General features: G+C 31.5%; 2 protein-coding genes across 9 annotated transcripts; both read right to left on the bottom strand.

The window, feature by feature from the left end:
* Positions 1-16,274: 16,274 nt before the first annotated feature.
* Positions 16,275-44,920, bottom strand: LOC114336871 (mediator of RNA polymerase II transcription subunit 20). Its single transcript, XM_028287262.2, has 2 exons — positions 44,429-44,920; positions 16,275-16,886 (listed from the first exon to the last, which is right to left on the bottom strand). Exons 1-2 carry the CDS (start codon positions 44,764-44,766, stop codon positions 16,598-16,600), a joined length of 627 nt encoding a protein of 208 aa, XP_028143063.1. The 5' UTR covers positions 44,767-44,920; the 3' UTR covers positions 16,275-16,597.
* Positions 44,921-52,914: 7,994 nt separating this feature from the next.
* LOC126878986 (uncharacterized) lies at positions 52,915-60,820 on the bottom strand. Of its 8 annotated transcripts, none has more exons than XR_007695925.1 (4): positions 60,253-60,568; positions 59,860-60,209; positions 58,067-58,117; positions 52,915-53,125 (listed from the first exon to the last, which is right to left on the bottom strand). XR_007695925.1 is itself a non-coding variant. In XM_050641862.1 (4 exons), the coding sequence occupies exons 1-4, from the start codon at positions 60,371-60,373 to the stop codon at positions 53,112-53,114; spliced, it is 294 nt and encodes a 97-aa protein (XP_050497819.1). In that variant the 5' UTR covers positions 60,374-60,820; the 3' UTR covers positions 52,915-53,111. The 8 variants fall into 8 exon arrangements, 6 of the variants coding, with proteins under 6 accessions (XP_050497819.1, XP_050497818.1, XP_050497816.1 ...); XR_007695924.1 differs by having other exon boundaries at positions 52,915-53,128; positions 60,253-60,563; XM_050641862.1 differs by having other exon boundaries at positions 60,102-60,209; positions 60,253-60,820.
* Between the last annotated feature and the right edge of the window lie 2,451 nt (positions 60,821-63,271).

The raw sequence follows: 63,271 nt of genomic DNA, 5'->3' as shown, positions 1-63,271 counted from the left end.
AAAAAATATATTTTTCTTTATAAACAATACTTTTTCTCGTGTAAAAAATCACATTTAAAAAATTTTTTATTAGTAATTTTATTTATCATGGAATCCAGTTATTCCATGATTCCAGTTATAAATCTCAATTGGCTTACTGAAAAGGAACTCCAAGTATTCACTGATGCCGAATAAGGTTTATAACAAACAACTAAGTGTATTTTTTCAAAAAAAATTAAACAAATCCGCTGTTTTTAAGTGTATTTTCTTGTGGCGTACAAAGTACGCCACGCGTGTAGTTATGTTATCACTTAATGCGCGGGTAGTTAAAGGTTAACCAGGCCCAGAACACAGAATATAATATTTTTTAATTAATTTCGCTTTAATTAATGATTAGCGCGCTCATCATTGTATACTTATACATATCATTAAGTAGGTACGACAGTAAATGAAAGACCTCACTTCAAAATTTTAAGAAGCATATTTGAAGAGTACAGGGAAAAACAAGGAATGTCACATTTTATACATATTGAGATAAATACCGATAAAGGTTTAATTATTGTGATGTCTAAAAACTACTTAGGAGATTCATAGCAGAATTATAGAAATTCTTATACTCCTAATATAATATTAATCTATATTATTAATCGAAAAATGCACCAAAAAACTGCTGACAATCCTCGTTCTTCTCCTGGATACAAATTCTTGGAAAATTTATATAGACTGACCTTTATTTAAATACGTGTAGACATCTTAATAAATAGGCCAGTATCTACTGGCCCCAATTAATTTCTACATCATGGTATCTTCATCTACGTCAAGTCAACCTAGTTCTGCACAAGAGCAATAATCTGTATAACCTAAAAGTTACTCTTCCGTAACCACGCAACCAACCGCTAATGTTTTTTCATCAAGAATTCAACGCAGTTGTGTTCGACGCAATTGACAACACCAAAATTGAAGATTACCTTTAAAGTTTAAGCCGAATTATTCGACCAATAAATATTATTTTCTGTTCAAAGCTTTCCAACAACAGAATGTGCATTTACTTAGCACTCAATCTTAGAATCCGAACTGCAAGCACTTGGTGTCGACCTTTTGTCTCCCTTATTATTTCTACGTATAGGGCTTAGTCGCTATCCAGGACAAGTCCTGAATTCCAGCATATATTAAGCTTTAGGCAACAAACCTACTTGTCCCGTTTAACCAATTATACACCCGCTTCCCATATAGCACACAACGTCCGATATACGTCCATATAACGTACACTTAAAGTCCAAACGTCCATGGACCAAAACTGGACGTACTATGTACGTACATTACGGGACGTCCATTGGACGTTTGATTTCAACGTACATTGGACATCCATTTGTGGTCCATGGATATTTTACACAAAACGCGACTATTATATTAAGTCCCAATACAAACTAAATGAGAATTTTCTTGACAACGTTGTCGCTCTTCGCGCTATCGGTCGTGAAAGGTAGTATTAGGCAGGTACTTTTAGGGGATTATCGCTGTTAATTGTTGTGGAATACTGAAGGATGGTTTATTTATGATAATTCACAGAATGGCAAACGCGCTTGTAATATACAACAACGGTACTGACTCTAAAAATAGTTTGGAACAGAAACAGAACAGAGATTAAACCTCTTTTAATGTGCATGCTTCCTAGGGCGTCATTATCTGAATCTCGTCTTTATGAAAATACATCCTGTGATATATTTGTGTTTTCTGTTTATCGTGCAAGTGCAGTCGTGCATTAAGAGGAAACAGTAGCGATCAACAGGTAGCGAAAACGCGTTCCAAGATTGCGGCTGTAATTTTGAATATTTTTTCGAAATATTTGGCACACGTATTCGTAATATAATAAAGAATGGCGGTACAGAGCCCAATTTGAAAAATATATTAATATGTGGAAATTACTCTGTAATTAAATACAATATTAAAAAAACGAGCCTGTACCGCCATTAAGAAGAACAAAATAATACACTTTCTTCAAATAAACTTTTTTATCCGATGCCTAGATTTTGTGTCATTTTGGAACTACTAAATTTTTTTATTTCATTAGTAGTTCCAAAATGACACAAAATCTAGGCATCGGATAAAAAAGTTTATTTGAAGAAAGTATATTTTTTTGTTCTTCTTAATGGCGGTACAGGCTCGTTTTTTTAATATTGTATTTAATTACAGAGTAATTTCCACATATTAATATATTTTTCAAATTGGGCTCTGTACCGCCATTCTTTATTATATTACGAATACGTGTGCCAAATATCTCGAAAAAATATTCAAAATTATAGCTGCAATCTTGGAACGCGTTTTGGCTACCTGTTGATCGCTACTGTATCACCTTAATGAAGTTCCTAGTTCCTATAATAAAGTATATATTATAATGAAGTTATAGTAAAGAGAAATAAAAAAGGTCTTTTGTGTAATATTTTTAAGTATAAGTTTAGTATTATAAGGAACTATTTCCTATAAAGGCTTTTTGCTATGTATTCACAAAATTATGGATACTAGATTGCTTTCTGAAAAGTGCCCTACAAATGTCCATAAGACGTACATTGAATGTACATAAGGTGTACACTGAAAGCTCCAATACAACGTACAATGTACGTTTGTAGCGGACGTTCTATGGACGTCCAATTTTGTGAACTCTGGACATTCGTTGGACGTCCATCGGATGTCCATTGTACCTTAGCGGGACGTCCATTGGACGTTCCAATGTACACAGATGTACGTCCATTGGATGTCCATAAAACGTACTTGTGCTATCTGGGTTCTTTCATTATCACTCATGAGGAGACATGATAATATTATAGAATATGGTTATCTTTATACAACCAGACTTGCCAAATACGCAAAAATATCAAGCATTCAGCAAAAGACTGTCCAGCAAAGGCATCTATCAGGCGACACCACTTCAATTCCTCACAATGCAGAAGCAGGTGAGAACTCTATAGAAAATAGTAACAATCAGATGACTGAAGAAATAACTAGTGACATCCCACGAAATCAAACCGAATTGAACGATCAAGTTGTGCAAAATAAAACAATAAGCACAAAACTACAAACTAACCAAATAGAAACAGATCCAATAAAACAAAAACGCACAGTTTCTGAGCGTTCCCCAACTCTTTCATCAGAACATGTTTTTGAAGTACCAAAAAAACAAAGAGAAAAAGATTAAATTAAACCAAGACAGTATACCAAACAAGTCGTTAGAGGAAATGCTGAAACCTACAAAATTTTTTTAGAGACCAAAATTCCAGTTATCCCTTAAACAATGATCAACTAATAGATTTCTTCAAAAATTGTACAAGCTATTTAGACCCACTAAGCATTGCAAAAATGTATACCAATGAAATTTCTGAAGTCACAGATCTACTGACAAAAATATACCCTAAACTAATTGACCGAAAAATTAAAAGTAGATGCACCCGAATAAGAAATAAAATTATCTGACAAATTGATCCAGACTTCCATACTGAAGCAGAAAGCGACACCTCTTCTTCTTCTTCTTCATGTGCCATCTCCTCTAAGAAGGTTGGCAACCATCACGGCAATTCGCACTTTCGATACCGCTGCTCTAAAGAGATCAGCAGAAGTGCAATTAAACCAAGCTCTCAAATTGTTTAACCAGGAGATGCGTCTTCTTCCGCGACTCCTTCTACCCTGTATTCTTCCTTGCATTATCAATTGTAACAAGTTATAACGCTCGCCCCTCATAACATGTCCCAGATATTGCAGTTTTCTGACTTTAATTGTATTTAAAACCTCTTTATCTTTTCCCATTCTTCTCAACACCTCGATATTCGTGACTCTATCCACCCAACTTATTCTTAATATTCTTCTGTAGGCCCATAACTCGAAGGCTTCTAATCTGTCCGAAACATCCTTCTTTAATGTCCAAGCCTCCAACCCATAGAATAATACGGAGAACACGTAGCATCTCAGAAGTCTTATCTTTAAAGAAATTGTAATGTCCCTGCTACAGAGTACTTTTTTTAGTTTGTTGAAAGCATTTCTTGCCTGTCCTATTCTTGCTTTAATCTCTTCTGTGTACTCATTAGTTTCATTAATTATTGTACCCAAATATTTATATTTTTCAACCTTTTTAATTTGTTCTCCATGTATTGTTATGCTTTCTTGGCGCTGTTGAACTTTTGTGATTACCATAAATTGTGTCGTTTTTGTGTTTAGGGACAGTCCGTTTTCTTGGCTGACTTCTACCACTCTGTCAACCATTTGTTGTAAATCCTCAAGACATTCGGCTAATAAAATAGTGTCGTCGGCAAACCGTATATTATTGATTGGTCGACCATTTACTTTTATTCCCGTGGTTAGGTCTTCTAGTGCTTCCTGGATTATTTCCTCTGAATACAAATTGAACAAAGTAGGAGACAGGACACAGCCCTGTCTGACGCCCCTCTCAATACGTATTTCATTTGAAAAGGCGTTGTTCTCTTTTACCACAGCGATCTGATTATAATAGATAGCACTAATGATCCTGATGTCCCTCATATCTAAGTTTTTCTTTTCAAGTAATTCGATAAGGCGGTTATGTCTGACCTTATCGAAGGCTTTGTTGTAATCCAAGAAACACATATATACTGGCTGATTAACATCCATGCACCTTTGCACAAGTACATTTACAGCGAACAGGGCTTCCCTCGTTCCCATTGCATTTCTAAATCCAAATTGCGTGTCGCTTATGTCCTGCTCAAGTTTGTTATGTATTCTCCGGTGTATAATTTTTAAAAATATTTTGAGTGTATGACTCATTAAACTTATTATCCGGTGGTCTTGGCATTCTTTTGCATTTGGTTTTTTTGGCAGTGTTATGAACGTTGACAGCAGCCAATCTCTGGGAATGATTCCTGTACTGTATATTGTATTAAATAAGTCGACCAATATTCCAATTTGCTGGTCCTCTATTAACCGTATTATGTCTACAGGTATTTGGTCAGGACCTGTTGCCTTGTTGTTCTTTGTTCGCTTTATCGCCTCTAGTACCTCATCTTCTGTTATGTCTGGGCCGTTGTCGAACTTTTCCTGCTCTAGTACTATTTCAGTCCGTTCGTCTTTAAATAGCTCTTGAATATATTCCTGCCATCTTTTAAGCCTTTCACCGACGTCTATAATTATTTTTCCGTTTTTATCCAGCAGTATGTTTGATTTTTTCTTAATATTAGTGCCTGTTATTTCACTAATTTTCTTATGAAGGTTTAAGTTATCATGTTTCTCTACCAACTGTTCAATCTCTGCGCATCTGTCACTATACCATCTTTCCTTTGCCTCTCTGATCTTTCTCCTTATTTCTGTGTGTATAATATTATACATGTTTTTGTCTTTGGTTTTATAAGATCGCCTTGCTTCCATGAGATCTAGAATCTCCTCGGTCATCCATTCATTTTTATTCTTAATTAGTTTAGGTGTAAGTGTTGTCTCACATGTGCGGATAAGAGCATCTTTTAACATGTGCCATTTCCTGTTCGCATCTTCAGTAGGAATAATTTCTATTTTGGTGAGCTCTTCTTTAATTTTTAGTGTGACTTGCTCTTTTGTTGATGGATCTCTCAAACGAGATACTTGTATCGTCTCTACTTTAGTTTTAACCACAGGCTTCTTTAGATTAATTCTAAACCTTCCTACAACTGGGTTGTGATCTGATCTCACATCAGCTCCAGGGTATGATTTTACTGATTTTATGGAATTTCGGTATCGTTTGCAGATGAGAAGGTAGTCAATTTGGTTTCTGATGACGTTATGTTGGTTGTCTGCTGGTGATTTCCATGTATAGAGTCTCCTGGTCGGCAGATCATAATAAGTATTCGTGACAATAAAATCGGTCTCTTGGCAGAATTGAGCCAATCTTTCTCCTCTCTCGTTACGAGTGCCCAGTCCAAAGTTTCCAATAAAATCACCTTGACTTCCTCTACCGATTTTTGCATTTAGATCTCCCATTACTATTGTAACGTCTCTAGACTTGGTTACTTCTAAAGCTTGTTGTAATTCGTTATAAAACTGTTCGAGCTCTTCATCCGATTTATCTGCTGTGGGAGCATATACTTGAATTATATTGACTCTAGACTGGGCTGTTTTGAGTGTTACCATCATAACTCTATCCGAGATGGGTAAGAAGCCAGTTACAAATTTCTGGGTGGTTTTATCAACTAATATCGTTACCCCGTTCCAGTGATTTGGGTCATTGTCATTACCAGAGTAGTATATCTTTGTTTGGCCTACTAATATGTCACCTGAATTGGGCCATCTGGTCTCACTTAATCCTAATATTTTTATGTTAAGTCTTTCCATTTCCTGAATGACATTATGGACTTTACCTGCTTGGTATATTGACTTAACATTCCACGTGCCTACCTTCATGCACTTTTTGTCGATTTTAGTCTTCTTTTTGGACGATGTGTTACTGATGGGTATTTCACAGGGATTTCGTTTGATATCGACCTGAGAGGCCCTGTGGTCTATCTGTGATTTGCCTCCCCTGCCGGATCTTGGTCTCCGATATCCATGACGACACCTCTACGGACAGATTATTCCTGGGTGTGACATGTGTAGAAGTGTCTTTACCGTAAAACATTGTTTATTGCAGTGTCCGAATTATAAAGTGCAGCGGAAAAAAGTACAACCTACCACCAACATTAAATAGTGCACTCGGAAAAGACAGTGATACAAAAAACATTTTCACATTCCTCAAAGATTGCAACCTCTTACCAACGATATAGTATTTTACTTTACTTTTTATAGATTTAGGACTTTTTATAATTTCCTACTGTTATGTTTAATCTATTTATAATTTTGTAACACAATCCATACACGCTAATAACTCTGCGTGGTTGACGCGTAATGTAAGGGAAAAAAGAAGCATATTTAATATAATTTTACAACTTATTTGTAACATTTTATATTAACGAAATAAATACTTGTCATAACTATCCTTTATAGGCACATCTATATTTTCAATACTAATGATAGATAAATCTGAGAGTCTTTTTTGCCTCATTGTGGATAGTAGATAATTTTTTATTATTAAAATTAAACAACATAGACTTGGATCCCGCGTACCCAAAAAAAGTTGATTAATAGCAAGCTGACAATTTGTTAATAGCTTAACGGTGTCTAGTTGGACAAACTTTGATGTATGGGGACACTGGAACAGGGAAAGCTTTAATTGTGGAACGTGTCATGCTGACAAGTTTATGATTATGAAAACTAGAAGGTTTTTTTTTTAAGTTTATTCAATAGCAAACTTTATATAATATATGAAAAAATGTTTGTCCGACAAATATGTTGGGTCCTAAGGGGTAATAAGTCAGCAGTCTGATTTTTGCATGAGAGTTAAATGAAAGGGTAACAAATCAATTGGAAGTTCTGTCCGACAAAATACATGGGACGCTTTCGTAGTCTGATGTTCGAAACCTGTTTCACAATTAAAACTTCCCCTGTTCCAGTGGTCCCGTACATCAAAATTTGCCCTACTAGACACCGTTAAGCTAGGTCTAAACCGGTCAAAATTGTTAAAATCAATACTTATGCTAATATAAAGAAATTATTGTAAGGATTACTATCAGTTCTAATTTTTGTGGACATAGCGTATGTTTTAGTTTTCAATTTTTCCTAAAAAATTCGAAAGGGTTTTCTTATTTTCATCATAACTTGCTTAATGTTAATGCTATTAACTTTTTCTGGAGCTCATTTGATAGGCATTCCGAAGTGCTTTGAAAGTGCTCATAGCACGTCGTATATGTTACAAAATGCATCGTTTTCCCGTTATTTAAACTTGACTACTTAGATTTGAGTACTCGTCGAAAAAAATATACATTCAATTATCCATAACTCACTTTGAATTAACATTAGTTTAGTTCCTTAAGTGCGAAGTGTATTCAGTTTTTTTAACCCGCGAGTAGTCGCGCTCACTTCTGTAACGTGAACAGTCGCGTGTTAGATTTCATCTCACAATACGAATTTAAATACATACGAATTTACAACAAATTTTTATTTTATAGTATTTTTATTTACTTGCTATGTTAGAAATATTTCTAACAATTATTAAAGCTAATTGACTCTCCCCAAACCCATAAATTCCACAAAAAGAAGAAGAAAAAAACCTACGCATTACCACACCCTTCCTCGAGACACTTACGAAATTTTTTCAAAATAATTGCAAAATTTTTCATCAAGTTATCGCGAAAAAGGATCAAATGTTATAGACCGGGCAGTATATATCGTCGCCCCCGCTAGCGAAATGATTCCGATTCGACTTTTTTGCACAAACTTACTCAAAAAAGGTTCTTATAACATATCCACAGGGTGCCGGGCGGTGCCGTGGTCGAACAATTGTTTAAACAATTTTTTTTAAAACAAATTTACAAAAATAATTTTTTCATTTCGAATAATCTTTATTTAGATAATTTGGGTCATTCAGAGCAATAAAGGTCCATTGTCATTTTTCTCTAAAATTGATTGTTGTCAAGTTTATGTGATTAAAATTTTGAAAAATGCGAAAATGACCATTTTCAACGCTTAATAACTCGATTAAAAATTGGGCGGCTGAAAGGCAAAGTGGTCTAAGTCACTTTTTTTGTCATTTTGAGTTATGGTCATATTTGGATTGCCAGCAGCTGATTTCATTTTATGGCAAAGAGACCCAAGTCGTAGTTCGCCTAAAAATCCGCTAGAGCGCAGAAGCTTACTGTGCCTGACTGATGTCAGCTGTATATTCGGCCGGCAGAGTGGTCCAAGTCAGACTTAGACCAGTTTGCCTGAAATCGATTTGTTCATTCACTTGTCATACCAGCTGAGGCTTGAAACAGTTGCTTTCTTTTGCCAATTATTGTTGTGTTTATAAAGTTCACGGTGATGGAAGACGATGATACACCTAGTGAGCCTAGCGTTCTTCAGTACTCAGGATCAGATGACTTCCAACCTTCTGATGAATTTAGTTCAGGTAAGAAAATAAATAATTATGAACCTAACCTCAAAACTTGTACCGGGCTGGGCCTAGATCTACACATTACTATTAGGTACTTTTTTTAGAGCGTACAGCTATAGTTCAATCTGTATAAACGAATATGTGTTTTTTGTTACAGATGACTCTCGGCACTCTGGAAACCCTGAAAATTTCGCTGGTGATGGTGATGGCGAAGGACATGATGAAATGATTCCAGTTGCTGTTCAAGAAGAGCCACCCAAAAGGACACGAAAACGTCAAAGAAGAGAAAGCAAGCGACAAATTAGAAAGAAGCAAAGGAATTCTGGTTCGTCCTATAAAACAGAGAAAGGTAAAACAGTTCTAGCAAAATTATTTAGAAATACTCCGTGCTTGTGCAAAAAGAAATGTGACAATAACATTGATGAAGAAGCAAGGAAACATGCTTTTTCAGTTTTTTGGAAGTTGGGATCTTTCAAATTGCAAAATGCCTATTTGTGTGGCTTGGTTAAGCAAGAAATCCCAAAATGTCGTCGGCCAAGGGATGGTTCCCGCCCAAACAAGAGCTCGTCCAACCATTTTTACATTCATAATGTGGATGGCAACAACATCAATGTTTGTAGACAGTATTTAGTTGACACCTTTCAGATCAGCCACGGTCGATTGACGCGATCCTTGAAGAAGCTAAAAGATGGAAAAGCACCTGGATTGGACGAACGTGGCTGTCATGTTCCAGCCAACAAAATTGCTGTTGATCGTATGAATGTTGTTAGGGAACATATATTCTCTTTTCCTGCGTACCAATCGCATTACACTAGGACTCAAAACCCTAACAGAAAGTATTTACCATCACACTTGACCATCACTGCTATGTACAAGTCGTATTTAGAATACTGTAATGGGAAAGGCGATCCTGTCAGTGAGGCGGTGTATCGTCGCACATTTAACTCTGAGTTCAACTTACATTTTCATTCCCCTCTAAAAGATACTTGCGGAAAATGCGATGTGTTTAAAACTAAATTGAACGTATTACAAAATGAGCAGGAAAAACAACATTTGAAAGCAATGCATGAACTGCATTTAAGAAAAGCAGAAGCTGCTAGGTCAGCAAAGGACGAAGACGCAAAGCAATCAAAAGATGATCCAAACTATTATGCGTTCACATTTGACCTGGAAAAGGCTTTACCATTTCCTAGACTTACTACTGGTATAGCTTATAATAAGCGAAACATGTATTTGTACAATTTAGGGTGTCACGAACTCAAAAATGGGTTAGGGTTTATGTACACATGGGACGAAACCCAAGCTTCCCGTGGTTCCCAAGAGATTAGTTCCTGCGTAACCAAGCACTTGCTATCAAGGGCTAAAGATTGCAAACATATTGTTATGTACAGCGATACATGTACTGGACAAAACAGAAATTGGAACTTTGCTCTTGCTATGCAAAAGTTGACACAGATGGAAACGTCTATCGATGTAATTGATTTGAAATACATGGTAAGTGGCCATTCATTTTTACCAAATGACACGGACTTTGCTTCAATCGAGTCCTATGCGCAGAAAAAGCTACAGGTAATTTATTCCCCAAATGAGTGGAATGAGGCCATCCTGAAATGCCGAAGTAAGAATCCGTTTCACTTAACAAAAATGGACAGAGAGGACTTCTATTCCACCACGGAGTTAGTTGATGCTGTAACTAAACGGTCAGTGAACGTTGATAAAGGAAACTTCAACTGGCTGAAAACCCAGTGGATCAGATTTATCAGAGAAGATCCTTTTGTCCTTTTCTACAAGGAAACTCTACAGAAAGATGTACAGTTTGAATCAGTGTCTCTCGCTTGGTCGAAACAAAAGACAAAGAAAAATCGAAACAATGACCAAATACCTGTTGGGTTGATTGAACAAAGTCACTTGTACAATGCTCCCCGTCCTGTGACTAAAGAGAAGAAAACGGATATGTTAGACCTTTTGGACTATATTCCACCCGTTCATCATGAGTTCTACCGTAACTTGATCACAGGTGATGATGTTGAGGACATTGGACTTCTGGAAGAGGTGGCTGAACCAGAGCAAGACGAAAACATTGATTAAAAAAAAACATTTATCTTATGTAGGCCTATCATGTCTTTTTATACAAGTTGAACTGTAATAAAGTAAGCTACTTTTTATTATTACCAGTTTTTTTATTTTTCATTTTCCCAGATAGCTAAAAGTATCAACTAATGTAAGCCAAAGTGATCTAAGTCACGTTTTACGGTAAAGTGGTCTAAGTCCTGACTTAGACCACTTTTACCCATCTAATTAATTAAAATTGGTATTAAAACTTACTTAAGGTAAAGTGGTCTAAGTCAGTTTTTTGGCTATAGCGTTAAGGAAAAACACGCTAAAAAAACGTTATATGCTTTAAAAAATAAAAGATTATTGTACAAAAGTAACTAAAAAATAATTGTTTAACTAAAGTCAGTCATTACAAAATTATTGCAAAAAATCAAAAACATCAATTATCTCAGAAACAGGTTTGTATGACTTAGACCACTTTGCATTTCAGCCGCCCAATTATTACTATGAAATTCAAAAAATGTCCAAATCAAGTTTCAAACCCCTTCTTCAAGGTAAGAGATTTTTGGCATTATTTTATTACAAAGCTGCTATTTTTAATTATTAACAATTAGGAGCTATAGTCCAGGATGTACCGTCACCCCCCGTTAGTGAAATTATTCCGATTCGATTTTTTTGCACAAACTTACTCAAAAAGAGGTTCTTATAACATATATAGCGCTAATTGTTAATAATCAAAAATAACAAAAACTCATTTTTAGAAGAAATGCATTTGTTAACATCTGTTTTATTAAAAAATAATTATCCTTTATCGTTTATAAATAAGGAATTGTCAAGATTGGATCGAATGGAACACAACAACGTAGAACAGGATCCTATAACATCCACAAGAAATAATATGAGGAAAATATCAATACCATATATTATAAAAGAACTATCAGAGAAACTTAAAACAATAGGAAATAAATTCAACATTTCAACAACATTCAAAACAACAAACACATTGAGATCTATTCTATCTAAAACTAAACCCAACAATGAACAAGAAAGAACAAAGAATTGTATTTATAAAATACCTTGTAAATGCGAACAATTTTATTTAGGTGAAACGTCAAGACCATTAGACGTTAGAATAAGTGAACATCAGTCTTATATTAAAAATAGAGAATTTGATAGATCTCAAATATGTCAACACGCATGGGATAATGAACATAGAGTTCAGTGGAGAGATTCAAGTATAGTCCTGAAAGAAACAGATAGTAAAAAGAGACAAATCAAAGAAGCGGCTCTAATTATGCTAAATGAAAACAATTGTGTCGCAAATTCCTCGGTAGAATGCAGTAGGATGTGGTTACCCATACTAAAAGCGTAAGTCAATAGAAAGAAAATACCACGATTAGTAAGTCATTAACATATCGAGTTAGTACATATTTTATATTTTAGTATTATTTATATAATATCTATGTATTATTAATATTATTTATAATTTAAAATAGCATATATACATTAAAGCCAGAATTTGGTATTAGTTTTGAGAGTAAACTAAATGTAAGCCCAAATACTTACGATGTCGGGATAGTATCACGAGGTTTTTTCCTGGTTTTCCCTCGTGATTTACTATGAAATCTCTAGCGCGAGAATTTTACTGCCATCGTTGCATTTGGTTGTCTTTTTAAAGACAGATCACATGCTATGATTTTTTGTGGCGGATATTCTTGAGTTGGGGTTGATTTCATGTAATCGAATGAACTATCTTTTAGTAAAGTCGTCCCAGGAACGCAACTCATCAATATTGGCAATATCATTTTAAAGCCTTCTACTTTAAAATGTATAATACATGCCTAAATTGCCGATATAAATGAGTCAGACTGAATAAATTATTAGAAGAATTTTTTACTAAGCAACAACATTTTTGTTTATTTAGTATTATTTTGTATTTTGACAACGACATCCGACTTGGGCGTCGAAACGTTAATAAATTCATTTTTTGGTAAAATTGTGGCCTATTTCCCATTTAAAATAGTTCATTATAAAAATAGCAGCTTTGAAATAAAATAATGCCAAACATCTCTTCAGGACCTTGAGGAAGGGGTTTGAAACTTGATTTGGACATTTTTTGAATTTCATAATAATAATTTTTAATCGAGTTATTAAGTCTTGACAATGGCCATTTTCGCATTTTTCAAATTTTTAATCGCATATAACTCGACAACAATCAATTTTAGAGAAAAATGACAAATCTTTTTTGCTCAGAAAAAAATTATCTAAAAAAATTGTTCGAAATGAAAACATTATTTTTGTGAATTTGTTTAAAAAAAATCGTACCCTGTAGACCACGGCACCCTGTAGATATGTTATAAGAACCTCTTTTTGAGTAAGTTTGTGCAAAAGATCGAATCGGACTAATTTCGCTAGCGGGGGCGACGATACTGCCCGGTCTATTAGATTCTATCTAACGACGCGACTACTCGCGGGTTAAAATAACTTTTATCTACTCTATGTCATATTATGTATAAGTTTTTAGTTTGTGAAAACTGTCATTATAGACAGCAGTGCGTGAAGGATTTAAAGTGTGCGTGAAGTAACAATGTATTTTAAATAGGATTTACTTTTTGGCACTGTTTTTAACTTTTGAGTTGTCATGGTGACAATCCTTAACTTTCGCGTGGTCATGGTGATGACAATATGAGCAATGAATTTTACAACAAAAGTTTTGACAGTTTTGTGGTTTGAAAGTAGTTACAATTTTTAAATGTCAAAGTTCTAAAAATTGTAGAATAGAAATGAATTCCAGTGACGAAGACTTACAGCTTTTTTATTTGTTTATTGTAGATAAAATATTGTATGAAATTGCGCGTGAAGTACTTTTTGCGAACTTACGTGATTTATAGCACTAGCACTCGCTCCGTTGTCGCTCGTGCTCTAAAAATCGCGTGTGTTCGCAAAAAGCATACTTCACGAACTGTTTCATAAATAACTATTTTGTGAATGATTATAGTTTTGAGTTATACGTGAAAAACAGCCTTAAAACACGCATTTTAAAAAAAAAGGCAATCTTTGATCTTTAATAACTCAAAAAGTATTGATTTATGGTAATAACTTTATCTAACGAATTTTACTTAGAATTTGTCCCCCTATCGATTTATGGTATTATTTTGAATAAAATAATTTTCACCCTCGAGAAGGAGTGGCATCCACCCCTAGGGTAAAAGCGCAAGTTGGCATCATGTCACCTTTGTTCCTTGAAGTATTCTCTAACTACTCACCAATTTTCATGAAAATCGATGAAGATTCAACGAAATCGGAGGTGAAAACTTTCAGTGACTGCACTACATTGGTTATGTGGTTAAGTGGATAAAATGATTTTGTTATTTACTGGTAACGCTAAGCCAATTCCTCAAACAGCTTGACGATTACCACAGGCGAAGTGAGAGGAAGTTGAAAGGATTGTTCAGGAAATGAAGAAATACGGGGTAATACAACCTTATACAGCCCATGGGTCTCTCCGATGTCCTGGTCAAGACCAAAGACGGAACTACGAGGTTTTGTGTGGATTACCGTTGGCTGAATAATGTTACCACATACTTTCCTTTCCACATACTAACATGTTTCTCAAATTGGGCTCTGTACCGCCATTCTTTACTATTTTACGAATATGTGTGCCAAATATCTCGACAACATATTCAAAATTAAAGCTGCAATCTTGGAACGCATTTTCCACGCGCTAATGTTGACAAAGTAAAATTGAAATAACATTCTTCCCTCCATGAAAATGCAAAAATGATTACAGCAGCTGAACTAATGATATACAAGCGACGGTCTCGAAATTTGTACACCAAGTTAAAATAAGTGACTGATTTCTGTGGCTACACGTTTTAGGGTTAACCTTCGACTTCATGCAAAATCTACCTCTACCTCACATGCCAATGCAAGATATATTTTGCCTTCGCCAGTTATGGGTGCATTGCTTTGAAGTACATGACATGAAGTTTTACATGACTGGGCTTTCAACGTTATGTTCTTGTACCATGAAGGTGTTGCTAATAAAATAGCAAACTCAATGTTACTAAAATATATTTACAAGTACTTACGTACCTAACACAGTCAAAGAGTTATACCTGTTCTCAGATGGATGTCTGGGCCAAAATAAAAACCACACTACAATCCATTCCTCACTACCTTGGCTAATACTAACCGTTTTACTGCCATTTATCAGTATTTTCCACTATTTTCTACCTAATGATCGTGACTTTGGTACAGTAAAAAGTTGTCCCAGGAACGCAACTCATAAATATTAGCAATATCATCTTAAAGTCTTCTCCTTTTAAAATGTATAATATATGTCTGAATTGCCGATATAAATGACTCACGATTAAATAAATTATTAGAAGAATTTTTTACTAAGCAACAACATTTTTGTTTAATTCATTAATATTTTTTGTATTTTGACAACGGCATCCCATTTGGATGTCGAAACGTTAATAAAATCATTTTTTTAGTAAAATTGTGGCTTATTTCCCATTAAAAATAGTTAATTATTAGTAAAAAGGAAAATCAAAAAGCATGATCTAAATACGCATGTGAATTCCCTCGCGAGTAATCTATTTAAAAATATAGGTGAAGTGCGCCTCTTAAAAAAATTTAAACCAACGGACCTGATAATCAGGTTTAACTAAGTATACTCGGAATAACAAACAAACAACGGTTTGAAATAAATAGGTTAATTAAAGGAAATAATTCACTGGAAATATTTCTCACATGTCCAATGTACATATCCGATCATTTACTTCATCATCATCATTCTCCAACCAATTTACGACCACTGCCGGACATAGGTCTCCCCCAATTGTTTCCACACTTCACGGTTTTGTGCTGATTGTTGCCAGTCTTTACTAATTCGCCTGATATCATCTGTTGCCATATCAGGCGATCATTTACTTATTGTCCTTTAATGTTATATGATGTGACAGATTGTAAATATACTGGGAGTTAATAAAAAAAGCATGATCGTATCTATGAGCCTACCGATTACAAGTTAATCTTCGTGAGTTTAGCTACTTCGTGAGCTAATATAATCGGTAGGACATGTCGGTAAAGAGAATTGATATTGATATGACTTAAGGCAGAAACTTATGGAGAAATCCAATTAGGGAAGCCGACCCCGCATAGGGATTAAGAGAATTGATATTGATATGACTTAAGGCAGAAACTTATGGAGAAATCCAATTAGGGAAGCCGACCCCGCATAGGGATTAAGGCAAAGAGAATGATAATAATGCCAGGCTTCCCTAAAAAATGTTTTATTAAAATACAAAATATAAATATTTGCAACAGTTGTTGAAATTAATTTGACAAGAACAATATTAAATATTCTAGTATGTGTTAGCACATTTAGGTATTTACTATTTGTTAATAAACCAATAAATTAACGTCATTATCTTTATATCAATAGGTAGTTATTTTGAAGTCAATGCTTTTGTTTTATAATTTTCTATAACTATGTCATACTTCATATTATATTCAAAAAATAGATCATAAATTATAATATAAAATATTGTTCATATGTATAGGCTTAAATATAAGAACTATAAACTAGGATAACAGATTTTAAGGTCTCAGGCCTACTCCAGGAGACTTCCTAAATATTGTAAAATGATCTAAATATTGATGTATGGTATCTATTGGTGAATAAACTTCTTGCATTCTATTTTGTAAATAGTTTGGGGGATTGGCAGGTGCTGATAAACCCAAAAATCCTTGTAAAAATTCTTTGATCAAATCCCAACATAAAGCAGGTACTACACAAGGTCTGTATTCTACTTCCACTAAAATTCCTTTGAAATTACTGCTTACTGTTACACTTCCCAATTTGACACAAAAATCTCCTATTTCATACCTAAAACAAACTTAGATAAGTAGTCGCTCATTATTAAGTAACTGGTATCAACAACAATGCAGGCGAATAAAGACACATGAAAAATGGAAAACTGTACTGTAACAGACCATTAAAAATAAAAAATCCTCATTATTAAGAAACTGGTAACAAAAATACAAAAGTACAGAAACAAATGCAAAATCGAACAGCTGTACAAGCTATCAAGAAATGAAAAATTCTCTACCTAAATATATCTCATCAAAAGAATTCATTGGTGAATTGTTTATTGCAACTTTTACGATAAAGGAATATCACCAATATAAATTCAAATAAAAAACATGTCTTTTTAAAAACTCTACAGGAATGGGGGTACTTTTAATAAGATCAACAGTAAGCTTTTATACATTTGTTGTTCCGAACTGCCTTTCCAAAGATTAATTACAAAAAATTCGGGCAAAAATGATTCAAATTAAGTAAATGATAATCTAAATTAAAGACATCCAATATTATATAATTAAGTTATTTTCCAAAACTAATAATATCAAATACAAAAAAAAAACAACATTGTTTTAATGATTAATAAAAGCAAAATACTGAGTAAGTAGTATGTTTTAAAATTTTAATTGTTTTTTAAAGTTTAAAAGTGGACTTTTAAGTTTTTAATTGGACTTAAAGTTTTGTAATGGTTGTTTATAGTATCATAATATTATGTGTCTTTATTTTAATCTGTTATAGTGCAGTCACTGAAGGTTTTCATGTCCGATTTCGTTGAACCTTCATCGATTTTCATGAAAACTGGTAAGTAGTTAGAGGATACCTCAAGGAACGAAGGTGACATGATAGACCAGGGCGCATCTGTAAAAATATTAGTACATTTGGACGTTGAGAGGTGACTCAAATTTTTTTGCAGAAATTGCTTGAAAATAAATGAAATAATATTATTTGAGTTATCCTCCCTCTCAAAAAGGTCCGGAACATTGTTTAAATAATCAAAATGTCAAAAAATTAAGGAAAAATTCGATTTTTTTCTTGGTTTTTTGATTATAACTTTAAAAGTATTCATTTACGAGAAAAGTTGTACTGACATAAAAGTTGCGTAATTAAATTTCCTACAATATAAAATTGGTTAAAAATTTAAAAAATAGTCACCCCTGTTGCAAAATAGCAATAATTGTGAAAAAAACATACAAAAACAAGTATTCGCATTTTACGTTTTTCAACCATTTATTCTGCACTTAGGACCTTCATGTTTCACCTTGAAAAACTCTATGATACAGTAAAACAATACTGTAAATTTCATTAAGATCGGTTTAATAGATTTTGCAAAATATATTTTGCAATCCAGCTTTCGTAAAAAAAATTCATTTTTTCAAAATGTTACAGGACTGAAAATAAAGCAGATAGCAAGTTGAAAATTTTTTGGCATATAGAAGTGTACTGTACCTTTCATTTGCAATTTTGCAAAATTAAAATCGATTAACTACCACGGTGTCAGGAATTTTTTTAAATAAACATTAATTATTGGTGCTACGCGCAGGACAGCGGATAGTTTGCTCTGATTGGGCATTCCAATGACCTTTGATAATGATTGATACATTTTAATTTTTATTACATTTCGATATAAATAAATAAATTTGTTTATTGCAAAATTAAAAACACATACTCTATCCTTTGAAATAACACTTTTATTAGCAAAAACTTTCTTTGTTCATATATTTTAACTTAAATAATAAAAGTTTATTATTTTTAAACATATGCAATTGTTTAAACAATATTTCATAAACAATAATAAAATTAGTTTGATTTTTGTGGAATTAAAATATTAAAATACAACAAAATATAGAGTAAGAAAATGATATATTAGATAAAGATTGGAAGAAATTTTGGTGGAAATTAACTTGTGTGAATCGAACACCGCTGTCCTGCGCGTAGCACCAAAAATTATTGTTTATTTCAAAAATTTTCTGACGCCGTGGTAATTAATCGATTTTAATTTTGAAAATTGCAAATGAAAGGTACAGTACACCTCTATAAGCAAAAAAATTTTCAACTTGCTATCTGCTTTATTTTCAGTCCTGTAACATTTTGAAAAAATGAATTTTTTTTGCGAAAGCTGAATTGCAAAATTTATTTTGCAAAATCTGTAGAACCGATCTTAATGAAATTTACAGTATTGTTTTACTGTATCATAAGGTTTTTCTGGGTGAAATATAAAGGCCCTAAGTGTAGCATTAATGGTTGAAAAACGTAAAATGCGAATACTTGATTTTGTATGTTTTTTTCGCAATTATTGCTATTTTGCAACTAGGGTGACTATTTTTGAAATTTTTAACCAATTCTATATTGTAGGAAATTTAATTACGCAACCTTTATGCCAGTACAACTTTTCTCGGAAATGAATATTTTTAAAGTTATAATCAAAAAACCAAGAAAAAAATCGAATTTTTCCTTCAATTTTTGACATTTTGATTATTTAAACAATGTTCCGGACCTTTTTGAGAGGGAGGATAACTCAAATATTATTATTTGATTTATTTTCAAGTAACTTCTGCAAAAAAATTTGAGTCACCTCTCAACGTCCATCTCAAAACAGATGCGCCCTGGACTATGATGCCAACTTGCGCTATTACCCTGGGGGTGGATGCCACCCCTTCTCGGGGGTGAAAATTATTTTATTAAAATTAATACTATAAATCGATAGAGAGACAAATTCTAAGCAACATTTTACGCCAGGGCAGATAAATAAAAATGAGCGATTTCAGGGTAAAAATCAATACAGGTATTTGAAGGTGCTAAATCGTAGGGGGGACATAGTTAATTAAAAATACATACAGAGGTACTCGCAAATCAACCTCAGTTTTTTATAAACAAAGGCTAAAATCAGAAAATATGGTTTTTTGCCTGTAGCATTTTTTGTATCATGTTTACAGCAAAAGTTGTATTATGAAAGTTGTGTATCATAAAAAAACAATTAATTTTAATTTTGATTAGTTAAAATCGATAAATAATTAACCGAGATAATTGCAAAAAACCACATTTTTTGCACTATTTTGTAAATGTTAATAACTTTTACTAAATATGACCTAAGGAACATATTGTACCTTAATTATGAGGATATTATGTGCCCTTACTAGAGTGCAAAGTATCAAGAAGATCGTTTTGTTAGTTTACGAGTTACGTTAATTGTTTATCCAAAACATTGAATGTTTAAACATCTATTGTTGCCCAAGGGGTATTTTTAGAGCTTTTTAGCCAAGTGGAATGAGTTTTTAAAGACTCAAACTACTAATAAATTAAAAAAAAATGATACATTTATTATTTAAATGCTCTTAAACAAGTCGTTTAATAAATAGCGAGTTTTTTCCTTATAAACATTTAGAATAACTTTGTTATTTTTCACGACAAATAATTATAATTAGTTATATCAGAAAAGTGGTAAAAAAACACACATTAAAAACAAAAAATAAACTTTCTATGACCAATAATACCCAACTTATACTTTTTTTTTTTTGAAAAATCATATCAGTATTGTTTATAAATATTAAGAGTCGAAATTTGCAAAAAATCATAATAGACATCTATATATTACATTGCAATTAATAACTACAGTATATCTTGTATTTAAAATGAGTAATAACCCTTTAAAATGAAGGTACTCGAGCTGACTTAACTGGGACCGTGTGATGGGGGAAGGATCTCTGAGTCCGCTTTCGCGCTTCGAGATTTTGGTATTGAAAGTTCAAATTGGAGCACTTGAAAATTTTTACAATAACTCCGCTTCCAGAGAACGTAGAGCTTTCATTTTTTTTTTAAATTGGGGTAACTGGACGAAATAATAACGACTAGCTAATTTCCATTCACCGGAAAAATCGGGAAATTCTGGAAAATGGACTTTTTTATTCAACATTCATTTACAACGTTAACACTAATATATTTCAATAAATATTTTCATAACATATAAATTTGTAAATAAATAATAAATGTACAGTATATATATCTTTATATATATATACAGGGTGGTTCATCGTATTTGCCTCGGTCTCTGTACGGAAAACGACTTGATATTTAAAAAAATATTCTTGACAGCAATTTACAGGGCAATTAACACTACAATCTAAAACTAATGAAAATTATACAGGGTGCTTCAAAAAAGAGGGGTATATTAAAGTTATATTTTCTCTTATGGAACACCCTACTCGTGAGCCATTTTTGAATTTTCCTTAAAAAATAAGCTATATTTTTATAAGGGTTTCCTACACGTAAATACATGGTGTTTTGATTTATTTCAATTTTTATAAGAATGTAAGGTTTAAGAAAAAAAAATTAATATCTACGAATCTAAGAATCCGTGACAAATTTTTTCTTGGATCTTTATAATAGACTATTCAGCATATTGGAACAGATATTTATTGTAATAATATTTATAATTATTTAATCGTACATTTTTAGATTTAAAAATTAATTAAAAACAAAAACATTCAACAAAACTGAAAACATAAACAAAAACATACCTCATTATAGGGCCAAAACTAGTTTTAATGTGTATCTACAAAAACACATATTAAGTATGTGTTTTTGTGTTTTGAGTTTCTCCACAATACACCAGGGTAGAAAAATAAATATGAGCGATTTCAGGGTAAAAATCAATACAGATATTTGAAGGTGCTAAATCGTAGGGGGATATAGTTTATTAATAATACATACAGAGGTACTCGTAAATCGACCTCATTTTTTTATAAACAAAGACCAAAGTCAGAAAATATTAGTTTAGCATAGTTTACAAAATCTCAAGAAGATCTGTTTGTTAGTTTACAAGTTATATTAAATGTTTATCCCAGACATCGAATATTTAAACAATCATTGCTGCCCAAGGAGTGTTTTCAGAGCTTTTTGGCAAACTGCAATGACTACTTAAAAACTCAAAGTACTAAGTAAGTTAAAAAAAATAATATATTTATTTTTTAAATGTTGTTAAACAAGTCGATAAAAAAATGGTAAGTTTTTTCCTTATAAACAATTAGAATATCTTTGTCATTTTTTCTGATAAATAATTATAATTGGATGTGTCAAAAAGCTGGTAAAAAAATGTACATTAAAATGAAAAAAAAACTTTCTAGGACCTATAATAGCCAAGTTATACTTTTTTTTTTGAAAAATCACATCTCTATTGTTTATAAATATTAAGAGTTGAAATTTTTAGAGCATGGTAATAAATATCTATATTTTATGACAATTGATAAGTACGAACTATCTTCTATATAAAACGAGTAATAACCCTTTAAAGTCAAGTTACTCACGCTGACTGAGCTGGGACCGTGTGATATGGAAGAATGTCGGAGTCCAGTTTCTCGCGTTGAGATTTTGCTATAAAAAGTTCAATTTGGAGCGCTTGAAAATTTTTACAATATTTCACCTTCCAGACAACGTAGAGCCTTTAATTTTTTTTGGGGTAACTCGACGAAAGTATACCAACTAGCTAATTTTCATTGGCCGAAAAAATCGGAAAATTCTGGAAAATGTATTTTTTATTCAACATTCATTTACAACGTTAACACTAATACATTTTGATAAATATTTTCATAAAAAATTATAAATTTGTGAATAAATATTAAAATATAATTATAGTATGTATACAGGGTTGTTCATTTTATTCGCCTCGGTGTCTGTACGGAAAATGAATTGATTTAAAAAAAATTCTTCATAGAAATATACAGGGCCATTAACACTACAATTTAAAAATAATATGAATTATACAGGGTGCTTTAAAAAAGAGTGGTATATCAAAGACATATTTTCTATGGAACACCCTACACCTGATGAAATTTTTGAATTTGCCCTTAAACAATAAGCTAGACTATACCTAAGTGCAGGGTGTTTTGATTTATTTCAATTTAAAAAAAATGTAATGTTTTAGAAAAAAAAATAAACAGGTATTTACGAATCTAAGAATCGGTGACAAATTTTTTTTGGATCTTCATAATAGACTATTTAGCATATTTAAGCAGATTTTTATTGTAACAAAATTTATAATTACATGATCGTACAATTTCAGGTTTAAAAATTAATTGAAAACAAAAACGTTCTCAAATTGAAAAAAAAAATGTATAGATTATAATTATTGATCTTCGTTAATTCTACACAGTTTTTGTACAGGTTCATCAATTTCTTCCACATTATCCATAATTTCTTAAAATAAATCAATTGTACCGAGCTTTGCATAAATTGCAAATATGATACTGATGAAAAAAGATGCTACAACCTTTTGACAGTTATTATAGATGACAAAAGTGAAGTTGAAGAAGATTTGTTTAAAAAAATTAGGGATAATGTTTAAGAAATTAATAAATCTGTACATAAACTGTGTATAATTAACGAAGATCAATAATTATAATCTATACATATACATTTTTTCTTAATTTGAGAATGTTTTTGTTTCCAATTAGTTTTTAAATCTTAAAATGTACGATCAATGGCCGGTTTCACCAACGACGAATAGTAGTTTATTCTATGATTAAAGTTATTCGACCAATAAACTGACATATCTCCATTTTACTAACGTCAAATAAGACTTATTTTATTTATTTATCAAAAAAATACTTACTCTTTGACTAAATTGGCAAGTTAATCTGACTGTAAATATTTAGAAGAAAGTAAATTCGCCAGTTTCACTTTAAATTATTAAAATTATATTTAGTCCTGTCGCCAGGGGGGGTACAACGGCCTCTTTAATTCAGATGGACTTACCCAAGTTTTTTTTATATACAGTCGAACCCGCTTATTAGAATACCGGTTTTATACCAGAACGATTTTACTATGCACATATGATCGGTTATTAGAATATCCCTGTTATAGGAATACTTTTGCTTGGCACGAAGGCTATTCCAATAAGCGGGTTCGACTGTATTTTGACCCGTAGAATACGAATTTTTTGGGTAACAGTTGATCCGGATGTCGATAAGATTGTTATAGACAAAGAACTTGAGGAATTACATAACAGCGATTTCTCGCAAAACAAAACATCTTTTTGTATTTTTTGGGTCATTTTAAGCAAAAAATATTCCTACAAGTTTTTTCGTAGAATGCATAGTTTTCGAGATAACCGCGGTTGAACTTAAAAAAAAATCGAAAAATTGCAATTTTTGAACCCGAATAACTTTTGATTAAAAAATAAAGTAGCAATTCTGCTTACCGCATTTGAAAGTTTAAGTCAACTTATATCGGTTTTGATTATTTGAATTGCTAAAAATTAATTTTTTTATTGTTAAACAAATCTATAAATACATAGTGTTTCCCGTACCTAATACATGCGTTTTAACGCATGCTACGTAGAATTTGCCTCGCTTGCACTTATAGCTACTCTACCTACTCGTTCGATTTTAAATGAGAAATCATTGAAAACATCACTCACATACTAGGTGTTTATAACTTTGTTTAACAATAAAATAATAAATTTGTAGCAATGCAAATAATCAAAACCGATATAATTTGACTTAAACTTTCAAATGCGGTAAGCAGAATTGCTACTTTATTTTTTAATCAAAAGTTATTCGGGTTCAAAAATTACAATTTTTCGATTTTTTGAAAGTTCAACCGCGGTTATCTCGAAAACTATGCATTCTACGAAAAAACTTGTAGGAATATTTTTTGCTTAAAATGACCCAAAAAATACAAAAAGATATTTCGTTTTGCGAGAAATCGCTATTATGTAATTCCTCAAGTTCTTTGTCTATAACAATCTTATCGACATCCGGATCAACTGTTACCCAAAAAATTCGTATTCTGCGGGTCAAAATATATAAAAAAAACTTGGGTAAGTCCATCTGAATTAAGGAGGCCGTTGTACCCCCCCTGGCGACAGGACTAATTGAAACAAAATATAAACTTAAACATCTAATACATTTTATTGGACGAATAGCATTCATTGATTTATTTGTTGTTGGTGAAATTGGACCTAAGTAATTATAAATTTTGTTACAATAAACATCTGTTTAAATATGCGAAATAGTCTATTATGAAGATCCAAGAAAAAATTGTCAACGATTCTTAGATTCGTAAATATTTATTTTTTTCTAAAATTTTACATTTTTCTAAAAATTTAAATGAATTAAAACACCCTGTACTTAGGTATAGTCTAGCTAGCAGCTAGCATATTGTTTCAATTTGAGCAATTCAAAAATTTCATCAGGTGTAGGGTGTTACATAAAAAATATATCTTTGACATACCACTCTTTTTTGAAGCACCCTGTATAATTCATATTATTTTTATATTGTAGTGTTAATGGCTTTGTATATTTCTATGAAGAATTTTTTTTAAATCAAGTCGTTTTCCGTACAAACACTGAGGCGAATAAAATGAACAACCCTGTATATAAATAAATATATAGGTACATACCATAATTATATTTTAATATTTATTCACAAATTTATAATATTTTATGAAAATGTTTATCAAAATATATTACTGTTAACGTTGTAAATAGAATGTTGAATAAAAAAATCCATTTTCCAGAATTTTCCGATTTTTCCGGTCAATGAAAATTAGCTAGTTGTTATTCTTTCGTCGAGTTACCCCAATTTAAAAAAAAATTGAAGGCTCTACGTTCTCTGGAAGCTGAGATATTATAAAATTTTTCAAGCGCTCCAAATTGAACTTTCTATAGCAAAATCTCGACTAGAGAAACTGAACTCCGACATTCTTCCATATCACACGGTTCCAGCTCAGTCAGCGTGAGTAACTTGATTTTACAGGGTTATTACTCGTTTTAAATAGAAGATATTTGGTACTTATTAATTGTCATATAAAATATAGATATTTATTACCATACTGTAAAAATTTCAACTCTTAATATTTATAAACAATAGAGATGTGATTTTTCAAAAAAAAAAGTATAACTTGGCTATTATTGGTCCTAGAAAGTTATTTTTTTCATTTTAATGTGCATTTTTTTACCAGATTTTTGACACAACCAATTATAATTATTTATCAGAAAAAATGGCAAAGATATTCTAATTGTTTATTAAGAAAAAACTTACCATTCTTTTATCGACTTGTTTAACAACATTTAAAAAACAAATACATTATTTTTTTAATTTTCTTATTACTTTGAGTCTTTAACTAGTCATTGCACTTTGCCAAAAAGCTCTGAAAACACTCCTTGGGCAACAATGATTGTTTAAACATTCGATGTCTGGGATAAACATTTAACATAACTTGTAAACTAACAAACAGATCTTCTTGAGATTTTGTAAACTAATAAAGGCACTTAATTACCTTATGATCAAGGTACAATAAGGTCCTTACAACCTATTTAGTAAAAGTTATTAACATTTCCAAAATAGTGCAAAAAACGTGTTTTTTTGCAATTATCTCGGTTAATTCTTGATGGATTTTAACTTGTAAAAATTTAAATTAATCGTTTTTTTGTGATACACAACTTTCATAATACAACTTTTGCTGTAAATATGATACTAAAAATGCTATAGGCAAAAAACAATATTTTCTGACTTTGGCATTTTTTTATAAAAAAATGAGGTCGATTTACGAGTACCTCTGTATGTATTTTTAATTAACTATATACTCCCTACGATTTAGCACCTTCAAATACCTGTATTGATTTTTTTCCCGTTTTTATTTTTCTACCCTGGTCTATTTGTTATATAAAGTTATTAATATAAATCAATACTTTTTGAGTTATTAAAGATCAAACATTTTATTTCTTCGTAAAAATGCACGTTTTAAAGCTGTTTTTCACGTATAATTCAAAAACTACAAAAAAGTACAAAACAGTTATTATTATCAAAATTTAAGATAATAAAAAAGTGAATACACTCCTCACTTAAAGAACTAAACTACTGTTAGTTCAAAGTGAGTTATGCGTAATTGAATGTATATTTTTTTGACGAGTACTCAAATCTAAGAATTTAATCTTAAATAAATAGAAAACTATGCATTTTATAAAATATACCTACAAAACACTTGTCAAAGTACTTCGGAATGCCTATCAAAACGAGCTTCAGAAGTTAATAGCATCAAAATTAAGCAAGTTATGATGAAAATAAGAGAACCCTTTCGAATTTTTTAGGAAAAGGTGAAAATAAAACATACGTCATTTCCACAAAAATTAAAATGTATAGTAATCTTTACAAAAATTTCTTTATATAAGCATAAGTAATGATTTCAACAATTTTCACCGGTTTAGAATGCATATTTTTGAAAAAAAGATATAATTTAATCCATTCAGTGCCAATGACGTTAATTAACGTCATACTTTGCCATTGTCTAGCGCCGGTGACGTTTTTGGACGTCATAAGTAAACTTACGCTCTGCACCTCCGTAAGCGATTGGCGCAGTGAAAAACCCCAGGTTAGGGCGCAGCATTTAATGTGTTAAAAAATCAGAATTTTTAAAACTATCGTAATTTTCATTTTCTTTTGATAATAACTCGAAAAATACTTAATATAGGTAAAAAATTATATATAACTAAATTTTAGTTTTTTCTGTATCAAATATTTTAACATTTCTTACTATTTCTGTAGGGTAAAAAACAACCGAGATAGAAACGTTTAAAGCTTAAATTTTGCTGCGAGAACCATGTAACTGGGGCCATTTAACATTTTATTTTTAAAAAAGTAAGGGGTTAAAAGATTAAATTCAACGTGTTTTTTTAATAGCCCTTGGAATTAACTTTCAAATGGTTTTTAGGTGAACCTGATATCGTAAAAATTAATGCAGTTATTAAAAAAAAACAATAACATTTTTTGGAAAAAATTTTAAAAGATAGATTTTAAAAAATTTTTGGGGCATACATTTTAATGCTACCAACTTGTTCGGGGGCTCATTTGATATATATTTCCAAGTACTTTGACAAATGTTTAATAAGTTTATGTTATAAAATGCATCATTTTCCCGTTATTTAGCTTGAATACTTAGACTTGGGTACTTGCCGAAAAAAATATACATTCAATACGGAACTTACACATTTCTTTAATACATAATAATATGTTCAGTTTTGTTTAACAATGAGATTTCCAAAATACAAATTTAAAATCTTCTGCGATATTGAAATAGTTGAGAAACAGTAGAGATCTGTGACGTCACCTAGTTTAACTATATGGTTATATTTAGGTATATTTCTCGTCTCCTTCTTTACTTTATTGGCCTCCACCTACTTGGGTATTTGGCCAGCTCATCATCGCGGAATAAAGGAAAAATATTTATATTCTAACGACATTTATCGTATGTCATTGTAATAATATATACCAGTTTGTTGAGATTGGAGTTTGATACGGGTTTTGAAGGAAAGGAAAGAAGGTTTACTATGGAAAATAAAACCATTTTGTAAAAGTGCAAGTTTTCTATGAATAGTTCAAACGGCCCAAAAACTAGTGACATCACATAACTGTATTTTCTACTGACGTTTACAATGTCTAATTTAAAATTATATACAATTTTGTTTACTTTGTTGGTGCAGAATGTAAACATATAATTATATGACGTCACGACGCGTTTTGGGATAGCTGCTTTAATTTGAATTTATAATCGTCTTTAGGGGCCAAATGGAACACAAAAACAACTTTTTTATCTTTGATACATGTTTTAAATTATGTTCTGTTGTGATTTATAACATTTTTTTTCGAATTTAAAATTTTATGCGGAAAGAGACAGTGAGGTCGATTTAAATCCGCTCCGCAAAAAAACTTCAAATACGGAAGCTTTGCGAGCAGAAAAATCACCAAATTATTTGCAAAGTGTAAATAAGTGAGTTAAGAAATTTACAGTGTAAATTTAAAAAGAATATTGAAAGTAAGATCCATACATTATTAATCTAGCCTAGTTTTAATAAAATTATATTTTAACTACTAACAGTAAAATAATTACAGTCATAGTCAAGTTTTTTGGCACTGATAAGAAGTCAAGGTCCTATGGGTGGACTAGCCGAAGCTGCTTTCAGCAGTGGTAATTACTAATAAATTGATTTAATTATAATTAAGGTACTTCGGTATCTATCTATCGAAAAATACAGAGTCGGCTTTCTGAACGAAAACAAGAAGATATTGAAGAATAAGAAGATATTGAAGAATAAGAAGATATCGAAGAATAAGAAGATATTGAAGATAAGAAGAAGACATTGTTGATAAATCTAATTTATTCAAGTGAACATTAATTGTTGATATAAATAAATAAATAAGATATTAAATGGTATTTAAATAGTTTTATAATTAAAGTAAAAAATTGAATAATATATAAATATTTTGTAATTAAAGTAAAAAATTTAATTAATTTGATTTAATCAAGTAGGTTTTAATTTGATTTAATATTTGTATTTATAAATACATACCTACTTTAATAATTTGAATAGGAAGAAAGATGGCGGATGGTAATGATAGCATTAATGAGGACGGTAAAAGAAAAAGCAAAGAGGAGCCAGATATATTTAGCAGGAGTAGAAAAGTGAACCGAACACCAGACAGGTCGAAACCATCAACGAATGAAACCAGCAGCCAGAACGAAATGATGGAACTAATGAGACAATTAGCAAGCGATAACAAAAAGAAAAACAAGGACCTGGAAGATATAAAAAATACAATGGGTAATATGATTGAGGAACTAAAAGAAATTAGGAAGGAAAATAATGAATACAAATTGCAAATGAAAGAAATAATAAGAGAAAATGAAAATCTAAAGAAAGAAATGGCTACGATGAAACAAAAAATAGATAAAATAGAAATAACCTTGGAAGCATGTCAGAAAGAAAAGAAGAAAAATAACCTAATAATGAGAGGCTTACCACTAGACACAATAGGAACAGAGCAAATAGAGAACTTCATAGAAGCAAAAATGGGAGTAAAATCAGAAATAAATAGGGTACAAAAGATAAATGAAACAATGTGTGTTATAGAATGTAAAAAATTCGAAGATAAAATGAAAATACTGAAAGCCAAGGGTAAACTAATGAGCTATAAACAACATAGAGTATATATAGAATGTGACCTAACATTAAAAGAGATAGAAATACAAAGAAACCTTAGGAAGATAGCAGCAGAGGAAAAGACTAATGGGAAAAGGACAAAAATTGGATATGGATTCATAATTATTGAAGGCATTAAGTGGAAATGGAACCAAAAAACAAGCCGGATAGAAAAAGTAACATACAATACAGAACCAACTTGTTCAAAAAACTAGCTGTAGAAAACACAATGATGGACCGAGAAACAAAACAGGCAAAGAACAGGGACATGACCAGATTTAAAGATAATAACACAAACGTAAGGAAAAACAAATTGAAGTACAACTTAAACATAGAAAAGAACAGAACAATTTTGAAAATGGCATCATGGAATGTAAGAGGTATAAATGGGAAAGAAATAGAACTGGGGGAAGAAATTAGAGATAAGAACATTGAAATAGTAGCTATAACAGAGACAAAGAAAAAAGGAAGAGGATCAATAATATTAGAAAACGGAATGTTACTAATATACAGTGGAGTGGAAGAAACGAAGAGAGCTCAGGCAGGAGTAGCGTGCCTGATTAAGAAGGATAGTATCAACAAAGTAAAAAATTGGATATATTACAACGAACGTATACTAAGAGTAGACATATACAGGGTGATTGATTAGTGCGAGGAAGCTCAGTAGATCTGTTATAGTAAAAATTACAAAAAAAAGTTATTGGCAAAAATTGTAGGCAGCTTAAAACTCCACATTTTAAAATTAGTTACAATCTTACAGGGTGTTCCATGAGATGGTGGCAGACCAAACTTATGTTTTTTTTAATGGAGCACCCTGTATTTTATTTTAAATTTGAAATCTGCTTCACTTCCACATCTCAACAGTGTAAAGTTTTATTATGTTATACCGGGTATTTAAAAAGTTATAACCAATATTACCTGAAAATCGTATCAAGTTTAACTCCCTGTTTAATTAAAAAGGAGTATAGGAACATTGATCTATTACAACCATAGTTTTATAATAATTTTTAAAAATTATAAAACATATTCGTTTTCATAATATTCGTTAAATCAAATACAGGGTAAGTCAAAATGCAAGTACATTATTTTCTTGGTAATTTTAAATAGAACACCCTGTATTTTATATCACTATTAAAAAGTACTAATATCGTACTTCAAATTTTATGAAGTACTCCCTATACCTAAAGTTATCAGTTTTCTAGATATTTTTATTTTTCCATCAAAGTATTAATTTGGTAGATATTTTAACGTTTACCAATAATTATTGTGAGTTGGCCATGATTGATTTGTCAGAAACTGACAGCTTGACATTATTGTTTATTAATTCAGTAACGAAATAACGACACAGAAAAGAAAACAATTTATTTCAAATAAAATAAAAAATAACCGACGGAAAATTTAAAAAAAAATAACAACACATAAAAAAATAAAAAACAACAGTAATTTTAACTTATCTTACTTAAGTAAGGTGTTAAAAATGACCTCCCAAAACATCTATGCATACTTGAAAGTGGTCATTGAAAGAGGTGCTTACATTACTAAGCATTTGTAAAGAAATATTTTGAAATGCAATTCGGACTCTATTTTTCATATCATCCCTTGTTGTTGGAGGTATTTTATATACTTCGTTCTTAACGTAACCCCAAAAAAATGAGTCCATGTTATTGAAATCTGGTGACCTTGGGGCCACCTTACCGGTCCATCCCTTCCTATCCATCCCTTCCGATCCATATTTCACCAAACTGATCATTAAGTTCACCACGTACTAATTCGTTGTGGTGAGCAGGAGCACCGTCATGTAGAAACCACATTTGTTCAAGTATATTAAGTGAAACCTCTTCTAATAATATCACTAACTGATTTACGATAAAATCTAAATAAATCTCATTATTTAAGTTATCTTCAAAAAAATATGGTCCTACTACATGGTTACCGACGATACCTCCCCACACATTTAGAGACCATCTTGTTTGACTATGTGTTACTATGTGGTATGGATTACTTGTTGAATAGTAGTGAAAGTTATGCCTATTAACAGAACCGTTTCGATGGAATGTAGCTTCATCACCAAATATAACATAATCAAAAAAATCTCTCTGCTCACTAATTTTTTCCAAGGCCCATTCACACAATACTATGCGTTTCTGAAAATCATCATTATTTAATTCTTGGTGCTTTTGAATATGATAAGGGTGCATCTTGTTTTTAGATAGAATGTTTTGAACAGAGTAGTAACTAAGTTTTTGTTCATTGGAAATACTCCTTATACTTGTGTGTGGGTTTTCTGTAACTGCCATCAACACACTCATTTCGTTTTCCTCTGTCACACTAGTTTTTGTTCGTTCATGTTCTTCATAATTCACTGAACCAGTGCGGTTAAATCGATCTTTAAAATTTTCAAATGTATCTTGTCTAGGTTGCCACCTATCTGGAAACCGTTCTTGATAAATTCTAGCTGATATAGTAATGAATTTTTATTGCATTCCCCCAAAATCCAGATCATATCTACCATTTCATCAGGAGTAAAATTCATTATTGCTAATTCAAATTGAATTAATGACTGAATTACTAAATAATAATTGTTGCTAATTTACCATGTACCCCAATATTGAATTAATAAACAATGTCAAACTGTCAGTTTCTGACAAATCAATCATGGCCAACTCACAATAATTATTGGTAAACGTTAAAATATCTACCAAATTAATACTTTGATGGAAAAATAAAAATATCTAGAAAACTGATAACTTTAGGTATAGGGAGTACTTCATAAAATTTGAAGTACGATAGTAGTACTTTTCGATAGAGATATAAAATACAGGGTGTTCTATTTAAAATTACCAAGAAAATAATGTACTTGCATTTTGACTTACCCTGTATTTGATTTAACGAATAATATGAAAACGAATATTTTTTATAATTTTTAACAATTATCAAAAAACTATGGTAGCAATAGATCAATGTTCCTATACTCCTTTTTAATTATACAGGGAGTTAAACTTGATACGATTTTCAGGTAATATTGGTTATAACTTTTTAAATACCCGGTATAACATAATAAAACTTTACACTGTTGAGATGTGGAAGTGAAGCAGATTTCAAATTTAAAATAAAATACAGGGTGTTCCATTAAAAAAAACATAAGTTTGGTCTGCCACCATCTTACGGAACACCCTGTAAGATTGTAGCTAATTTGAAAATGTGGAGTTTTAAGCTGCCTACAATTTTTGCCAATAACTTTTTTTTTGTAATTTTTACTATAACAGATCTACTGAGCTTCCTCACACTAATCAATCACCCTGTATATGGATACAGAGGAAACCAATACAAACCTAATCATATGCTATGGACCAGATGAAGACGCAACAAAAAACGAAAAGAATGAGTTCTGGGACAAATTACAAGAAGTGATAAATGATTGTACAGAGAAAATGGTGATCACAGGAGACATGAACAGTAGAGTGGGGAAAGAAGCAGAAAAATGGAACAATGTCATCGGACCGTATGGGGAGGAAAAAATAAACAAAAATGGAAAATTACTACTTGAATTCTGTCTAGACAATAACCTGGTGATTATGAACACACACTTCCAACATAAAAGGATACACAAGATCACAAGAGAAGTCAAATCAAGAGACGAACAATCAATTATAGACTATACTATAGTGCAAAAAACAGAGAAGAACTGGATAAGAGACGTAAGGGTGAAAAGGAGTTATGAAATTGGTAGTGACCACTATCTACTAGAAACCACATTCAAAAGCAAAAGAAAAGAAATAAAAAGAAATGAGAACATAAACAGAGAACACAAAGAAATAATAAAAATTTATAAACTAAGGGAAGAAACAACGAAAATAAGATACACAGAAGGGCTAGAGAAAGAAATAGACAATGAACATATAATAACAGAAACAATAGAAGAAGAATGGGGAAAATTTAAAAATGCGATGATAAAAACAGCTAAATCAATATGTGGAACCACAAGAAATAACAACAGAGGGAAACGAACGTCTTGGTGGAACGATGAAGTGAAAAGAGAAATAAAAGAAAAGAAGAAATTATGGAAAGAATACATACAAGACAAAACACAACAAAAATATGAAAATTATAAGAGAAAAAGAACAAAAGTTAAAGAGATAGTTAGGAAAGAGAAAAAGAAAAGTTGGGAAAAATTCGGAGAAAAAATGGAAGAAAACAGCACAGAAAACGTAAAATTATTTTATAGAACACTGAAAAACCTAAGAAGCAACAAAGAAACGAAACTGAAACAAATAATGAACAAGGAAGGAATAATAATAAATGACGATAAAACAATAATGGAAAGATGGAGGGAACATTTCCAGCTGTTACTGAATGGAAATCAAATGAACACAATGGAGAAGGAAAGCCACATAAAGAGAGTATCCATAAGAAACACGGAAAATCCAGAAACTATAGAAAAAGAAGAACTAGAAGAAGCAATAAGAAAGATAAAGATTGGAAAAGCACCAGGAAGCGATGAAGTAGCACCAGAAATGATGAAATATATAGGAATAAAAGCAAAAGAAAAATTGTTATACATATATAACCTAATATGGAAGAGAAAAGTAATACCCAGAGAATGGACAAATGCAGTAATTATACCTATATACAAAAAAGGAAACACAAGAGACTGTAAGAACTATAGAGGTATATCACTACTATGTGTAGCAGCAAAAGTATACGAAACCATAATAGAAAGGAAAATCAGAAAAGAAATAGAACATAAATTAGAGGACGTACAAAGTGGATTCAGGAAAGGACACAACACACAAGACCATATATTTACCATGCAACAAGTAGTAGAAAAAGCATTAAAGAAAAATAGAGAAATATACCTGAGCTTTATAGACATGGAAAAAGCCTTCGACTCAGTCAAAAGAAAAGATATATGGGAAAGCCTAAAGAAGAAGGAAGTAAGCGAAGAACTGATAGAAGCAACAAAGAGTATATACATGAAAACAACAAATACAGTAAGAATGTTAAATATACAGTCAGAACCATTTGAAACAACTCAAGGAGTTAGACAAGGGGGAAGTCTCAGCCCAGTGCTATTCATAAATGTAATAGATGAGATAGTGAAAGAATGTAAGAAAACTTTCAAGAAATACTGCATCGGTTGGAACAGAATGCAAATGATAAACGCTGAGATGTGTATATTTGCAGACGACATAGTATTAATTGCGGAAACAGCAGAAAAACTGAAATACAACTTAGAGAAATGGAACCTAGAAGCAAGCAAATACAACTTAAACGTAAACAAAGAGAAGACTCAGATAATGAAAATATCAAGGAAACAAGGGACGGAAGATCAAATAGAAATAATGATAGACCAACATCAATTAATACAGACAAATTCATACAAATACTTAGGAACAGTAATCAACAACAAAGGAGACATAGAGGACGATCTTAACAACAGAATGGAAAACACAGGAAAACTATTCCAAGCACTAAATAGAGGATTCCTTAATAACAAAGAAATATCAACAAAGACCAAGATGACAATATACAAAACAATATATAGACCTACGGTGACATATGGAGCAGAAAATTGGATATTAAACAAAAGACACCAGAGCAGAATACAGGCAGCAGAGATGAAATACCTCAGAAGAACGATAGGAGTAAAAAGAACAGATAGAATCAGAAATGAAGAAATAAGAGAAAGACTCAAAATCAAGCCGATACTCGACTCAATCAAGAAGAAAAAATTGGCATGGTTCGGACATCTAACCCGGATGGACAATGATAGACAAGTGAAAAGAGTGTGGGAAGCCAAACCAATAGGTAAGAATAGAAGAGGAAGGCCCATCAAAGAATGGAACAGTGACATTTCGCAGATACTGCAGAGTAAGGGTAAGACTTGGCAGGAAGCAACACAGATGGCATCCAATAGGAAGGAATGGAGAAAGTTCGTTAAGAGCTAGGACAATCCAGAAGATTGTAAAATATTGTAATTTATTGAATTGTAATTTAATGAATTGTATTATAAATGGCCCTACACCGAAAGGTACTAATGGGTCTACTGATTAAGTAAGTAAGTAAGTAAAATTTTATGCAAGTTCCCTATTACCTATAACTCACTGTTAGTTAACATTAAAAGGTTTTTTCATTTTTTATTAGCTTCAATTGTAGTACAGTGGAACCCCGATAACCCGGAAGTCCGGCTTACCCGGACCGATTTTTATCAGACAAACATTTCAACAATAAAAATGTTAAAACATTTTCTCTGTAGCCGCTTCTGGAATGTCTTAAAAATATCGAATTTCATTGATAAAATGCGCATATCCCACCGATCTTCGCTTCGACCATAATATAATATTTGAGAGATGATGGGTATTTGTGTAATTTGAACTATACGATAGTAAAAATGACTCATGGCACACGGCGGCGGCGGCAGAGCAACGTTTATCTCGGGCTATCGGAAACAATAGGCACCTGTTATTGCTTTATTTCCAACTCTCTTAGCATTGTTTAAAAAAGGCTAAAAGACTATTTACAAAATTCTTTTTTAACAATGGTATTTTAAACAATGAAAGAGCCACTGTTTAAATAACATAACATCGTTCCGATGGCAGACGTAATTGACAAAACCGAAACTGACTGAGTTTTTTTACCTAGAAATGAACAATACTCTATACTGTCTATACTATACTCTATACAGTTATAGGTAAGCTAGATGTGTACTGTACATATATATTTCATGTTATTTCAATTATAACGGACTTTATCTATAAGTATACCGTATTTTATTAATTTTTACCATACTCTCCGGCTAACCCGGATGGGCCGCGGTCTCGATTAATCCGAGTTATCGAGGTTCCACTGTGTTAATAATTTTTTTGTAAAAACTCATAGTTTTTGAGTTATTTATGAAAAATCGGTTAAAAACTTGCATTTTTCTCACGAAAAATTAAAATCTTTGATCTTTAATAACTCAGAAAGTTTTGATTTATGTTAATAACTTTATATAACAAATTTTGCTTAGAATGTTTGTTAAGTTTCATCTGTCTACTCGTCTCCTTTCCCATTATAACCTGGAAGGCTCTGTTGGTCAGCATGTTGTCAATGAGGTTAATTATCTTTCTGCAGGGGATAATGCGGGCCAGTTTATATATTAATCCCTGTCTCCAAACAGTATCATATGCTGCTGTTAGATCTATAAATACTGTTGCTGTCTTTTGTTTCTTTTGAAAACTAGCTTCTATAAAAGTTGTTAATGACAGCACTTGGTCCGTACAGCTTCGATGAGGGCGGAAGCCAGCTTGTTCAATGGGGACATTTTCTAGTATCCTGTGACTAATTCTGTTGAGGAGAAGCTTTTCTAATAGTTTATATACCATGCTGAGTAGAGCTATGGGGCGGTAGTTTTCTGGCTTATCGTTTGATTTGCCCGGTTTCGGAATTGCAATTATCTTTGTTCGCTTAAGTGAGAAAGGAATGTTACCTGACTGAAGTATATCATTAAAGAACATTGCAGGCCACTGTTTCGTGTATGCACCACTGTGTATCAAGAACTCTGGATGGATACCATCAAAGCCAGGTGCTTTACCTGATTTCATTTCTTTCAGCGCATGTGTGATTTCAGAAATAAGTATTCGTTCTGTTCATTTGTTTTAATGCCCTTAAGTCTCTTTTCACGTTGGTAGTATGTGTTCGATCTCGTGGAGCTCTGGATAGAGATACTATATGGGAGGCAACCTTGTTAGGAGACATTTTAGACTCTCTGGATTCCAGCTGGTTAGCTCCTCCAATTTTCCGCAACAAGGACCATGCCTGCCGGCTTGATTTTTTGAAGTCAAGGTTTTCGACAGTCTTTATCCATTTTTGGCGTCTAGCTGTATCGATGTTGTGTAAAAATTAAAGTAAATTTTGATCTACACAACTATTCATTAAACTTAACAAATATTTCTATACAATAGGAAAAAAGTTTTTACATAGCTTTTTTCATCATTCATTTATTATTAAATTTTTTCTACATTTTCACTTTTTTAAACTTCTTAGTGATATTCCATAGTTTTTCATTATACTATAGATAATTATAACTTCACATTACAATTGGTTTAATTTAATTTAATTTACTTACTGCATTACCTTAACACAGCTTCAACTCTGAGTCAGTTATGAATGATTTTAAATTTTGACTAATTTTGACAATTTTAATATTTTTTAAATATAAAAAAGTTTTAACAAATTACTACTGTTCAATTTTATATTCAACTACAATTTTTAAACAGAGAAAATAAATATTCACAAACAGATCATATTTATTACACAAACGAACAATTTTTCTTAAAGTCGCACACCCAACACAACATCTAACTATCATATAATAAAAGCTACATTTATAAATAAGATAACATCACCATAGTTTTTTGTTTTGTAGCATTTGATTTTACTTTAACCGGACCTCATGATGCTGTATAAATTGTAAACAGCGAAACCGGTCGTCAGTAGTAAAATAAATTGTTTGTGAGAACGTCTCTCTTTTCTTTACTACACTAGTATGGACCCACATATGCAACACATTCATTATTTATGAATCATGAAAACATAAAATAACGTACAACTCCAACTTAAATAGAAAAAAAAAATAAGAATTTTAAAAATTGATCATTGATTAATACAATAAAACCTGTCAGAATCGGCCACTAAAAATGAAGGAACTATTGGCCGATATAGAAAGGTGACCGATATTTCCAGTTTTTGTAGTCCGCAAATACATAAAAGATAATTGGAACTTTGTTTATTTTGTTAATAAAAGCAAATATAATTCTATACATACACGGAAACGTCGGAAACTACTAAAACTACTTTAATATCCCAATATAAAACAAAACTATACTACGGAAAAAACATATTGATGTTAAGCTTTTTTAAGAATGATTTTGCAAATTTTTCATGTTAAGAATTCTTCAACCCACTTTTATTTTATTATATCCTTTGATAATTTGAGTTTTTACACCATATTTTTCGGCCAACTGTTGTGAATTGTAATCATACTTATAAATACTGACAAACGTTTCTCTTTTACAACCCTTTTATGATATTTTATGATAGGATTTTAAGAACCTATTGTGACCACCGACCCGATGAAGGCTAATCTCCTGTTTAGGTAGATACAATAGGTCCTAATAAATAGTACTGGGAATTTCCATCAACAAATAGACAAAATTATTTTAACAAAATTATTTTGGCTCACATTCACATTCAATTACTATAAAATGGGCTTTAAAAATGTTATTATTTGGCCGTATTATAAAGGTGGTCGTAAATAGCAGGTCATAAATAAGCGAATATACATATATAATTGGTTTGCGGAATTTTGAAACAGGCCGTAAGTACAGGTGGCCGATTTTGGCAGGTGGCCGGTAACAGGTTTTACTGTAATCAGTATAGGTAACACCACTTACGCTCACTGATTAATTTTATTGGCTTTTAAGATAACTATTTTTTCAAAGTTTCATCAGTTCTTCAGAGCATTTCTTGAAGGGCTATTAATTATTATGACATAAGAGAATAGGCGTTTGCTTGACTTTGCGAATGTACTGATAATGAAAACGGCGTTTTTGCGTGTTGCTATTAATTTGCTCTCCCACATGCAGCAACAAGTTTATACTTGCGAGAAGTACTCGGAAAATGTACTCGTATAATAAACGCAGGTACCGGGTATTTTACACATATGCTACGGGTACGAGTACCGAGTACTTTAATGAAAATGTACTCGAGTACCGGGTAGTGAGTAACCAAAATATACTCAGAGTACAAAATTCGGGTACTTGTACCCGGGTATTGCCCAGCTCTGCTGACAATATGCTGACAATATTCTATTCGACTGAGTGCGTTGTAAAACAAAGATAGATTTGGAGAATATTACCACGGACATTGTGTTCATTTTTTTTCGAATCCTGAAAAAACCAATAAATATTTTTGAAAAATTTAAACGCAGAATGCAAGACTAAATTATTACCGAGGGCCGAAAGTCCCTTAGAATAAATAAAATTTTATTTTGAATGAGATATTTGAAATTAAAAATCACACTAAATTTTTTCTTAGTTTATAACCCCTGTAACCTATTAAAATAAACATTATAGAAGCTCTCAGGGACTTTCGGCCCTCGCTAACAACGTAGTCTTTCATTCTGCGTTTAAATTTTTCAAAAATACTTATTAGTTTTCTAAGGATTCGAAAAAAAAAATGAATCCCCATTTGAATAGCATTGCAGCCGAAAATACGTACCCATCCTCTTAAGGAAATACACAATATATAACTTTATATATATATATATATATATATATCTGGACCTCGGAGGTAAACTACCCTATGTCATTTCAAGCAACTGTGTTTAGAGTGTGTTTGCAACAAAGTTTAGATCACCTAGGATGTTAATAAAAGTCTCATATATGCCATAATTGGTTGAAAGACAATATGACCAATATACCGGGTGTCCACTTATATTTTCCCCCATTTTAACTGCCTATAACTTCTAAACGGCTCAAGATAGAAATATGCGGTTTTCGCTAAAATGTTTTATTTTAGTAAAAGTTTTGTTTGAATGGATTTAATTTTTTATGTCGCTTTCAAATACGAAAAAAAAATGGCGGATTTTTGAAAAAAACTTTGTTGACTTTTTTTTAATGGAACACCCAGTATATTTTTTTGTAAATTGAAAGAAAGGTCATCCACCTATACAGCAATATAAAGTTCTTAAAAATCGGTTGTCAAATCACTGAGTAATTAATTTTTAAAATGTGATGTGCAACGTGGATATCACATACCTGAATAACATAAACATAACTAAGCAAAATGATATTATGTTATGTGATTTCCACATTGCATCTCTCATTTTAAAGATTAATAATTGCTGTCATTTGACAACCGGTTTTAAAAAATTTTATATCGCCGGATAGGTAAATGACCGTTTTTTCAAGTTTTTAGGTAAATGACCATTTTTTATATCGCTTTTAAATAAAAAATGGCGGATTTTTGAAAAATAAACGTTGTTGCTTTTTTTATTAAAACACCCAGTATATTTTTTTTGTAACTTGAAAAAACGGTCATTTACCTATCCAGCGATATAAAATTTTTTTAAATCGGTTGTCAAATGACTGGGCAATTAATTTTTAAAATGAGAGATGCAATGTGGAAATCACATAACATACATGTAATATCATTTTGCTTATGTTATTTAGGTATGTGTTATCCACGTTGCACCTCTCATTTTAAAAATTAATTACTCAGTGATTTGATAACCGATTTTGAAAAACTCTATATTGCTGGATAGGTGAATGACCTTTCTTTCAATTAACAAAAAAATATAGTGGGTGTTGCATTAAAAAAAAAAGTCATCAACGTTTTTTTCAAAAATCCGTCATTTTTGTTTTCGTAATTGAAAGCGATATAAAAAATTCAATCCATTCAGACAAAACTTTTACTAAAATAAAACATTTCAGCGAAAAGCGCACATTTCTATCTTGAGCCGTTTAGAAGTTATAGGCAGTTAAAATGGGGGAAAATATAAGTGGACACCCGGTATAACCAATATGTATTCGTCGTGTGCAAGTACTTGAAGGGGATACGAGAAACGATCGTACACACATAGTGGAGAAATCTTACAACTTCCTTAAATAATTCATTGTCAATTGAAATTGGTATATTTCATATCTACTGTCAATGAAGAAGAAAAATTATATGTTGCTCCACAATATTGATATGATATGCAAATATCATATTATAAAAGTAAATTTAATTAATTGTATTTTGCTTGTAGTAGTGCATTTTAATAATTAATTTTATTTACTACATACAATAGGGATGTTCACAAAAAATTTAATAGTCATTTTAAACATGTAAAACGATTAAGAAACACCCTAGGAATAATTCTCTAAAATATTAAGAAAATTAAAAAAGCCTGTCCAGGAAAAAAACTTCATTAGAAATCTAGCATTATTTGAAATTTCAAGAAAACGCTTCTGATGTCACTAGTCGTATACCCCAGTGCGCACCATGTCCACAGTGCTACTCTTTAGGTATGTACCTGTTGACGTTAGTTCAGGTCATTTTATGTTGTAGTATTTTGTTCTCTTATTGTTTTATCAGGGGTAACGTGGAGTTTTATGGTGAATTTGTTTAATTTAAAGTGGATAGACAGTTTCTAAGGACATATTTTGGGTAGTACAAATAAATAAATAAAATGAAAGGTTTTAAAAAAGTCGATTCGCTTAACCTACCTACTGTAGATGTAACAATGCTGTCTGATTTCTTGTCATCTTGTAAAGAAATAAATCAACCAATAAAGAGTAGTGGAATAGTGGAATTTTAATAAGGTACAGGGGTGAAAAATAAAAGAGAAATTTAGTGTGATTTTTAATTTCAAATATTTCATTCAAAGGAAACTTTTTGTTTATTCTAACGGACTTTTGGCCCTCAGTAATAACGTAATATGTAATCTTTAATACTGCGTTCAAATTGTTCAAAAATATTTATTAGTTTTTGCCCTACTAATTTAAATGATGTCTAGTTTATAGGGTCTGTCGCTAATAAGAATAGGTACTTTATTACTATGTTATGGATACGAAGTCTTTTAAACCTCCAGACAAATTGAAAGATCATGTACTTTTTATTGTTGTAAAATATTTCTTGCTAACCTATTTTGTTGCCTGGATATTTAGAAACAGATAGAACAGATAGAACAGATTTTAGAAGTCCAATTTACGAAGTTTTCGACTGTAGGTAGGTAGGTATTAAGAATTTTTATAATTTATTTTTTTATAACCACGCTAACTTAAATCTAAAACATATCATAGAATTGGGTAAAAAAGAGTATGTACTTAATTTAAAAACTCATTTATTTAGGAAAAGATCAATAACTTACAATAAAGAAGTGATCTTCGCAAGAGAAAAGCTTGGTTTTTATTGATACATACTTCTTTTTTATGTTTCTTTTTACAATTTAAATTAGCTGGAACTGTAATAAAAATCTTGTCCGAATTGTTTTTAGACCACTTATTTGGTTTCATTTTTACAAATTAAATACGTGAAGAACTGCACACATTCAAATACACTTCGTAAATAAGTATACAAAGCTGGTCGTCGATCAAAGACGATACGACTGCTGACATCACAGACCGTAGCCTCGCTGCAGGGTACCGTTTTTCTAGCCTCCAAGAAAATCAACATTATGAACTCATTTATCTTAAAAATATACATTTTTAAACAGTTTTATGATTACCACGTTTTTATATACCTTATAATCTATTGAATTTAACTATATTTAAAAATTAGTGAACATCCCTATTGTTTACCTTTTAATAACATAACCTTAATATTACTTTTTCTTCTTATAATTTTTTTGGGCTATGGCCTTGACAATTGTCCAGCAACCATTACTAATAATATAATTAGCCAATATAATTAAAAGTGCTAAAAATGTTGCTGAGATATGAAATCAGGTGTCGCTTTTCCGAACTTGCATGGTCCCAATAATCCAACTAATAAAATAAGTGGATAAAAAAATAAACTTATTCAAAACAATACAATGTCGACATAGTGTAGTTTACCTTCGAGGTCTAGATATATGAAAGTGGGAAATGTAATGTTTTATTGTAATTTTTGACATACCTATGCATATATTATGTATGTAACAAAGGGCTAATAAAAATATCTACATATCTATCTCATGACTTTTATTAGCTAAACTCTAACAGCGTGACTGAAAATGTAATTCAAAATTTTCAAGTATAATTTTCTAGTTAATGAATGTTTTTGTACTCGGGTATCTATACATATCTAAACAATCTCTATATTAACCATGAATGTGGTGTCAAGGTAAAAGTTGTTAAGTCAAGTTTTGGTCCTTTTGAGTTACCTAAGTGGACAAACGGACAGATTGCGATCTATATTTGTGGGTAAAAAATCCGTAACTCCATAAATAAAGTAGTATACAACGATTAAAGCATACACAATAGATGGTGAACATAAATAATGTAAGTCAAATCTTGCGATTTCTCGAATCAAATCTCAATACGACGATTTCTGACTTAAGAACTTTTACCCTGACACCACAGAATTAATAGTTGTAGGAACTTTTCACAAAAATTAGCCCGACATACCAGCAGAATTACATATAATACTGTGGCTATATTTTAGTGCTTATCCAGTTTCATTGAATCTGTCTTTTTTTTATTTTAGCTTTTGTTCCATTTTCTTGTATCCCGTCAAGGGATATTTCATTTAAATTTATATTCTTGTAATATTGTTAGATATTTTTAACATAACCAGTAAATAAAAATAATATCTATAAAATAACAATTTGTTTTAAATACATATTGTTAGATATAATCCAACACGCAACTGATTGTGTGACAGAAAGCAGTGCGTCCCTGGTTAAAACAACCATTTTAAGTGAACCTTAATATCCACTAATATTAGGGTGACTAAACTCCATAATAAACCCTTCAAAGTGATTAGGGACAGGCAGTTTTGGAAAAATATACTAGAATAGGCATGAGATATGTAATAAGGGTACAATATAACTATTAAGTTGCTTGAAAAGTATTATTAACTTATATTTACCTTGGTCCCTTTGACTCTGCTTTCGTTTGTTTTTTGGAAGTATAAAAATGGGACATTTTCATCATTAGCAAATCAAACAATCCATCAGTGGCTAATGGAATTGTTTTGGTACCAGTTTCAAGCAACGAAAATACAGTAGCAGGTTGTTCTGAATTATGTAGAACATGAACTGTCCTAGGGTGTCCCAACTGTTGTACAGAAGTGTATGTTTCACAGTCTACTAAAAATTGACCTTGCTGAGTAGCCCCTAAAGCTAAAATTCGTTTAGATAAAAGCTCAATAGTTTGAGGTCCTGTTTTGTTATCAATTGGAAATTGACTTAAAATTGTTACTCCCATGCTACTTGTGCTTATTCTCTATTTTGGGCTTTTATTTATTTTTATTTTGACTTGTTTATTGTTATTGTTATTGACCATGCACTTTTAAGGTTATGTTCAGTCATTCAGACTTTGAGTTCAGTCAAATGACAGACCTTAGACAAGGAAAGAGACTCTCTTTCCTTGTCTATGACAGACCATAAAGTTAGCATAGAGAGGTGTCATTCAGAGCGAAGTGACGACCGTGACGACACCATCTTTTTTATTTGGATTAGTGCTGTTTCACTCTTACGCATAGTAAAGCTGCAACAGTTGTTCTGGCCTTCCCCCTCGGTGGCCTTTTCCGGCGTGGTGGGGAGACTTCAATTTTTGACGTTACGTCACAAGAGTTTAGAATCTGACATTTGATCTGACAGAATCCCATTTTTAAATTTTTTGCGGTAATCTTTTTTGATCTTTGAATGTGTACAATATACTTTGTATAGTATTGACAGTATTGTGTATAATTTGTATTGTTATTAAATAACATATATTAAGATAAATTTTATCTTATAATATCCTAGTTTACTTTATATTTTTGTATTTGAAATTGTGCTGTTGTTTCCCGAAAATACTATAGGTATTTTGAACTGTTTATGAAAAGTTATTTATTATAGTTGTTGTACATCGTACCTATTGTAGGAGCCTAAATATTAAGAATATTTATATATAAGGTGAGTTAAATCGTTAAAATTAAGGTATTTAACGTAATAATAATGTTGATGAAATTTTAGAATGCCAGGTACAAACTGCAGTGTGGCCGTTTGTAGAAATAATTTTTATAAAAACAAGAAGTCTGCTGATGATGCTGATCAACAAATAGCATTTTTCACGTTTCCCAAAGATAAAAAACTAGAAAAAATATGGATTGAGCGCTGTTGCGGAAAAGATGAAATAAAAACAAAAACTGCTAGAGTATGTAGTAATCATTTCAAGAAGGATGATTTTGTGGATGATATGTATGCTCGAATAATGGGAACTAGACCTAAATTAAAATTAAAGAATGGAGGTAAGTATTGTTTTCTAATATAGTCTGTTCGCTAAACTCAGACGCAACTGGCTAGATATTTTAGTCGATAATTTTTTTGTTTTTTGCCAATTTTGCAAAAATTGGTAAAATTACTAACTATTTAGTGATTATTAACTATTTAGTAATTATTTTTTATTACCGACTAAAACATTTAGAAAGTTGCGTCTGAGTTTAGCGAACAGACTATGTTCTGTTTCTTATCATCACTATTTTGTAGCAATTCCAAGTGAAAACTTAAAATATCTGGGCGATGTTTCAAAACAAACAACAGCAATAAGTGATAAAATGATAGAAATGAAAACACAAAAAGCTATCGTTGAAGAACTATTAGAGGTATACTCACATGAAAGAATCATTGATGTGTCTGATGTGCCCAGTACAAGCAATGAATCGGAGGAAGATATTTTAAAACGAAAATATGAGGAGTTGCTTAAAGAGAATAAAAAACTGAAAGAGAAATTAGAAGAAAATGAACAAGATTTGTATACTACCAGAACGAGGATTGTAGAACTAAATAAAAGAATCAAATAAAAAGATATTGATAGTGAAAAAAATATTTTGAAACGCTTGGGTCACATGTTTAGTAAAAACGAAATTGAAATTATTTTGAAAAAGAAAACGAGGGCATGTTGGACGACGGAAGAAATTTCAAAAGCTTTCACAATAAGGTATTTTAGTAGAAGGTGTTACCTTTATCTAAGAAATACCCTTAAATACCCATTACCTGGAATATCAACATTACAGAATTGGGCTGCACACATTAATCTTAGATCTGGTCTCCTACAAGATGTACTTCAGGTGATGTATGTTGCTGGAAAATCTAAAACTGAGCTACAAAGAGTAACCGTCTTGTCCTATGATGAAATGAAAGTCTGTGCCCAGTATGAATATGACCAAAAAGAGGATGAAGTTGTTGGCCCTCATAGGTACATGCAAGTAGTGATGGCCAGAGGACTTTTTGATAAATGGAAGCAACCAGTGTACATTGGCTTTGATACAAGTATGACTGACAATATTTTACATTCAATAATTACTGAGTTGCATAATGTAAACTATAATGTAGTTGCATGCGTATCGGATTGTGGGGGAGGGAATCAAGGACTTTGGAAAAAATTGAATATTTCTGTTGATACCACCTATTTTACACATCCAGTCACAAAAGCACATATTTACATGTTTGCTGATGCTCCCCATCTTCTAAAATTAACAAGAAACTGGTTAATCGACACAGGATTTGAACTTGAAGATGGAAGTGTATTAAAAAAAGATCTATTAAAAGAACTAATTGAAGCTGCAAAAACAGAAATAAGTTCCCTGTATAAGCTGACTTTAGATCATTTAGAGGTAAAGAAAATGCGAAGACAAAATGTTGCACTTGCTGCAGAATTATTATCTCACACAACTGCAACAGCCTTAAAACATTATTTTAAAAATGCAGCCAGACATAAAAAAATCGCAGCACAAAAACTTGGGGAGTTCATAGAGCTTATTAATAGTTGGTTTGATTTAATGAATTCCTTTACACCTGTTACATCTACCACGAAACGACCTTATGGATTGTATATTTTGGAAGAGCAAAATAGGTTACTGGATCTAGTAATTAATACTGTTACTAAAATGGTGTGTATTGGAAAAAAATCCATGCAAATTTTCCAAAGGGGGATTATAATATCATCCAGATCTATCCAGGCGTTATTTACTGACCTAAAAGAGAAATATAAAATTTCCTATTTCTTAACACACAGATTAAATCAAGATTGTCTGGAAAACTTTTTCTCACAGGTAAGAAATAATTTGTTATCTATTTTAAGCATATTTATATTTAATTATTTTATATTTTTAGTTGAGAACAAGGGGTGGATTACATGACCATCCGTCACCTCTAAATACCCTTTACAGAGTGAGAATGATCATACTAGGAAAGAATCCAGGTATGGTGCAAAGAACTACCAACGTTTCTCATTACGGTGGCCAAGAAAATGAAGAATATATCGTTGCAAAAGCTCTTCAACAAGCAAAGATAAATATGTCGCCATCTGAAGCACCTACAAATAATATAGATACTGTGTTCATGGATCTGCAAAATCAAAGTACCAGTAGTTCAGACTTGTCAGTTCCAGATAATATTACTAAAGAAACCGAAACAGATGGGTTGATATATATTGCTGGTTTCATAGCATTTAAATTTAAAAATAAATTCCCAAATTTAGGAAGACGTACATATGAAGAACAAAATATAAATCTTCATAATTATTCTGTACCAACCTGGGTACAACATTTATCATTTGGTGGACTCACAAATCCTTCATCAGAATGGGTAGACCAAGTATTAACAATGGAAAAATATTTCCAAAATTTTCATGGTGAAAACCTAAATCGGGGTAAAAAAATTATACATCGAACTACAGAGTATATTTTCCATCATTGTTCGGATATACCTCTTTGTCTAGTAAAAACATACTGTAGACAAAGGATTTTCGTGCGGATTAAGTATTTTAATAAGTGCTTCAAACGTCAGGTTACCAGTGGCAAAAGAAAAAAAGATCAATCAATCAAAGAGAATGATCAATCACGGAAAAATATTAAAAAAATGAAAAAAATAATTATGTAAAAGAAAGCGGGGGAATGGTGCGCGCTTAAGCAGTAATCGCTTCTGGTGTAAATTTTTAGATCTGCAGTGACCGGCACAAAAAACGACCACCCCATAAAATGGATCATTTTTGATGTCTCGAATTTCCTAAACTTGTTGTCCGATTTAAGTGATTTTCTTATATAATATGTTATAGTCTTCTTCTTTAATAATATTGCTGTAATAATATGTGTTTATAAACTGTGTTTTTTTTCTCAAAGTTCACCACACCCTGTGGAATATTCTAGCAATTATAAAATACTGAAATTAAAACATAACTATAGCTTCAGGTTTTCTTAACATTCCTTTTGTTGATTCATTCGCTTATGATGGATAGTAAAAAAGTTAGGTACTTTAACAACTAAGCATGTTCTTCATCAATACAGGATGTTTCCAAATAAGTGCGACAAACGTTAATTAATTCTGCATGTATGTTAATTCTGCATGAAAAAATAATTACCGTTTGATTTATAAACCTATGTCCGCAAATGCTTCGTTTCCGAGATAGGGAATGTTGAATTTTTTCTTACAAACTGATGATTTATTTATTGCTCTAAAACCGGTTGAGATATGCAAATGAAATTTGGTAGGTTTTAAGAGACAGTTATTGCACATTTTTTGATATGCAATTAAGAATTTTATATTCTTCATTAGAGTGCATACGGGTAATGCCAAATTTCATTTGCATATCTCAACCGGTTTTAGAGCAATACATAAATCGTCAGTTTGTAAGAAAAAATTCAATATCCCGTATCTCGGAAACGAAGCATTTGCGGACATATGTTTAAGCAAACGGTCATTATTTTTTCATGCAGAATTACCCCTTAAAATGTGTCGCGCTTATTTCGAAACACCTTATATGGATGAAGAACATGGCTAGATCTTAAAGTACCTAACTGTTTTATTATCTAACATAAGCGAACGAATCAAAAAGAGAATGTTAAGTTGGGTTTTAATTTCAGTCTTTTATAAATGTTAGAATATTCCACAAGGTGTGGCGAGCTTTGAGAAAAAAACACTGTTTGATTAGTACACCTGGTATACAATGATAATTTACCTATCTGGCAACAATATTATTTTAGCGATATTGTTCAAGAATAGGGCTATAACATATTAAAAAAATCAAATCGAACAACTGGTTTAGGAAATTCGAGACATCAAAATGACCCATTTTGTGGGGTGGCCGTTTTTTGTGCCGGTCAGTGTATCATAACGGTCATTACGTTAAAAGCTCTATATTTAAAAAATAATTATTATTCTAATAATGAATGGGTTGCATGTGTGAGTCCATACTATTGTAGTAAAGAAAAGAGAGACGTTCTCACAAACAATTTATTTTACAACTGACGACCGGTTTCGCTGTCTACAATATTCACAGCATCTTCAGGTCACGGTAAAAGTAAAACGGATTATTATTCTACTTTGAATACTTAAAATAAGTTGTAGAAGCCTCTGGTAGAGAAGCGACTTTTACTATCTATAATTTCCTTTGCTGGATTGACAGGAGCAAAATCATACTCATTAAATTTATCGGGATTTAACGGACATATATCTGTAATGTATGTTATGATGATATCTTAACACATACTCTATCCTTTGAAATAACACTTTAATTAGCAAAAACTTTCTTTGTTCATATATTTTAACTAAGAGAATAAAAGTTTATTATTTTTAAACATAATATGCAATTGTTTAAACAATATTTCACAAACAATAATAAAATTAGTTTGATTTTTGTGGAATTAAAATATAAAAATACAACAAAATATAGAGTAAGAAAATAATATATTACATAAAGATTGGAAGAAATTTTGATGGAAATCAACTTGTATGAATCGAACACCGCTGTCCTGCGCGTAGCACCAAAAACTAATGTTTATTTAAAAAATTTCCTGACGCCGCGGTAATTAATCGGTTTTAATTTTGTAAATTGCAAATGAAAGGTACAGTACACTTCTATAAGCAAAAAAAAATTTGAACTTGCTATCCGCTTTATTTTCAGTCCTGTAACATTTTGAAAAAATGATTTTTTTTTGCGAAAGCTGGATTGCAAAATTTATTTTGCAAAATGTATTGAACCGATCTTAATGAAATTTATAGTATTGTTTTACTGTATCATAAAGTTTTTCCGGGTGAAATGTGAAGGTCCTAAGTGTTGCATAAATGGTTGAAAAACGTAAAATGCGAATACTTGTTTTTGTATGGTTTTTTCGCAATTATTGCTATTTTGCAACTAGGGTGACTATTTTTAAAAATTTTAACCAATTTTATATGGTAGGAAATTTAATTACGCAACTTTTATGTTAGTACAACTTTTCTCGGAAATGAACACTTTTAGAGTTATAATCAAAAAACTAAGACAAAAATCGAATTTTTCCTTCATTTTTTGACATTTTGATTATTTAAACAATGTTCCGGACCTTTTTGAGAGTGAGGATAACTCAAGTATTATCTGATTTATTTTCAAGCAATTTCTGCAAAAAAATTTGAGTCACCTCTCAACGTCCATCTCAAAACAGATGCGCCCTGGACTAGTAAGACATAGATGGCGCTAAGATTAATATAGATTAATTTATAATTACATATTACGGAACATTAAAAAAACGTAAATTCAGTATTTAAAACGTAAATATATTAAGGTAAAAATATATACCACAGCTTTGACCAACTAATATTTTTTATAATTAATGTTTTTAATTTTAAATTAATCACTTTGACATTTATGTCTTTCCGGTAAACGTTTACAGACTTGTCACTACTGGCGCTCGCGAATTTATAAATATCCCCTCTACGTACGAGCCCACAGCGTATAATTATTTAATATTATATTATTAGCGCCATCTATTGACAACTAGATTCAATGTTATGTCACCGACGAAATGTAATCAACGACGTGCGTTTTTTCTGTCACATACAATTTAATGCGTTAGAGAGAAATCGAAAAACTGTGACGCACTGAAAAATGCTCATGAAAAGAACCATACGTTCTCTAAAGCTTTTCCTTTAACGTAGATTGTTTTGTCTTCATTCTTGTGCTTACTGACAATCACGAGTTTTGTTTTTTTTTTGTTCAGAGCCATTTCATACTTCTGAAGGCCCCGTCTCACCATCAAATAATTGACAGTTAATTTGATCAAACTTGACAGTTAGTGACACAAAGTGACAGTTAGTATGTATAGTTTGTGTCACTAGTCAAGTTTGACTGTCAAGTTTGATCAAATAACTGTCAATTATTTGATGGTGAGACGGGGCCTTCACAGTATTGTGCAGTGCGATAAACCAAACGTTGCAGCCCTTCTCTGCTGTCCGCAAAGAGTATTGTATCATCGTCTACATGTCTGACTGAATACTACCTAAGGTTTGTTCCAACACGACCAAGAACCGTCACATTGACGTTTCGTTAATAGATAATTATCGTTCCATGGGATCGAAATAATACGTTCCATGCTACTGTGCAGGACGGTGATCGTTACATGGGTTACATGTACGGTTCTCAGTCGTGTTGGAACAAACCTCTAGTAGTGCAAGCACCGTGTTAACATCTGGGGGAGAGTTTCGGGCGCCATCTGGTGGATGGACCCAGCCGGCGGGAAATTCAATAAATTTCTTCTTCTGCGAACGTTGGCTATTCATTTTAATCAAAAAGAATTTAGGCAGCAAATTCAAAAATTGTTTTGAATTTTAGTTAAGAGCGCCCCCTGGTGAGTGGGCTGGTATACAGCCAACTGAGTGGGCCAGTATGAGCGCCAAATTCAAAAATTAGGATCTGAATTTTTGGCAGTAAATTCAAAAAGTATGTTTTGAATGTGAATGAAAAATATAGTTGTAAAATAACAAATAAAAACATTCTATGCCAAAAAATATATTCTCTGACCAAAAATATATGCACTTATGCATTATAAAAAAATTATGTTCTGAATTTTAGTTTAGAGCGCCCCTGGTGAATGGGCTGGTATATAGCCAACTGAGTGGGCCAGTATGGAAGCCAAATTCAAAAATTAGTATCTGAATTTTCGGCAGTAAATTCAAAAAGTATGTTTTGAATGTGAATGAAAAATATAGTCGTAAATTTAACAAATAAAACTTATTCTATACCAAAAAATATATTCTTTGGCCAAAAATATAGTATACACAATATAAAGAACATTTTGCATTTTTATAATATAAAAATGCATAAGTGTATTATTCTATATTTTTGGTCAGAGAGAATATTTTATATTTTTTGGCCTAAAATAAGTTTTTACTTGTTATTTTACGACTACATTTATTTTTCATTCACATTCAAAACATACTTTTTAATTTACAGCCGAAAACATTTACATTTATATATTATAAATAAAAATGTATCATTAGAGAGACGAGAGACTCATACGTTTTGGTACAGGATAAGTTTTTATTTTTATGGCTGTATCTGTCTTCCACTACATTAAAACACTTTTGTCCTTTTGAAAACAGAAAAATAAAACAGATATTCTTAAAAAGTTATTTATTTCTGTAAATTACTTTATAAAATTACTTGAGCAATCAAAATTTGTATGGAATTACAGAAGTATCATATCATAGATATATTTTATACGTGACTGCTACCATTCTGGTCTTCACGTATATCCTTGTGCAGGGATCCACGTTATACTCAATGGAAATGGGTCCCATTTTGAGCCTAGGCATCTATTGACTCTGACCTACTAAATGATAAATGGAATTACTCACGAGCAAGCAAGCAAAAAGTAAACACACCTGTAGAGACTTGCATGCCCATATGGCCATTCAGGCATACAATTCATTGGGGTGAGAAGGATTGGTCTGAGTAAATCAGGGACCACTCCTTCGAGCTCCAATGCTCCCCAGGCTTTCCTCCACCCCTCCCACAGCACGCTGATGTGCTATAGAATCGTCAAAATGATTGCCATGTGAGAGTGCAGGGATAAAGAACCCTCATATGAAATATTTACCGAATATTGCTGAACCGTGTGAGGCACTTTAGTCCAGCTCCACTTAACTGATGTATCATCGATTTGTTAGGCGCAAATTACCCAAATGTGTGTGTGTGGTGTGTGTGTGTGTGGGGGGGGGGGGGGTGCGCGCGCGCGCCTTAACCCTTTCAGTTATGAGTTTTTGTTTGCAAAGATAAACATTTAAAACTTTGAGGTTGAAATATATGATGTTTTTAAAGATTTATAAACAAAAAATTTTACCCATAAACATTATTATGCCTAGCCTAGTACAACGTACAGAGACGATTACGGTGATTCAATGTAAAAAACGGGAATTTGGTGTTCATTTAAACGAACATGGTGACTGAAAGGGTGAATGTTATGAGCTTTATTTTTCATCTATATTATAATGTCATCATGTGTATAAAATCATCAACTTAAATAATAAAGAGAAAAGTAAAATATATAAGCATGCATAATAAAAGTGAACTATGTAACTATCTACAACAGAGAGTGAGATAAGGAGGCACCATTTCTCCCAAACTATTCCCCTTACTCTACAACTAGAAGATATTTTTAAGAAATTAAAATGGAAAAGGTGCATAAACATCAACGGATCATAATTAAACCATTTGAAAACATATTTTTATTAGAAACATGTCCAAGAACTAACTGAATGTTGAACATTATGTATACACAGGCCACGTCATCAGACTGTGAAAACCAAATCCAGATGCTGAAATTAGAAAAACACAACTGGGATGGGCCGCTTTTGGTGAACTAGAATGTATTTTAAACAACACCCCCATTTCTATAAACATAGCTGTATAACACATGCATACTACCAGTTTGTACATACGAATTGGAGACTGTATCAGGGATATCATGGAAGAAATTTAAAAAATGAAATGATGTTGGGCTGGTCACACAGTCAATTATAATGATAGCAGGTGGATAGAGAGAATTGTAGAATAGAGACCAAGCAAGACGAAATAAGCATGGGAAGACTCAAAAGAGATGGGTAGATGGCATAAGAACAGTGGCAGGCAAACAGTGGATCAGAATGGCGCAAGATAAAAAAGGATGAAGCAATTGTGAGAGACCTAAATTTGGGAGTTGATGGAAAATGGTTGGCAAAGAAGGAAATATGTAAAACAATAAAAATAATGATTGAGATTCATACGAGTCCAGTAAATGAAAAACACAATTTTATTTGCTAAAAACAAAATGAAAATATTAGCTGTAAATTGAAATTATTTAAAAAATGCAGACACACTTTTTGTAAAAAATGTAGGCAAAAAATATGATAAGCATAAAATTTTATGCTATAAATTCGATTTTACTTATACAGTGAGGACATTTGAGTTGGAATAAATTAATTTTCTCGGTGGGAAATTTCTAACGCCATCCATCTGAGCATAATAACGTAATCATTGAATTTTTTAAATGGAAATAGGGGTCGCGTGATAACTCATTCGAAAGGCTAATCAATTCTATATTCACTAATATAAACATTAACATAATTGTTTATACAGTGTGCCCAAATTTTTTTTAATTACATAAATTAATTGAGACAAAATGAAGAATGTTTACAATTTATTTAATTCAAAATACATTTTACTGTTGCCCTAAAGCAGAGAAAATATGTTTATTTGATAAATAAATATTGTTTTTCGCTTAAATTAAACGTTCAAACTACCAAAAGGCAGGTGGTTGGCACTTTAATATTTAATTTAAGCGATAAACAATATTTATTTATCAAATAAACATTTTTTCCTGTTTTTGGAAATAGTAAAATGTACCTATTTCGAATTAAATAAATTGTAAACATTCTTCTTTTTATCTCAATTAATTTAATTCAAAAAAAATTTGTTTGACATTATAAATAATTATATTAATGTTTATATTAGTGAATAGAGCATTGGAGAACCTTTCGAATGAACTATCACACGACCCCTATTCTCATTTAAAAAAAAATAGTCAATTACGTCATCACGCCCAGACGGATGACGTCACGGGGATTATGATAAATGATAAAAAATTACAATTTAAAAATAAAAATCGACCATCGAAATAATTCGAAAAGGTTTCCGGATTTATCTCCATAGTCAGCCATTCTCGAGAAAATTAATTTATTCCAACTCAAACGTCCTCACTGTATACAGAAAATCATAAAAGTACAAAAAATCTTCAAATTGTGGACAATCCCGCTTTTGTTCTTTAGGACCTCCTAATGTTTAATAAAAGAATTTAATATAAATTCATACTATAATGTTTTAGATTCTTAATTACAATATCTATAAGTTTTTGTGTCATTTCATTTGTTTTTATGTAAAGAAAAAATGTATTAAACAAAAATGTTATATTTAATGTTTTGTTTTATTTTTAAATACTTTTGATATGCATTTGCATAGAGTAAAACCTCTGTTAACCGAAATAATTGGGGGGAGGCTGTTTCAGATAACAAGAATTTCGGTTAAAAATAAGTGTTTTTGTATTCTTCTTATATCAAATTACATAGTATTCTTGGTCACAGTTGACATTAAAAAATACTATGAGGTGATTTTGTAATATTTTCTTTACTATGTAAATTCAGAATAATACTTTACTAAGTACTGCAGAATAGTACTTTTTTGTTTATTTTAACTGATTTGTGTAATAGATGTAATATGTGTAATGGATAACTATTAATATTTCGTTTTTGTTTAATGTGTAATTAAGATTTATTTTACTCTAGTTTAGTAGATATTACATATATTGATTTTATACTGTATGTTTTGTAATGGGGGTAATCCCGTATACAGGGTGTCTGCGTAACTTGGAACCATATGGGAAACTTTTTTAATATCAATTTTACGAAAAAAGTCATTCTTTATAAAGTGCTCTGCATAGTGTAAAACCTAAGATGCAATCATCAGGTATGTCAAAAAATATTAATTTCGCTCAAGAGCAAACTACCTTTATATTTCAAAATATCAAAAAATTTTATTATGAAAAGTTATTTATAATTAAAAACCATATTCAAATATGCAATAACAGCCTTCTACGTGAAAAAAAAATTCTGAGATTTTCTTAAATTACCGATTCCGAACATCATTTTTATTTATTAGACATGTAATAACTCTTTTATTAAAAATTTTAGGAAAACACTTATTCTTCATAAAAATCTCTGCATGGTCTAAACCTCAAGATAAAACCATCAGTTTTCCAAGTTTGTTAGTTTTATACGAGGTGTGTCAAATACTATGAATTTAGAAAGAATATAGAAAGAATTCTTTCTAAAGTCATATTATTTGACACACCTCGTATAAAATTAACAAACTTGGATAACTGATGGTTGCATCTTGAGGTTTAGACCATGCACAGATTTTTATGAAGAATAACTTTTTTTCCTAAAATTATTAATAAAAGAGTTATTACAGGTCTAATAAATAAAAATGATGTTTGGAATCAGTAATTTAGGAAAATCTCAGAATTTTTTTTTCATGTAGAAGGCTGTTATTGCATATTTGAATATGGTTTTTAATTACAAATAACTTTCCATAATAAAATTTTTTGATATTTTGAAATATAAAGGTAGTTTGCTCTTGAGCGATATTAATATTTTTTGACATACCTTGTATATTATTGACAAAATTTGATTTCTGATGATTGCATCGTAGGTTTTAGACTATGCAGAGCACTTTATAAAGAATGACTTTTTTTCGTAAAATTGATATTACAAAAGTTTCCCATATGGTTCCAAGTTAAGCAGGCACCCTGTATAAATAAATAAATAAATTGCATATTTTAGTTGTATGAAAGCAATGTTGACAAATTAACATTGAATTATTTCTGTTTTGATATAAAAATTTACCTTTTATTGACGTAATTATTGAAACTGTAACTATTGACCCATTTCGGTTAAGCAATGTTTCAGTTAACAGAGGATTTACTGTATTTATCACAAATCAACTTTTTTCATGAAGTAGAAAAGATGTTTGTAATTTGGTGAGGAATTAACCTAATAATTGTTTTCATTACTTTATAGTTCAATTATTGATATATACGTTTGTTTTGATGAGGTTAATTCCTCACCAAATTACTTAAGTGGAACGTTTTCTCTACTTCCTGAAAAAAGTTGATTTGTGGGTTAAAATTTTTACCTTTCAGTACAGTGGATAATATCATTATATGAGCATAATACATATTATAATATTATAAGAACTATAAAAATATACCTCACCTACATTCTCAATTGTAATAATAGGGCTTTTCATTCACAGTCATTTATTTCGAACTTCTGTCATATGTCCTATAACTCATGTATATTAATATTATACACAGATTATATTAATATTATATGAGATTCCTATGATGGATGCTCGAAACTAAGCTAATCTGTGTAAAATATTAATATACATGGATTATAGGACATATGACAGAAGCTCGAAATAAATGACTGTGAATGAAAAGCAAAATTATTACAATTTAGAATGTAGGTAAGGTATATTTTTATAGTTCTTCCACTCTGACTTTTCACATGCGTTGATATCAAAAAATAAAGCGAAACATACATTGATGTGTGGCATTGATATGTACTACTCTCAGAGTGTCTGTGAGTTAAAAAGAGACCTTGTATGAATAGTAGTTCGTCAATAATTTCGTGCATGGGAAAAGTTAGAGTGGAAGTACTTTATAACATATTACCATGCATGTCAATAAATTGAGATTCTTCAGTAGCCTTTTCATCCTGATAATCTGAAATTTAAATACAATAATTATAAAACATGACAAATAAATAAATCTATTTGAGTAAAACATAAATATCTGGACCTTTATTATTATCAGAAATGAACTCAAATAAGTAATATATTGCGGAGAAATCCCAACAAAATTTCTAATAATGGAATAGTAGTATTACAATAATTATCTTCAAAATGTCAGTCTAGACGGTCCAGTTGGCAAAGGCGCAGTCGATTGACAAGTATAGTGGTTTGCGATCGATGGTTCAAGCCTCAGCCAGGTCAAGAAATTATTAAAAGGCCGACGCTGTAGTATAAAACTCGATAGAGTCTACGGCTTGGTCTGGAATAAACTGGCATCTGATCGGCTTATGGAGAAGCGGTACGGCAAGGGTTAAGGGCTTGCGGCTTGGTGATACTCCTCCATAGATCCCTACCGAAGGGCGTTGATGCCTAAGAACGGTGTATATACGGTAAGAACGGTGTATATATATCTTCAAAATAGTTGTATTAAAAATAAGACAGATTTTAGGGATATAATTACTAAGGCAGATTTTAGGAACACAATTACTAAAAGTCAAGTAAGAGATTTGATGATTTTAAAACGTCGATCTGCTAATCTGAGACACAACTATCTACATTACAATTACAATAAAAATGTACTATACAGTAGAACCCCAATTATCCGTGCTCCTCAGGCCAGAGGTGGCACGGATAATCCAAACATGTATTTCCTATGTATAATACATATCTGTATGCCAGAGGTAAAGGGCATTATGTCACAAATTTGTAATTTTACAGGAGAAGCGTAATTTTACAGGATGTACTTATGCTAATACTCATTATGTCACAACCCCTTGTCTAATTTATTTTTAAGATTATTATCTTTCAAAATTGTATTATTTAAAACACATATTGTGATACTAAACTTGATTTATTTTTAATAAAAAAAATTGAAACACAATATAGTGGACATAGTGCTATTTACCTCTTCAAGATCTATTGGGTCATGGTACTAGATGTTTACTAAAAATGCATTATACAATGTTAAACTTTAATTTGTTTCTCCTTCATGACAAACATTACAGGGTAAAGTGTAACATTACCCTGCTTGTTTAATACTGGATTTGTAAAGCAATGTACACAAAGGCATAGTATCATGCACAAAGGTATAAGCTTACATGTCCACATGGTGCCCTCTGCCTCTAAATAAAATGTGACATGATACCTTTTATAAAGTGCTTACCTTTGTTATTTTATAAAGTAGGACAGAGTGCTTTATACCTCTGTGTGGAGAATTAAAAGTTCATTATAACTGCAGTATAATCCCAATATTGACAAAAATGGACATAGTGCCCTTTACCTCCGACATACAGATATGTATGTATACACATGCATATGTACCAATCATAAAAATATAACAGGTAAAATAAATCATTATGAGTCTCTCTTTCGGCATATAGAGTTTCCGTTGAGTAATTTACGATGAAGATATTTTGATAAAACCTCAAAAATGCAATTTGAGTAATAGAAAATCATAGCATGGATATCCGCAGCACGGATATTCCGCACCTGGATAATCGGGGTTCTACTGTATAAAAATAAACAAAACAAGACATGTTGAATGTTCAAGGAGCACTCCCAAATCATAATTTGGGAGTGCTCCTCGTGCTTGTTTATTTCTAGTGTATCTTTATTGTGATTGTAGTGTAGACAGTTGAGTCTCAGAAAATATTTGCTAAGAGGTACAGTTCTTACCTCTCTCTTCAATCCTGACCCCCAGGAGGGAGTGTAGTGGTCGACGTGATGTCATATATTGTCTGTCTAAAAAGATCTCTGTCTCTGGTCATTTCTTTTAACTCATGCATAGGTCTTTTGCATATTCCTGTAATTTGATTGATCCAAAGCATTTTAATTGTTGGATATGTACTTTACTCGATAGGTGTTGGCTAACTTTTAGCTCTATTAAAATTGAATTAGTTGTCCTATGTGGTTCTTACCTAGTGGTGGTAAAAATGAGCTTGGGATGGCCCCTTTGGTAATTCCTCTTGTTCGAACTCTCATGTATCTTAAAATCTTCTTTAAAATGCCTAGAACAAACACGAAAACTGTTGTAAAGATAAAGTGGTGTATACTTACTTAATTTATTACTTTGAATAAGTTTCAACCCTTCCAAGAACATGTCCATTTCATCTCTGGAAAACGTAAACGATGTGGAGAAGGTACAACCACCAACACAACATGTTCTACATATTATTGTATGTTGTTCCATTTCAATAATAGTCTATCTGTCTTAGCCATATCACTGGTCATAAAATTACCTCTATTTAAAAAAAAAACAAAACAGGACAAAATCATAAACAAAATGACGGAAAATGAATCATGCGCAACGAACTCTTACGAACGTGACTTGTTGATGTGTTTCGTGTTTGTGACTACTAGCACACTAGCACCTAGCACAGCACCTCCAAGCGAAAGGGGCCAGGGAAGCTCAAGATTTCTATCCCACTGTGGTAGGGGTACCAGACCACACAAAAATAAAAAGTTTTTCATAATTAGGTATTATAATCCACTAAATATCTTTATTTCATAACTATCTTTACTATTTTCCATACAAAAAATACCGATTAATCATATTATGATTCAAATTACTAAACTCTCGTGACGTAATCGCGCCCTTAATGTTCATTGGTTAGTCGATTTAGGCTACCGTAGTATAGTCTAAGAACCGTGGGCCTTCCCTACCTATGCTCACACTTAATGTCATCTTTCTCGATGTGTTAGAAAGAGATGTCATAAACCAGTCCATGAGATCTTGTCGCCAGGCCCCTGATTCTAAATCAAATTTCGACACTAAACAAGTCGCTTTCAATATGGCGACGGTTGAAATGCGATTGTGCGAGCCTTGTGGATTTTAGTTGAACTAACGAAGTGACGTCATGAAATAGCGACTATCGAAATTAATAGCGACTTTAAAAAGGGTGTTGATATTATAATTTCGACTGTCGAAATTATTTGACACGGAGATGAACGATTGGCCAAAAGCGAGGTTAGGTTTAGTTTAGATGTGTTTTGTTTATTTCTTGCAAGGAAAACTAAAGCAAAAGGTATTATAATATAGCTGGGTTTAATTGAAATTTGCTTGTTTTGAGGAATTAGATAGAATAGTATTAAATTAGAAATATAATAATTGAGAATGTCCACAACATGAATCATCAACTCAATGAAAGATGTAAGGTAATAATCTGGGAAAATTAGTAAAAAACAAGAAAAATTAATTACCAGCTATTTTATTGCTGGACATGCTGAAATCAAATCTTAAGACTTCCTATATTAGTAATATAGCTGTGCAAAGTCCACAGAAAGTGTGCTATTTTGTTTATAAACAAATTAGTGCTCCGAAATCTTTTTTTATTATTGCTCTATAACTCCGAAAATTTTAACTTTAAACCAAAACACTCACATAAAAATTGACAGTAATTCTGCACATTGATAATTTATTCCAATTTCCTTCGACGGAAATTTTCCTCGGAAAATTCGGGTTTTCCAAACAAAATCTTTAATTTTCAACTAAAATTTGAGGGAAGTAATTATTTATCAATAATTAAATAATTTGGTGACAGTGACATAAATCTTTTTTGTTATAAGTGTCTTGAAGATATGAAAATTTGTATGTACAAAGAGGACCGGAATTAAAAGGTATCTAATGGTTCAAAGATTAAAATCCTGTTGTTTATAACTCTGTCGCAAATGCCGGTCAAATTTGACCGGTTATACCTGGAATCACTCCTCGCAATTCAATTTGTTTTTCTTCGTAAAGGACACAGAAGCCGTGCCCTTTTCAACAGCGTTAACTTAATTTAATTAAATCTAATATTTTCTGAGGGGTTCTATTTGTTTATAAGCCAAAAAATTGTTTCTTTATAACATTCCTGAGACCGCTCAAATGGTCCAATTTCAATCCTGTAAGGAACGTTGAATAGGTATAGTGCTTTTTTATACGAAAATCATAGTTATTCTGGTGTATCATAATCTTTCTGGTTATTATTTCGACCGAAATTTTTTAATTAACATTTTAATTATTGCTAAACTATTGGTTAGATTGTCGCCGGTCTCCTGATATACAGAGAGGGGCTAAATTATGGAATAAATTCATTTTCTCTAAAATGGACGATTTAAAAAAAAAATCCCGAAACAGGTCGATTTTTATTTTTAAATTAAATTTCTTGGCATATATTTCAAACTAGTGACGTCATCCATCCGAGCGTGATGACGTAATCGATTATTTTTTTTAAATAGGAATAGGGGTTCGTGTTGTAGCTCATTTACAAAGGCGTTCAATTATCTATTCAGTATTATAAACATTAATATCATTATTTATACAGGGAGGCCAAAAAAATGTTTGAATTAAATTAATTGACGCAAGAAGAAGAATGCATGTAATTTATTTAACTCAAAATACATTCTATTGCTGTCAGAAAATAGAAAAAAATGTTTATTTTGCAAATAAACATTGCTTTTAGCTTAAATTAAATGTTCAAACTGCCAATAGGTAGGAGGGAGGCTGTTTGTGATTTAATTTAAGCGAAAAGAAATGCTTATTTGTGAAATAAACCTTTTCTTCTATTTTCTGACAGCAGTACAATGTATTTTGAGTTAAATAAATTACATACATTCTTTTTGCGCCAATTAATTTAATTCAAAAATTTTTTTTGGCAACCCTGTATAAATACCTAATGATAATAATGTTTATATTACTGAATAGAGAATTGAACGCCCTTTCAAATGACCTACCACACGACCCCTATTCCCATTAACAAAATTATCGATTACGTCATCACGCTCAGATGGATGACGTCACTAGTAAGAAATATATGCCAAAAAATTGTAATTTAAAAATAAAAATCTACCTCTTTCGGGATTTTGCTCCAAAATCGTCCGTTTTAAAGAAATGAATTTATTCCATAATTTAGCCCCTCTGTATAATCTACTATAATAAATCTTTCATGTCATCAATTATTTAATTATTGATAAATAATTAGGTACTTCCCTAAAATTTTAATTGAAAATTGCAGATTTTTTGGGAAAACTCGGATTTTCTGAGTAAAATTTTTGTTGAAGGCAATCGGAGAAAAAATAACTTTGTGCAGAACTAAATTACGGTGAATTT

Source organism: Diabrotica virgifera, chromosome 1 (genome assembly GCF_917563875.1).
Source record: "Diabrotica virgifera virgifera chromosome 1, PGI_DIABVI_V3a".
Classification (NCBI taxonomy): Eukaryota; Metazoa; Arthropoda; class Insecta; order Coleoptera; family Chrysomelidae; genus Diabrotica; species Diabrotica virgifera.
Note: the sequence above shows the minus strand (reverse complement) of the source record. Positions and strands in the feature narration are given on the sequence as shown.

What these genes read in the sequence shown, in the direction of transcription:
- LOC114336871 (XM_028287262.2), bottom strand. Translation starts at nt 44,766, where the DNA reads ATGGGAGTAACAATTTTAAGTCAATTTCCAATTGATAACAAAACAGGA. An exon ending in GCAGAGTCAAAGGGACCAAG is followed by an intron (nt 16,887 to 44,428) that starts GTAAATATAAGT and finishes AGTTTGTTTTAG; the next exon opens with GTATGAAATAGGAGATTTTT.
- LOC126878986 (XM_050641859.1), bottom strand. Translation starts at nt 60,373, where the DNA reads ATGGAACAACATACAATAATATGTAGAACATGTTGTGTTGGTGGTTGT. An exon ending in AGGGTTGAAACTTATTCAAA is followed by an intron (nt 60,210 to 60,252) that starts GTAATAAATTAA and finishes TCTTTACAACAG; the next exon opens with TTTTCGTGTTTGTTCTAGGC. An exon ending in CTCATTTTTACCACCACTAG is followed by an intron (nt 59,987 to 60,101) that starts GTAAGAACCACA and finishes ATCAAATTACAG; the next exon opens with GAATATGCAAAAGACCTATG.